The sequence below is a fragment of the Pituophis catenifer genome, unplaced genomic scaffold, assembly GCF_029215685.1.
Source record: "Pituophis catenifer annectens isolate HBS135680 unplaced genomic scaffold, rPitCat1.0.hap2 SCAF_1, whole genome shotgun sequence".
NCBI lineage: Eukaryota > Metazoa > Chordata > Lepidosauria > Squamata > Colubridae > Pituophis > Pituophis catenifer.
The window spans coordinates 333,727,780-333,799,868 of NW_027256881.1; the positions used below are offsets into that span (position 1 = coordinate 333,727,780).

At 42.9% G+C, this 72,089-nt stretch overlaps 2 protein-coding genes across 2 annotated transcripts in view; both read left to right on the forward strand.

Moving 5' to 3' along the window:
- Positions 1–3,051: 3,051 nt before the first annotated feature.
- CILP2 (cartilage intermediate layer protein 2) lies at positions 3,052–36,985 on the forward strand. The gene is given in 10 exon segments (XM_070931778.1): positions 3,052–3,115; positions 12,828–12,929; positions 14,252–14,406; positions 14,408–14,516; positions 19,224–19,415; positions 24,903–25,061; positions 27,997–28,311; positions 30,267–30,375; positions 33,483–33,640; positions 34,596–36,985. Coding segments are annotated over 10 exon segments (3,753 nt in total).
- A 22,991-nt stretch (positions 36,986–59,976) lies between these two features.
- The window catches only part of CACTIN (cactin, spliceosome C complex subunit), an 18,272-nt gene continuing 6,159 nt past the window's right edge, over positions 59,977–72,089 (forward strand). The window contains exons 1-7 of the mRNA XM_070943656.1: positions 59,977–60,119; positions 61,932–62,421; positions 63,921–64,016; positions 65,805–65,950; positions 68,175–68,337; positions 70,342–70,456; positions 71,879–72,071. Coding sequence (XP_070799757.1) covers positions 59,998–60,119; positions 61,932–62,421; positions 63,921–64,016; positions 65,805–65,950; positions 68,175–68,337; positions 70,342–70,456; positions 71,879–72,071 — 1,325 coding nt within the window. The 5' untranslated portion in view covers positions 59,977–59,997. The remainder of the gene's footprint in view (positions 60,120–61,931; positions 62,422–63,920; positions 64,017–65,804; positions 65,951–68,174; positions 68,338–70,341; positions 70,457–71,878; positions 72,072–72,089) is intronic.

A 72,089-nucleotide genomic window follows, 5' to 3' on the forward strand; every position in this document is an offset into this window, starting at 1 on the left:
GTGATCGTTTTATTTTTTTTCCAAATGAATTTTTAGGCTTCCAGAATAGTTCTTTTAAGACTATAAACAACCCTTGTGGGTAGGGCATAATCTAACGGTAATTTATCTGGAGTTTTAAAAGGCTTTCCAGAAATGTCCCTCAGTTGGCCAATCTTGGGATGATTTGCGTCTGTTTACATCTGAAACTCTCCCCAAAATATCAAAATATTTTTTGTACACAACCTTAATGTGCATGGTTTGTAATGGAATTTCCCAGAGAAATACTTTGTTAACACAAATGTTCCTGATGTCATATTTGTAAACTTTCCCCAATACAAGCTTTTAAAACATAAATATCACAGATGTGAGCTCTTCTCTTCTTGTTTTTTAGACAAAACAAAAGTCCTTTTTGTATAGAATGTACTGAATTACACATTTGGAAGTGGGAAAGCTGATTAAGACAACAACCAACAAAACATCCAGCACCAAGTCGAGTTGAGCAATGCAAGAAGCCATTAAACTGTGCAAAAAGTGGGAAAAGGAAACTCTGGATTTAAATTGAAATGAGTATGAGAGAGAAACGGCATTCTCCCATAGACAGGGGCAACCAACCGCTTATTTTGGTATTCAATAGAGATTCTTGTCTAGGTGCAACTTTGTCAAGCTTTGAGTAGCTGCTGCCAAAACCGAGCCAGAGAGTGTAAATTTTCCTCAAGGGTTTATAAGGGCTGTTGTTGGAGCGAGTGTTACGTGTGCTTTCTTGAGTTGTACAAATAATAAAGTTGGGGTAGGGACCTAATAAATAGACTAGTGCAAAATCTGTGTGTAGTTTATGCCAGAATGAGGAATATAGTAAGTCTAATAGATGTAACAGAACATTTATTCTCCTGAGGGATAATGAACAACAAGCTATTGTAAAAAGTGAATTTGGAGAATTTGAGTAGTTTACAACAAGCAAGGAGTGAGATAAGGATTCGTGATGTCCCCATGTCTCTTTAATTTGGAGTAATCCTCGACTTACAACGATTTATTTAGTGACGAAAATTACAACACTGAAAAAAGTGGCTTGCAATCACTCTTTGCACTTATGACCCTCACAGCTTCCCTCCAAATCATGTGATCAAAATTCAGGAGCTTGGCAACCGGCATGTATGCAGTATCTTGGGGTCACATGATCACCCTTTGTGACCTCCCCAGCCTGCTTCCAACAAGCAAAGTCAATGGGGGAAGCCAGATTTGCTTAATGACCATCTGATTCTCTTAATAATAGAGCCTGACTAGGTGGCTCAGTGGCTAAGGCACTGTGCTTGTCGATCAGAAAGGTCGGCAATTCGGTGGTTTGAATCCCTAGTACAGGTCTCCTGCGTGAGCAGGGGGTTGGACTACATGACCTCCAAGGTCCCTTCCAACTCTGTTACTGATTTGCTTAGTGTAAAATCAAGTATAACTCAACAACTGCTTTGCTTAGCAACAGAAATTCCATTCCCACTTGTGGTTGTAAGTCGAGGTCTTACCTGTATCTCATCATAGCGGGGAAGTTTTCTTGAGGAGCACTGATGATGTTACCTAGCCCAGTAATGAAAGATTTGCAAGAAAACAACCAAGCTCAGAATGCATCAAGGAACCAATAATTCAAGCTTGATCTAGACATACTTTCTTCCACTGGAACAATTGTAGAGAGGCAGGCATTGCCACTTTGCTAGACAACCTAAAGAAAACTCAGAAGACGCAATTATGAGACTAAATATGGAAGGAGGGAAATCCTGGAGGTGGGGAGAAGAAAATCAAGATGGCGGCTGCAACTCTGCGAATAGCTGTAAGCAGTGATGAGTCCAGTTATGGTTGAGAGAGGGGGGAGTGCTATTTGAGGGACAGCTTATCTGTAATTGTCTCTACCTGTCCAGTTGGTCCAGCAGGATGAGCCTAATAGTATGTGGGAATGACCTTGGAAGATGTAGGAAGAGCCGCAGACTAGTCAACTTTCAAGTTAAATAGAATCATAGAATAACTGAGGTGGAAGGGACCTTGGAGGTCTTCTAGTCCAACCCCCTGCTTAGGCAGGAAACCCTACACCACTTCAGACAAATGATTATCTTAAAAACTTCTAGTGTTGGAGCATTCACAACTTCTGGGGGCAAGTTGTTCCACTGATTAATTGTTCTGTCAGGAAATTTCTCCTTAGTTCTAGGTTGCTTCTCTCCTTGATTAGTTTCCACCCATTGCTTCTTGTCCTGCCCTCAGGTGCTTTGGAGAATAGCTTCACTCCCTCTTCTTTGTGGCAGCCCCTGAGATAGTTATCTCGGTCCACAGAAAGAGACAGGGGACTTGTGAAAAGCGTTTCGGAAGGGCCCATCCCTAATTTTCCAGAAAGTAAAAAGAATGGAGGGGGGAAAATCTTTCAGACTTGCAAGATGCTGTTAATATGGTCTTACAACAAAGACAGAACTAGCATTTATTGTCCTGCTTCTTCTCAATGAGGCTGTGCTTTCCAGATATTCTGACACAAACTTTTCAAAAACAGTTCCATTCCCCCCCTAAAAATATTGGTGGGCAGGTTTGTATAATGACAGGTTTTAACTGCGACTTCAAAAGGAATCCAAAGGAATCCAAAGGAATCTCTATTCCCTCCTCCCACCCCGGCACACAATTTAAAAGCCACCTCTATCAGGAGAACTCTTTAGCATGACCTCGCTTCACATTAGCTCATTTGTGGTTTCATTGCCTTCCAGCTTCTGTCCAATTTTAGAAGCCCACACTAGAATAGCTTCTGTTGAAGCCTTCCCAAAAACAATAATAATAACAGAAAAATCCCCTGATATTCTTCCAAGTGCTGCTCAGGTTGAAATGCTCTGGGTTCTTGCGTCTCTCTAATTTCTCCCGTCCAGGCAGTCTATCCAAGAAGGACTCCCAACCAATGAAGGCTGAAGGCTGAGTCCTATAAAAACCTGCTGTCCTGCTCAGCCTAGGATCTTTCCAGCTCAGCTCAGGATCTCATCTTAGAAGTCCCTCCCCAGAGGTGCAGAGAGAAGCTTTCTGACCCCCACACCCCCCAAAAAAGGACCTTCTGGAGCAATGACAGGACTCAAACTGGCCTTTGTCTTCGTTTCTTTTGTCTTCATCGACGTCTTGGCTCAAGGTATTGGTACCTCTAGATGTGTGCGTGTATTTGTGTGTATGTGGACAGAGAAAAAGAGAGGGCTTTTTTTTCTGTCTCTCCCCATATCACATGACAGCCTTTTTGTACATTTGCATAGCTACCTAGGAATTAAAATGGCAACGAGGTCCATAAATCTTCAAGAACAGGGAGGAGGACAGGCTTAATTAATGTCATTGTCTTCTGTCCCCAAGGCAGAATACCTCACCCTTTTGCTCCTCTCTTTCCCCACAGCAACAACCCTGCGTGACGTAGGTTGGGCTTGCAAGAGGGCTGAGGCTAATTTACCATGCAGCTACAATTAATGGAGAGTTGATAATTGTCCATAATTGCTAGATGATATGTTACCGAGATCCAGAGAGTGAGAGAGAAAATCTTTTCTTCCTTTCTAGTGAGATTAGATTTTGACGCTATATAAGGAAAGGGCCTCTTCTTCCTATGATTTGTGACCAGAAAAACTCACTACCATACGAGATAATGAGAATGAGCTGTCATGTTGACAAAAGGCAAATAGGCTCTTCAGGCAAGCTGTAGCTAACTTGAAATGGTGACTGGCCTTATTGGAGAAAGATCTAATAACACAATAATTAAACATGGCCTTGATAGAGACAGATAATTATTGAAGGTGGGACAAGGGGAATGTTCTACTGAACTTTGAAAAGGCATTTTGTTGCCCAGTCTATGAACTCAGATTGCTAGACTGGACAGATCTCCTGGTCTCTTCTCTGCAGCTCACCTCCTATATTAAAAAAGAAAGAGCACAGAGAAGAGCAACAAAGATGATTAGGGGACTGGAGGCTAAAACATGAAGAACAGTTGCTGGGACTGGGTATGTCTAGTTTGATGGGAAGAAGGACTAGGGGTGACATGATAGCAGTGTTCCAGTATCTCAGGGGCTGCCACAAAGAAGAGGGAGTCAAGCAATTCTCCAAAGCACCTGAGGGTAGGACAAGAAGCAATGGGTGGAAACTAATCAAGGAGAGAAGCAACTTAGAACTAAGGAGAACTTTTCTGACAGTTAGAACAACTTGCCTCCAGAAGTTGTGAATGCTCCAACACTGGAAGTTTTTAAGAGGATGTTGGATAACCATTTGTCTGAAGTGGTGTAGGGTTTCCTGCCTAAGCAGGGGGTTGGACTAGAAGACCTCCAAGGTCCCTTCCAGTTCTGTTATCCTATCCTATCCTATCCTATCCTATCCTATCCTATCCTATCCTATCCTATCCTATCCTATCCTATCCTATCCTATCCTATCCTATTTAGAACTATCCATATTTAGATCTACTTATTATAGACAAAGGGAAAGAACCCTATTCATTCCAGATTACTTCCCAATTTGCATATGTCCATCCCTGGATTTCAGAAGTCAGATGCACCCTCCATGGGAACAGGTGGTCTAGTTCCAAATTTTAAATACTGTAGTGGGGAAAATCAACCACAGATATCCTGGTCCATAGGACACACCAGTACAGAGAGACCCATAATCTGATCCAGCCACTTTTAATGTTCTTACATGTAGCTTTCCCATCGTGATTTTAATGCAGGTGATTGTTTAGTAAAGCTAAGCAAAGGGGAGCATTGAGGCACAGGCAGATGACATCTTAAACTGGAGCTCCAATCCATGAGACAGCAGAGAACTATGCTGGCATAAATTGCACTGCCTGAAGTCTGATCCCTCTTCTATCCGTAGAATCACGGCTGATGAATAGTGTTGCCTTTCCTGTTTTAACATGGAAGATGTTAAGGAAATAACTGGTGGATATTTCAGGCTTTCCCTCCTGCTGAGTGTCATCTGCTAACAGGGAAAACAACCACCAGTCAATATCTGTGTGGTGGGTCAGGCAAATGCAAGCAGGTATTTAGATGAGCTGGTTAAACCACCAGTCAAGTTGCCTAAGTAATCTGGGTCTAATACTCTTCTAAAAGAAATCCATCTCTAAAACTAGCCCAGTTGTAGAGGTATTTAGCTCTGGCTTTTGGAAGGAAGAGGCGAAAAGTTGCTAAACCCTAGGAAAGCAGAAAGGGTGAGAAAGAATGTTAAATGTTAAATATTGTCCTTAGCAAAGGCTTTGAAGATATCCTACAATAAGGTAGCGTGTCTGGAATCCCTCTGGTGTTTGTTTCTCAACCTGGCCTACCTTGAAAGACCGATGTGGCTTCCGTAGCAGTAGTGCTAGTGTAGGAGATGACCAGGCTGAGCCCAAGGGAGAGGGGTCAAACATGTCATCAGTCTCGACTCCCTTCGCGTCCACACGAGATCTAACTCCAGCCCATCTTGAATTCCATTGACTCTTATCTACCACCAATTTGTTTTGACCGTTAGTAGTTTAGATTTTTGTAGAGACCAGTAGTGGGTTGCCCCCAGTTCGCACCGGTTCTCTAGAACCAGTAGTAAAACCGGCGGGAGGCTCCGCCCACTGAACCTGACGTCACTAAAACGCTTCTGCGCATGCGCAGAGCGCGTGCGTGAGTGAAGCAAGCGTGGTGCGTGGCCCCACTGCGAACCGGTAGTAAAGGTAGTAGAACCCACTCCTGGTAGAGACTTTAAACTTGCAATAAACCTTTAAATTCATTTGAACTGCCTGGATTTTCTGATTTCTTGTGCTTGACAGCTACACTGCCCAAAGAAATAAAACCAGTGAAGAAAGGACAATGCCTTTGTCAGGAAAAGCTGTGTAAAAATGATAAATGATCATTGGTACCAGAATCAGCAATATGCAACTGGCAGAACTCAATTTTCTTTACCATTTTAATTTGACCTTCTATGCACACTCCCACTAAATTCTGATTTTAAAACTACTTTAGAGTTCTATCCAAAGAGCACTAAGTCTGAGTATAGAAGGAGCCAGCGCGTGTCTTGATGGCCCCTTCAGAAAATGGTGAAGAGGCGCAGATGATCCCTCTGCAGAACCAGATGTTGTGAGCCTAGTGGGCAGAAGGGAGGAGGTAGGAGGAGCTGAGCTAATTAATTAATCAATGCCCATCTGCCAAAAACATCCACTAAGGACTGAAAGAAAGCTGGGATGGTAAAAAAACTGCATTGTGTTCCACATTTGTTGGAATAAATTATAAAGCCATGAAAGATCGTGAAGCACCCGCTTTCTCTTTGAATAAAATCCAAGTAATTTGTGATGTTGGATTCTGCCAAGATTTGTAAGTGATGCTCTCTCCACTTGTTAATATATTGGGTGGCACTGTGCAGATTGTCTTCTACCTCCCAAAAGAAAGGAAGCAAATCGCACACATCCCAAAGCAAGAGCAACACAGAGAGAATGGTGGAAGGAGATTCAGCACACAGAGAAGCAAATGATGAACGATGGGATTTGCTATCAGCCGGTATGCTAAAGGCAGCATCTGGAGAGGTCTAGTTAAGTTCATGGAGGGTCAGGCTATGAATGTTCTTAATAATGACAGTTTACTGCCTTCTGACGCAGAGGCAGCAAGGCTTAAATACTGGTTGCTGGGAAGCAACATTTCAAGGAGGTTCTTGGCCTGCAAGCTGGGTTGGCAAGTTTCCCAAATGCATCCTTGAGGATGCAGGACCCAGATTGTTGGGGGCAATATGCTGACTCTCCCCACACGGCAGGAGAGAAAGTTGAACACTTTTCATATGCGCTGTCTCTGACGAATTCTTGGCATCACCTGGCAGGACAAAGTTCCAAATAGCGCAGTCTTGGAACGTGCTGGAATTTCTAGCATGTATACACTATTGAAACAGCGACGTCAACGCTGGCTGGGGCATGTCGTGAGAATGGCTGAGGGTCGGATTCCGAAAGATCTCCTGTATGGGGAATTAGTGCAGGGAAAGCGCCTCAGAGGGAGACCACAGCTCCGATATAAGGATATCTGCAAGAGAGACCTAAAGGCCCTGGGAATGGACATTAACAACTGGGAAACCTTGACCTCCGATCGTTTAGCTTGGAGGCTAAGGACGCAGCATGGCCTTCTCCAATTCGAAGAGACACTTGTTCGGCAGGCTGAGGCAAAGAGGCAGTCCCGGAACCAGCGAAATCTGGGGGCTGGGCAGGGGACAGAATGTATCTGCCCTCAGTGTGGAAGGGATCGCCACTCTTGAATTGGCCTTTTTAGTCACACTAGATGCTGTTTTAGGACCTCTTTCCAGAGCACGATACCATCGTCTCTTGAGACTAAAGGATGCCAGTGAGATGCTGACACTGTAAATCGTTTAGAGAGGGCTGTAAAGCACTGTGAAGCAGTATATAAGTGCTATTGCTATCCACTTGACCAGTGTGTGATGGCAGAGTATGGCAGATTAGATCAGTGGTGGGTTGTTACCGGTTCATCCCAGATCAGGCGAACCGGTAGCGGCGGCAGTGGAAGGCTCTGCCCACCTGCACAGATGTTTCTGCACATGTGCAGAAGTGTCACATGTGCACATGAGCACCCGGGCACAAGCGAAACGGTAACAAACTAAATTGAAACCCACTACTTTATTAGATGGATCCAAGGCCTGTTCCACTAAGGTTCTTCTTACCTCTGTATAATTTTGAATATAACATACAGGTAGTCCTTGACTTACATCTCTTTATTTAGAGACCATTCAAAGATACAATGGCAGTGAAAAAAGAGACTTACAACCTTGCACTCATGACTGTCATAGCATCCCCACAGTCACGTGATCAAAATTTGGGCACCTGGTAACCAGTACGTATTTACTATAGTTGCTGTGTTTCAGGTACATGTCATCGCCGTTTGCAACCTTCCCATAAGCAAAGTCAATGGGGGAAGCTGGATACATTTAACAACTGCATGATTCACTTAACAACTGTAGTGATTCGCTTAACCTTTGGGGGGGAAAGGTCATAAAACTGTGCGCGACTCACTAACAACCACCTAGGTTAGCAACGAAAATCCTGGTCCCAACTGTGGTTATGAGTCAAGGACTATGTGTATCTCATCATACCAGGGAAGGAAGTGACTGGATCATCTGTGTGTCTGCAGTTTTCTTGCCAAGATTTTAGAAGTGGTTTGCCATTGCCGCCTTTCTAAGACTGAGAGAGAGTGACTGGCACAAGGTCACCCAGCTGACTTCATACCTTGGGTAGGACTCTAGGATGTAGCCTGGTACTTTAACCACTGCCCCAAACTGGCTTCCCATCAAGCAGAATCCCCTTTCTGAATGAAGTTGGACAGCCATCGGCATCTAGATTTTTGCATAGTGAATAGTGGGTTGATCCTAACGGCCTTCAAGGGCCTTTTTGAACCTTGTAAGTCTAGAATGATCTTTCGACCATTCCTCATAGGGATGCTTGTCCATTCCTCCACACAGATGGTTGTCTGAGAAACAGCAACATGTTTAAGTATCTGTCTTGCAAACATTTCTCCAAAGAGCCATCTGTTTCCTACTTTGCATGAAGATGTGATCATATCAAGATCAAAGCTTTTTTTTTTTTTTTTTTTTAAATAGCAGTTGGAACCACAGCAGCACCCACGGGAGTCCAAAAAAGACAAAACAACAGCTTTAAAAATGTGGTCCCAGCAGTGGTGGGATTCAAATAATTTAACAACCGGTTCTCTGCCCAAATGACCAGCTGGGTGGGCGTGGCTCGGTGGTCAGGTGACCATGTGGGCGTGGCCAACTCAACGTCACTCACGTCGATGGGCGCGTCACCTTAGCTGTTACAATGTAATAAAGGTTAACCAGAGAGGCAGTTTCTGTAAGCAGGGCAATAAAGATTAGGCTAGAAACAACACCAGAATGTTTCCTTCCTGCCTTCCTTACAGGATTAGCTCTGTAAAGTGGAAAAAAACAAAATAAGATTTCTTCCAACAACCGGTTCTCCGAACTGCTTAGAAAGTTAACAACTGGTTCTCCCGAATAGGTGCGAACTGGCTGAATCCCACCACTGGGTCCCAGCCACCATTGTGACTTCCCTGAACTCTCTGGGGATGCGAGTAGAGAGGGCAAAATAAAAAATATAGGACATTGAGGGGAAAAAGAGACATTTGCTTTTTCTTTTGGACGCTTTACTCTTCCTAGAGAGGTTTTTTTATTTTATTCTTTCTTCCCTCTGCTGACATTTGCTTAGTTTACATCTCTGAATTGTGTGACCTTCAAGGTGAGATAAATTTCAAATTCCCAGCACGACGTTTAGCTGGTTCCGGAAGATTCCCAGCATGGCTGCACAGCAGGGAAAAGCTGTCTGATATGTGTAGGTCAGGAGCTCTGTTGCTTTCCTCGGCAGTCCTGAAATCTCTGCCACCGGAGTCATGTCCTTTCCTTCTTCCTTTTAATAATCAATAATGTCTGGGAAAGGAATATATAAGGAACCAACATTTAGCCTTTAAAGCAGCGTTTCTCAAGTTTGCAATTTTAAAATGTGTGGATTTCAATTCTTAGAATTCCCCAGCCAGCATGAGAGAAACACAGTTTTAAATAATTATGGAATAAGCAAAGTAACTTTCCTCAGCCATTTAGTTAGTGAAGTTTAAATGACAGATATCTTTGCTGAAATCACTATTTACCATGATATCCTTAAAAAAAAATTAAAAAAATAATATTCCATAAATAATTTCTACATTAAAACCTTCCTATAACAAGCCCTTTCAATTTTCAATATATCCTGCAGTTTTCATTTTAACCTATTATGAAATAGATATTGTCCTGTCAATCTAAATAAAATAAATATTTCTTTCTTTTTGAGCAACTGGATTTTGTCAGAGACATTCTCATTAAGATTACCAACCTTTTTTTTTAGTAAGACATTATCCAAATATTTCCACTGGTGGGCATGTTGTGTCTTTGTAAAAAGATAGATTATAATTTGCTGTAAAGTAAATACAGGATACAGTAGCTGGGTCACATCAATGGACATTTTGACTTTGTAATTAGGCTCTGTGATTTCAGCTGATGGGAATTGTAGTCCAATAGTATTGAAGGGGACAAGGGTAGAGATATACATAAGATAACTGCATAAGCCATAGTAGTTTTCTTCTGATCTATATGGCACTACAAAACAAGCATGGCAGAAATGATGCCCAAATGTCAGGCTAATGGGTTTTTCAAAAGCCACTTTGCAGGCTGTAGTTGGAAATCGGATGCTGGAGTAAATAGAGCAGGGGTGTCAAACTTGATTTCATTGAGGGCTGCATCAGGGTTATGTTTGACCTCGGGGGACTATGGCTGGCTCGACGTCACTTGTGTCGGGGGCACCTGTGGTGGCCCAAGCACTCTGCCAGCAAAAACAGCCTCCAGAGTTCCGTTTTCGGCTGGGACGGTCTCCTGCAACCCTCTGCCAGAGAAAATGGAGCTTGGGAGGGCCACTTGCTGGCAGAGGCACTGTGGGCCGGTCCTTTGCTGTTTCCAGGTTGGCCCCGCGGGCCAGATCTACGCACCCCATGAGCCAGATCTGGCCCCCAGGCCTTGAATTTGACACATCTGAAATAGAGCATCTTGCTGAGATGGAGAGCAGCAGGCCCAGTAGCAATGCCTGATTTGCCAGGCGCAGAAAGAGAGGACCTTCAACTATATGCCATTAAGGCAGCTTTTGGAAGCCAGTGGGCATCCTTTAAGCAGACTTCAGGTCCTTTTTTTCCTTTTTTTTTTTTTTTATTTGATTTATATGCCGCCCTTCTCTGAAGACTCAGGGCGGCTTACAATATGCTCAGCAATAGCCTTCATCCTTTTGTATATTTATACAAAGTCAGCTTATTGCCCCCACAAACTGGGTCCTCATTTCACCTACCTTAGAAAGGATGGAAGGCTGAGTCAACCTTGAGCCTTGGTGAGATTCGAACCCTGCAGTAATTGCAGGCAGCTGGTCTTAATAATAATCAGCTTAATAACAGGGTGCCTTAAACCCCTGCACTACCAAGGCTCAGAGGTATTTATCAGAGGTAGCAGACTGAGCTTATATATTAGAATTACTACACTTTGCCTTTATCAGGAGTGTACATAGTGCTCCCTCTCCACAACAATCTTGTAGGGTAAGTTGTGCTGGGAGAGAAGGACAGGCCCTAATTCAGCCAATGAGCTTCCATGGCCGAGTGAGGATTAATACCTGGGTCTCCCTGCCTCTCTAGGGCAGGATCTACACCTGAGGGCTCCTGAGCAGAGAGGGAGGGAATGGGCCAAAATCAGCCAATGAGCTGTTACAGCATCTGCTTCTAGTCCAGCACTTTCCAGGGCCATCTTAACAGCAGTATGGGCCCTGGGCAAAGCGCTGTATTGGGGCCCCTACGACAACTACTCACAGGAATAAAAATGTAAATGGTTGATAAAATTAAACATATATTTGCATGTTAGTATTAATTAAAAAAATGCAGTAAAGTGTAATAAATATGTTGCTGTATTTATATGATACAAGGTGCATTGAAGGGTTAACATGCACAGATTAGTATGGTGCCCCTATGCTCATGGGGCCCACGGGCAAGTGCCCATCAAACTCATGCATTAAGACAGCCCTGGCACTTTCGCCACTACACCTGATTGACACTTGGACTGAGAGGGAGGGACTAGCTCAAAGTCAGCCAATGAGCTTCCACAGTTGAGGGGAGGGGGGGCAATTAGAGTTTCTCTGCTTCTTATCCAACATCTTCCTCAATACAGCTGGTGAAATTCCATTTCAGCCTGGCCAGTGGGCGCTGTTATTATTTTTAATGGCAATGCTTTGATATAATGAGTTTTAAACAGCTGAGTTTTATGGTCTGCAATTTACCCGATTGATCCCTTGAGAGCTCTGTTTGGTAGCAAGAGAGCATTCTGGTTTAATAAATCAAGACTTCCCATGACTCCACTGATGGAGCAGGCAGCCTGCTAAAGGGGGGCCAATTTGTTTTAAATGTAAATGTGTAAACATATTTTTATGACTGGAAGCCACCAAGAGTTACCCTATAGTAAGATTGGCAGCCAATAGATTTTATAAATAATAGATAGATATATAGATAGATAGATAGATGATAGATAGATAGATAGATAGATAGATAGATAGATAGATAGATAGATAGATAAATAGATAGGCAGGCAAGCAGGCAGATACATACATACATACATACATACATACATACATACATACATACATACATAAATTTGTGATCCTATAATCAGCTTTGGTTGTTATCCTGAGGATGAATAAGGAGCCTTCAGAAAACTCCCTTTTAATTCCATCTCCATTTGGGGATTATAGCTCAGAGTTGGGTTTCAGCAGGTTCTGACCGGTTCTGGGGAACCAGTAGTGGAAATTTTGAGTAGTTCAGAGAACCGGTAGTAAAAATTCTGACTGGCCCCACCCCATCTATTCTCTGCCTCCCAAGTCCCAGCTGATCAGGAGGAAATGGAGATTTTGCAGTAACCTTCCCCCGGAGTGGAGTGGGAATGGAGATTTTACAGTATTCTTTCCCTGCCATGCCTACCAAGCCACACCCACTAAGCCATGCCCTGCCCACCAAGCCACATCCACAGAACTGGTAGTAAAAAAATTTGAAACCCACCACTGTTATAGCTCCTCATCTACCATATCTGTCAGTCAAACACTGTAAAGCTATTTAATAAATAATGCAGCTGAATTTCCAACCAGGACTGGATGGGTTAGCTGAATAGATAAACCCAGTCAGAATATAGTTGGCCTAGGAGTGTTTTCTAGAGCCAGTTAGGTATATATTATTCAGTAAGCCACTGCTTAACCACAAGGTATAAAAATATTCTTTTTTTATTTGAACTTGTGGTTTTCTTCACAGACCCGCAGATGAAAAACGACTCTGAGGCAGCCAAGACAAAGCAACTGAATAAACATAAAAAAAGGATAAAAGCCAGGATACGTCTTGATGAAAAAACAGTCGGTGGGTCATGTTTTTAAAAATATAAAGGTTAATTCATGATTTGAAGACATAAGGATATACAGGGCTGCCCACAAGGATGGCAAAGAGTCAATATGGTGGCTGTGACCGGCCAAGCAAAGCCCCACCCCTTTTTAATGTGTGTGATGTCATATGTATATAAAGGGGCGGGGTTTTGATTGCAGTTGTGGGCACCATCTTGACTTTTTTGACCACCCTGGTGGACACTCCTAGTGTTGCAAGTTACACTTCATCCCCAGCATTCCATTCTATTGACTTCTGTCTTTTGTTTAGTTCTTCTTAATTCTGCTTTGATTTCTTCTTAATTGTGCTTAGACTAGAAAGGAATATAGATCATTCCAAAATTGGAATTAATAGCTTTCTGAGTTTTTTTTTTTTTTTTTTACAACTCTCCTTCTCCTCTTATAAAAACAAAGCTCTGAAATCAACAAAAAGATGAAGCTTTATTTTCAACAAAAGCTTTACCGCTAAAATTTTAGTATTAGGAAAAATTTCATTACAGGTAGTCCTCAATTTACAATCTCAATTGAGTCCAAAATTTCTGTTGCTTAGCAAGACAATTGATAAGTGAGTTTTGCCCCATTTTATGACCCTTCTTGTCACAGTTCTTAAATGAATTACTCCAGTTGTTAAGTTACTAATATCGTTGTTAATATATCTGGCTTCCCCATTGATTTTGGTTGTGAAAAAGCCGCAAAGGGTGATCACATGACTACAACTGTCATAAATATGAGCCAGTTGTCAAGTGTCTGAATTTTGAACATGTAACCATAGGGATGCTGCAATGGCTGTGTGAAAAACGGTCATAAGTCAATTTTTTTAGTGACTTTTATAACTTTGAATGGACACTAAATGGATGATTGCAAATTGAGGACTACCTGTACAGTAAGAATCTGGGTTAACAATTGTATTTGCATAATATATGACTGAACCACAAGTGTCCTTATTTTATACAATTGATATAACAACGGATTTCTTTTGACATCATTGCTTATAATACTATTTTCTTTATTTTAGTTGTGAAACACCCAAGTTGTGGGTAGCTAAGCATCATATAAATTTGAAACAGAAATGAAGTGGAGAAAGCTCATTTGAAAACTTCTGCCCTTCTCAGTGCATATTATGAATCTATTTTTTACCTCCCTTGTTTTGGTGTCTTGAAATCCATGTCCTAATAAATGGGGATTCTTGATTTCTTGATGTACCCATCTGTGAAATGGGCCTCTTTCTGGATGGCCTGGTGTGGAAAGATCTGTTGTAGGGTAGCAGCCATGGGAAAGTTTTTCCTCGTCTTCTACTTGCAGGGGAATGGACCTCTTGGTTCAATGTGGACCATCCTGGAGGCGAAGGGGATTTCGAGACGTTGGAGGCCATCCGGTTCTACTACCCCGAGCGCATCTGTGCCCGGCCCCTCTCTATCCAAGCCCGGACCACTAAGTGGGAGCTGCCCAAGGAAGTGGGGGGAAGTTGTGCGCTTCAGCCCCCAAGAAGGCTTCCATTGCCTCAACAAAGACCAGCTTAGCAATAGGACCTGCTCTAACTATCATGTCCGATTCCTCTGCCCTGTGGGTAAGTGTGAAATAACAATTTATCGGTGGAACAACTTGCCTCCAGAAGTTGTGTGTGCTCCAATACTGGAATTTTCTCCTTAACTGGACAACCATTTGTCTGAAATGATATAGGAACCTTCAAATGTTTTGAGCGCTCCAACACTGGAGATTTGTAAGAAGAGACTGGACAACAATTTGTCTGAAATGTTATAGGACAGTGATGGCAAATCTATGGCATGCGTGCCACAGGTGGCGTGCGGAGCCATATCTGTGGCCACGCGAGTGTTGCCCTAGCTCAGCTCCAGCGTGCATGCGTACGCCAGCCAGCTGATTTTCGGGCCTTCCGAGCCCACCGGAAGTTGGGAAACAGGCCGTTTCCAGCCTCCGGAGGGCCTCGGGGGGTGGGGGGGGTGGAGGCCGTTGTCACCCTCCCCAGGCTCCAAGAAAGCCTCTGGAGCCTGGGAAGGATGAAAAACGAGCCTACTGTAAGGTGACCAGATTTTAACATTGGTAAAGAGGGACATTGTGGGCGTGGCTTATTTTGTGGGCATGGCTAGCTGGTCATGTGACTGGGTGGGCGTGGCTAGCTGGTCATGTGACCGGGTGGCCATGGCTATGTCTATAGGGTAAGGTGAACAGATTTTAACATTGGTAAGAAGGACACCATTGTGGGCGTGGCTTATTGTGTGGGCGTGGTTTGGAGGCCATGTGACTGGGTGGGCGTGGCTACCTGGTCATGTGACCGGGTGGCCATGGCTATGTGTATAGGGACTACTCAGAGGGCTGAAAAGTCATTTCTGACAGGTCCTCACACTTTTGACTGGTCCTCACACTTATGACCATCCTCACATTTATGCCCATGCAGCATTCTTAACAACCATGTCACTCATTTCACAACTGCTTCTCTTCACCATGATGACAAGATAGGGCAAAAATGTAAAATGTGAGGACAGTCATAAGTTCGAGGACTGGTCAAAAGTGTGAGGACCAGTCAAAAATAACTTTTTCAGCCCTCTGAGTAGTCCATATGCATTAAAGGATTACAGCAATAGAGAGGGATGAAGGAATGGAAATTAGAGTAGGAGTGAGGGTAAGAGAGGGAGGAAGAGAGGAGGAGAAGGAGAAAGAAAGAGGAAGTAGGGAGGAGAAAAAGAGGGTGGGGGGAAGAGAAAGTAAGAAGGAAAGAAAAGAGAGAGGTGGTAGGTTTGAGGAGAAAGATTGCTGTACAATAAAAAAGATGAAAGGGAAGAAAGCCAACCCCAAGCAAATATAAAGATATTAAGATAAAGAATGAATTGTTAAACTTTAAAGAATAAAAGAGAACAAATATGAATAAATAGCAATAATTAGAAACACACATACAAACATACAATGTATTTTCTTTGCACAGAATATTTGGCTGGTTCACAAATTTAAACAGCGTTTAGTCATTTCAATTAAATTTACAATTTCTATATTTCCTTTTTGCCATATTTATTCCTCATCTATTTTTTAAAAAAACCAATATTACCCTTCATCCTCATCTCTAATCTTAATCAAATTCAATTTTTCCCTTCTATTCTATATTATACCCCTTCCCATTGTCATCTATTTTTATATCCATCCTCACATTGTTTAATTATGTAATTATGTAATACAGTTGTTTAATACAAATTCAACATTTTAATATAAATCAATTAGTTATAAAACTATCTTTTTTGTATATTAATCAATATGAACATGAATATTCCAATTATTTCCATGCAATCCAATTTCTTACAAATCAATTAATTATATTTACCAATAATAATAAACCAAATAATTTCTCCCATATATTCCTCCGAACCACAACTTAACCATTTCTGCTTTCAACACAATATACAATTAATAGTATCTCAATTATTACAATTCCCTAGTTAAATACAGCTTTTTTTCCTTTGTGTTTTAAAATCTTGAACTCTCCTCCTAAATTTCCCATTGTTTGCAGTTTTTTCACCTACCTTTTTTGGGGAGGAAAAATAAAAATAAAAATAAATCTCTCTCTGCCTCATTTTGTCACGCTGCACCAAAGACCCTGGTTTCGGTTTCGTTTCTGAAGCTTAGCTAGGGGAAAAAAAAACTGCTTTACACTGATTGCCTGTAGGGCGGCCCTTTGAAGCCCCGGGCAAGAGTTTAAACAGTTTTTTTTTCTTCTAGCCATCAGCTGGGGCTCAAGAAAAATCGGGACTTTTTTGAAACGCCGCGGGACGCGGGACAAATTGCTCAAAAGCGGGACTGTCCCGCCAAAAGCGGGACATCTGGTCACCTTAGCCTACTGGGCCCACGGGTAACCTTTTTGCCATCGTGTGCCAAAAGCAGGGGGAGCGCAGAGGGGCTGCGCGGGCATGCGCAGGGGGGGGCAGTGTGTGTGTGGGGGCATTGAATTATGGGTGTGGGCAGATGGGTCTGCGACCCACCCCCACATTTCCCCCACTTTTGGCATGTGACGGCAAAAAGGTTAGCCATCCCTGTTATAGGGTTTCCTGCTTGAGCAGGAGGTTGGACTAAAAGACCTCCAAGGTGGGGGTCCAGTGGTGGGATTCAATTTTTTTTACTACCAGTGGCTTGGTGGGCGTGGCAGGGAAGGATACTGCAAAATCTCCATTTCCACCCCACTCCAGGGGAAGGATACTGTAAAATCTCCATTTCCACCCCACTCCACTCCAGGGGAAGGATACTGCAAAATCTCCATTTCCACCCCACTCCACTCAAGGGGAAGGTTACTGCAAAATCTCCATTTCCACCCCACTCCACTCCAGGGGAAGGATACTGCAAAATCTCCATTTCCACCCCACTCCACTCCATGGGAAGGTTACTGCAAAATCTCCATTTCCACCCCACTCCAGGGGAAGGATACTGTAAAATCTCCATTTCCACCCCACTCCACTCCAGGGGAAGGTTACTGCAAAATCTCCAGTTCCACCCCACTCCAGGGGAAGGATACTGCAAAATCTCCATTTCCACCCCACTCCACTCCAGGGGAAGGATACTGCAAAATCTCCATTTCCACCCCACTCCACTCCAGGGGAAGGTTACTGCAAAATCTCCATTTCCACCCCACTCCAGGGGAAGGATACTGCAAAATCTCCATTTCCACCCCATCCACTCCAGGGGAAGGATACTGCAAAATCTCCATTTCCACCCCACTCCAGGGGAAGGATACTGTAAAATCTCCATTTCCATCCCACCCCACTCCAGGGGAAGGTTACTGCAAAATCTCCATTCCCTTCCCACCCCACTAACCTGCTTTTCAGCTCCCTCTGCAGGGCAACAAAAGAAGACCCAGCCGATCAGCTGGGACTCGATCAGCTGGGACTCAGGAGGCAGTGAATAGATGGGGGCGGGGCCAGTCAGAGGTGGTATTTGCCAGTTCTCCGAACAACTCAAAATTTCCATTACTGGTTCTCCAGAACTGGTGAGAACCGGCTGAATATCACCTCTGGTCCCTTCCAATTCTGTTATTCTGTTATTAAGGATCTCCTGCTGGAGCACGGGGTTGGACTAGAAGACCTCCAAGGTCCCTTTCAATTCTGTTATTCTGTCATTCTGTCTGATTTTTATGGCCATGGTATAAAAAGTATGAAAAATCTAGGCTTTCTTGACCAGCCCAGGATATTGGCAAGTCAATTGATGACAGCCATTTAATTAGTCTTGTTATTAGTTCCCCAAATTCTGGCAACTCAGGGAGATCTGGAGGTACAGACATTTTTAAAAGCAGTTTTTGATCCTTAAATTACCTACAAGCATCCCACTTTTTCTTGGATCTATGATGACAGCCAAATGTACCTCCTTCCTAATGGTAGAGTTAGGTAGTTGCCCCCAAAAAAACAAAGAAATATGGGTGAACACCTCTTAGTTTTTTATTTGTACCCAAAGAAACAAACAATATATCTAGCCTGCATTCTTTTCAATAAATAGTTCTCCTTCATGCCTCTTTATAAAGCTCACCTTGCCTTCAGAGCCAAAAACAGAGGATAAATAAATACGGTTTTTAGCAATTTTATTTTTTTGATGCTCTAAATGATATCCGTGATTATTATAATTTTGGGACTCTGTAAGCCACCCAGAGATAGAGCTGTCAGATAGGCAGCAAAAATAAAAATAAAATAATGAAATAAAATAAATAATAAAATAAAATGATAAAGTAAAATAAAATATATAAATAATAAAATATATAAAAAAATTAAAAATGATAAAATAAAATAATAATAAAAATATAAATAATAAAATATAAAAAAATTAAAAATAATAAAATAAAATAATAAAATAAAAAATATAAATAATAAAATATAAAAAAAATTAAAAATAATAAAATAAAATAATAAAATATAAAATAATAAAATATAAGATATAAGATAGAAAATAGAAAATATAATAAAATAATAAATAAAATAATAAAACAAATACATGATAAAATAAATAAAATAAAAGATATAATAAAATAAAATAAATGAAAATAAATAAAATAAAATTTTAAAAAATGATACTAAACTAAACTAAACTAAACTAAACTAAACTAAACTAAACTAAACTAAATAAAGTGATTGGATTCTAGGTCCCCACAAAAGAAGACATCTTCAACGTAACATAATCTCGGAAGAAAAGCCTTGGTCATCATTGGTAAAGAGTTTACTGCCCAAACCCTCACACTTCTAGACACAATCCACTTCCTGAGTTTCTTTTTCCCTTAATTCGTTCTGGCCAACAGATCCTGTGCAGAAGCCGGGATGGTCAAGTTGGTCTCCCTGGAGTCCCTGTTCCCAGACAGCATGTGGCCTCAGCGGCATCCAAACCAGACACCGGACCTGTCTGAAGAACTCTGCACCAGTGCCGGGACAGCTGTCAAAATGCCCTGGGAAATCCATGGAACGTCGGACCTGCAGATCTGAACCCTGCCAAGGTTCGTTTTGGCCCTCAACCTACTTTAGTTTCATATTGGGGTCAGGGTGGGGAACATGGGGATCTGGTGGCAATTCAGATATTTCAGCTAATTTCTGACAAAGAATTTAGACAAAGTTGGTCCAAAAGGTGCTTTTTTGAAGACTTTCTAGAAAGTCGCCTCTTGAAAAAAGCATCATTGGGATAACCATGACCTAGATGACTTAGGACAGTGATGGCTAACCTTTTCCGGACTGAGTGCCCAAAGCGCGCACCTGAGCCCCCAAAATGCAATGCGTACGCCCATTGAGCATGCACCCCTTCCCGCTGCACATGCGCAGCAGAGACCCAAAGACCAGCTGGCTGGTGGGAGGTGTGCTCATGTGCAGCAGAGCGGAACTGGAGCAATGGCTCGTGTGCCATCAGAGAGGGCACTGCATGCCACCTCTGGCATGCGTGCCATAGGTTCGCCATCACGGACTTAGGATCTCCGTAGACATTTAGACAAAGTTTGTATGTTTTTTTTTTAATTACCAAAACGGAGAAATATTTTATTAATGACTCTTCCCTCTCCTCCTTTTTATTTCACCCCCTGACATTTTCCCACCCACATCCTGTCTATGAATTCCAATACTTTTTTTGCTGCCTTCAGGTCAGTTTTGACTCCTGGCGACTGCACGGACAAGTCCCTGCAGTTTTCTTGGCAAGATTTTGCAAGTGGTTTGCCATTGTTTCGCTGCTAAAGCCGAGAGAGAATGACTGGGCCAAGGTCACCCAGCTGGCTTTGGGCCTAGAGCAGGACTAGAATTCAGAGCCTCCAAGTTTCTAGCCTGTTGGTTTAACCACTAGCCCAAATTGGCTGTCAAGGTCTGAAATGCCATCTAGATTATGTGAAGCCGCTGACATTTTTCAAGACACGAGAACTCGCTACTTGCCTGGGCAGTGAACACAGTTCTACCACGCCCAGGCCTGGGGTCAAGACATCACTTGCAAGGAATGTTAGCAATGGCCTTGCGGTCTCCAAAGGGCCAGAGAGCTTCTGTTTTTATGGGCAAAGCAGTTCCTTTTTAATGAACATCATCCCTGCCAAGGTTTTCTGCCAAGTACGTTTTTGGGTAAGCATTAAACATTTTTGTCCAGAAGATCTGACACTCGATCCTTTGTTCTGATGGGGCTAAGAGGTAAATTTGACCCTAAGTACATATACATCTATCAACTTTGCCTAAATTCTTTGTCAAAAAAAAATAATGATTCAAAATATCAGCTCGGCACAGTGTGTTTTCTTGAGCTTGGTGATGGGAATTCCAGGGATGGCAGCTGACCTGTGATGCCCAATGAAGGGTTCCAAGTGAGAAAAACATGTGCCACTAACAATAAAAAATTGAACAAATAAGGTTTTTCCCATTGCTGCCCTGTGTGATTTGCTACTCAGTCTTTCTTCCTTCTAAACCTCTGGAGGACAAGGGGTTTAATCCTGCCAGTGTGTTTATTTTATTTTATTAGATTTTTATCTCACCTTTATTACTTTATCAAGTTTAATTTGCCCAAGACAGCAAACATACCTACTTCTTCTTTGTTCCTCCTCCACAACAACAACCCTGTGAGATGGGTTGGGCTAAAAGAGAGTGACTAGCCAAAATCCTGCTATATTTGTGTAACGTAGCCAGTATGGAAGTGGATTTGCAGCACAACAACACTGCAAAAAGACAGCTGTGTTAATCTTTGGTAGCCAAAAATGAAGGAGCAGTTATATAGCATACGGCATATGCTTTTTAATAAAATGTGTTGATCAGAAAGGATGCTACTAGACTGATTTGAGGGGATTTGAGGCCAGTCTCTCTCTCTCTCTTTGAGTCTAATCTACATTATTGGATTAAATGAGGGGTGCGGTGGCTAAGTGGCTAAGATGCTTCAGCTGTTCAAATCCCTAGTGCCGCATAACGGGGTGAGCTCCTGTTATTTGTCCCAGCTTCTGTCAACCTAGCAGTTCAAAAGCATGTAAAAAATGCAAGTAGAAAAAATAGGGACCACGTTTGGTGGGAAGGTAACAGCGTTCCGTGCGCCTTTGGCGTTTAGTCATGCCGGCCACATGACCACGGAGACGTCTTCGGACAGCGCTGGCTCTTCGGCTTTGAAACGGAGATGAACAACTAGCACATATGTGCGAGGGGAACCGTTACCTTTACCTTTAAAGGTAAAAATTAGAAGGAATATTAGGTAACCCTGCAGTTCCTAGAGCTAAGATGGTATATCGATCTAATGAATAAAGAAGTATCATTTTGCCAAAATGTATTTATTCCTATTTATTTGCTTCTCCTTCCTAAACTTATTTTAAATGGATTTTTTAAAATACATAACGTATCTTACATTATTCTTTTGTGGACTTAAGAGTTTGTCCCTTCCTCTTTTCCTACAGTCATTGTCATTTTTGCTACTACGTTATAGTCTTGCTCTTCAGCCTTAAAAAATCCTCCCAAGGTGGCATGCAAAGCCATGATTAAGGTACCTCCTGCTTTTAGATTTATACAAGAAAAGTCCCAACTCAAAAGGAAATGGAATTGGGAGCGCAGATGAAAAAAAAAGCAGAGTTGAGCACTCATTCCTCGTTATGACTTTGTACCTCCTGCTTCTTCTCTACTCAAAAGTTGGTGCTAAATGTTCCTCTCTTTTGCTATTCCAATTTATCTGTCCAATGTATATCTATAAAGGGACAAAAAAATATAAATAAATAAAAATTATATAAATAAACACTTTGGAAAAAGTGCAAAGAAGAGCAACTAAGATGATTAAGGGCCTGGAGACAAAAACATACGAAGAATGGTTGCAGATATTGGGTATGGCCAGTCTAGAAAAAGGAAGCACTAGGGGTGACATGATAGCTATATTCCAGTATTTGAAGGGCTGCCACAAAGAAGAGGAGGGGTCAACCAGTGGTGGGATTCAAATAATTTAACAACCAGTTCTCTGCCCTAATGACCAGCTAGATAGGCGTGGCTGGGTGGTCATGTGACCGTGTGGGCGTAGCCAACGCAACGTCACTCACGTCGATGGGCGCTTCGCCTTAGCTGTTACAATGTAATAAGGGTTAACCAGAGAGGCAGTTTCTGTAAGCAGGGCAATAAAGATTAGGCTAGAAACACCACCAGAATGTTTCCTTCTTGCCTTCCTTACAGGATTAGCCCTGTAAAGTGGGGAAAAAAACAAAATAAGATTTCTTCCAACAACCGGTTCTCTGAACTGCTTAAAAAGTTAACAACCGGTTCTCCCGAATATTTATTTATTAATCAAATTTCTTTGATTAGAAATAGGTGTGAACTGGCTGAATCCCATCACTGGGGTCAACTTATTTTCCAAAGCACCAGAAAGCAAGACAAGAAGCAATGGATGGAAACTAATCAAGTAGAGAAGCAACCTGGAGTTAAGGAAAAACTTCCTAACAGTGAGAACAATTAACCCGTGAAACAGCTTGCCTTCAGAAGTTGTAGGTGCTCCATCACTGGAGGCTTTTAAGAAGAGACTGGACAGTCACTTGTCTGAAATGGTATAGGGTCTCCTGCTTGAGCAGGGAGCTGGACTAGAAGACCTCCAAGGTCCCTTCCAGCTCTCCAGTGGCATTTAATAACTTGGTGGGCAGACATTCTTTTAGGGGAAAACTCCACCGTTTTCGCTGTTCAAAATGTGTGTCTGGGGCTTTGGATTGGAGAAGCAGGCCAACTGCTTGTCTTTTTTTGCTTACCTTCTCAGGCACAAGAATTGCTGTTCTAAAATTGGTTGGAAGAGACCTTGAATTTTTACTTGGTGTAATGCACATGATTTTTTTTGCATAAGTCATAGAATAAATTTGTAACAAAAAAAGAAACCAGAAAAAGCATTTGTGGTTTGGGAGCAGAGGCTGGAGAGGACAGAGAAGAAAAAAAATGGGACTTTTGTCAACAGTTCCAAAAGAGCTTTGCCAATGCAAGTCAGGGCAGGGTGCCTAAAAGCACCTTAATGTTCATGCTTTAAGAGGCAAAATGTTCCTTGTGTCAAGAGATCTGACCTTCCAAAGTAATTTTCACATCCTTCCTTGAGGTTGGATTAAAATCTGAAGAACATCAATCTAATATACATTTGCAAAAATTATAATAAACAGGGTTTTTTTAGTATTGAATACCCATGGATCTCTGTTTTGTTTAAGAGAAGTAAATATATACACAAAAATGGCATAGTATTACTGTATATGAAGACACACCTCAACTAAAACTCTTTCATGGGATTACTAAATAAAGGGGCACAGAGGTGATCCCCGAGTTTTCTTGTTCACAGATTTTGAAGCAAAAACATAAGCATGTCTTCACAGGCATACAAGCTATAAGTAGTCCTCAATTTACGACCACAATTGAGCCCAAAATTTCTGTTGCTAAGTGAGAAATTTGTTAAGTGAGTTTTGCTTTTGCCCCATTTTACGACTTTTGTTGCCACATTTATTTTTTATTTTTTATTTTATTTGATTTATATGCCCCCCTTTTCCGGAGACTCAGGGCGGCTTACAATGCGTTAAGCAATAGCCTTGATACTTTTGTATATTTATACAAAGTCAACTTATTGTCCCCACAATCCGGCTCCTCATTTTACCTACCTTAGAAAGGATGGAAGGCTGAGTCAACCTTGAGCCTGGTGAGATTTAAACTTGCAGTAATTGCAGGCAGCTGATGTTAATAACAGTGCTTTAGTCTGCTGCGCCACCAGGCCTCTTAACATTTGTTAAGTGAATCACTGCCGTGGTTAAATTAGTAACCCAGTTGTTAAATGAATCCGTCTTCTCCGTCGCCTTTGCTTGTCAGAAGGTCGCAAAAGGGAATCACATGACCCCGGGACACTGCAACCGTCATAAATGTGAATCAGTTGTGAAGCATCCGAATGTAAATGCATCAGGTGACCATGGGGATGCTGCAATGGTCATAAGTGTGAAGTCACTTTTTTCATTGCTGTTATAACTTCGAACAGTCACTAAATGAACTGATGTAAGTGGAGGACTACCTGTATTGATTGCCAATAGGAGAGACATCTGTAGCTCAAGGTTGAACTGTGGGGTCCTTGGCGTTATCTGAGTTGGGTTGTTTCTTGCAGAGGTTTCATTACCGAACTAGGTAACATCATCACTGCTAGCACTGATGATGTTACCTAGCAGGGTGATAAAATGTTTGCAAGAAAATAACCCTGCTTAGAGAGCACCAAAGCTATTGATTTCCAGAGGCCTCAGTCCAGTGGTGGGATTCAGCCAGTTTGCACCACTTCGGGAAAACCGGTTGTTAACTTTCTGAGCAGTTTGGTGAACTGGTTGTTGGAAGAAATCATTAGGGCAGAGAACCGGTTGTTAAATTATTTGAATCCCACCACTGCCTCAGTCCAAGTAAAAATATGTAGGGCTGATGTCAGCTATGCCAGTTTCAGAAACTGTTAGATAGGTTGTTCCATGAAGGCAAATGCACAATTGATTGTTAATGCCAGTGGCTTCTCTTGCCCTCAGAACTCAAATGGAGCCAATGGGGTGCTTGGAGTCCTTGCTCAAAAACATGCGGCAGTGGCGGGAAGCAAGTGCGGCGTCGAAGTTGTCAAAAAACTAAGCACTCACATTGTGTGGGGCGTCCCTTGGAGGTGAAGATATGTTCCAACATACCTTGTCCAGGTAATGAACCTCTCTGACTGTGTTTAACTTTTCTTCAATAGTTACAGTATGTGACTCGTATGCATATTTCTTGTGGCCCTCGCTGTCCCCGCCACAAATTCTTCAAGGCAACATTTCTGTTAATCTGCATGTCGAACACTGAATTTAGAATTTGCAGGATGAATACTGTTGGAAGAAATGTCCATCTGGGTTCAGTTCCAAGTGGGGAGAAAGACACTGGAAACATGGAGACTGCTTGAAAAGATGGTTTAATGGTGGACAGGATCACATGGTTTTGAGGTCCTGGGCAAAAAAGGCACATGGGTGAGAGAGAGATTTATACCCTCTGTTGGGCTTTGAATTTGAGCTTGTATTCTGATTGGTTGTCAGACTCCCATGGGGCCATGCAGGGGTAACTTTGTAGGTTGTCTTTTGAATCCCAGGCTTGGTTGAGCCTTGTTGGTTGATGCAATCTCCCCAGGCGCCATATGCTGAGTTCTGTTGCTAGAGGGGTAGAGGCAGGGGTGAAATCCAAAATTTTCCCCTACCGCTTCTGTGGGCGTGGCTTGGTGGGCGTGGCAGGGGAAGGATACTGCAAAATCTTCATTCCCACCCCACTCCAGGGGAAGGATACTATAAAATTTCCATTCCCTCCACTCCTGGGGGAAGGATATTGCAAAATCTCCATTCCCACCCCACTCTGGGGCCAGCCAGAGATGGTATTTGCCGGTTCTCCGAACTACTCAAAATTTCCGCTACTGGTTCTCCAGAACCTGTCAGAACCTGCTGGATTTCACCCCTGGGTAGAGGGCTAATCCTATCTTTGTTGGATCTTGGGTGAGGGCATTTGCTTATGAATAGATCTAGCCATCTCTTTATCTCTTAAATGCGGACATCTGCTGTGGGCTATTGAGAGTGTGGGAGCTATTAAGAGTGAGTCTGCTTCCTGCCTAAAAAACATGTTCCTCCATTTCTCATCCAGGGAGATATAATATTCTGCCTTTTTAACATTTCCTAGAATATTTCATTATTCTAGGAGAGGGGTGGGTGCTAACTTCCTACAATACCAAAGGAGGGAAGCAAGGACTTTAATAAATCTTATAAAAGATTAAGAAATGGCTTAACCATGTCAATCATGAGGATACAAGCCCAATTAGCCAGAGGAGCAGGGAAGGTTCATGTCCCCAAATTCAGTTCACCAGAAAGCTGGGAAAAGGGGGCCACTCTTAGAGGCCTTTTCCCCACTCCCCCCAGCCTTCCGAATCCTCACCTTGATTCAGGGGATAATTAGAAATCAGTGTTTATATTTCTGCTCATTGCAAAAGGAAGAGATTACAAGCACACAATGGCGAATACACATCGCAAGGCTTGCCTTGGTGCCAGCAAGCTTAGGATACAAAAGGAGGATCATGGCAATTTCAGATAGTAGCACAAGCTGGGCCTGGGTGCTAATTAACTAATCGTGATTACAGAGCTGAGCTGATTTGCAGCTTTCAGGGAAGCATAGCCTGTAGGCAAAAGAAAAGGAGTTTAGGAAGAGAGAGGTTGTCAAGCAATTTCTCCTCTGCAAGGGAAGAAATTCTCCCTGAACGGGAGGGGGAAAAAATACAAAAAATACAAGTTAGGCATAACAGGCAGTTTTCGGCTTTGGCTGAAGAAAGATACCCCAGCATTCCTTATTTTGCAATATTTGCTAACTCACTGCTCCAGTGGTGGGTTTCAAAATTTTTTACTACCGGTTCTGTGGGTGTGACTTGGTGGGTGTGGCATAGTTTGGTAGGCACTGCAGGGAAAGGATACTGTAAAATCTCCATTCCCACCCCACTGCAGGGGAAGGATACTGTAAAATCTCCATTCTGTCCCCAATCCAGGGAAAGTTTAATGCAAAATCCCCATTTCTTCCCGGTCAGCTGGGATTTGAGAGGCAGAGAATAGATGGGGGCAAATGGAATAGAATAGAATTTTTACTACCAGTTCTCCAAACTACTCAAAATTTCTGCTACCAGTTCTCCAGAACTGGTCAGAACCTGCTGAAACCCACCTCTGCACTGCTCACTCCAGGAGTTTGAATCTGATATGGCTCAAGGTTGACTCAGCCTTCCATCCTTCCGAGGTGGGTAAAATGAGGACCCAGATTGTTGGAGGCAATAATGCTGACTCTGTAAAACTGCTTAGACAGGTCTGTAAAGCACTGTGAAGCGGTATATAAGTCTAAGTTCCATTGCTGTTGCTATGGAAGCCCCTCCCTCGAGATTGCTGCATCGCTCATAAAAACATAGCAGACCTCAATTCCTTATAAATCCTTGCTAGAAGAAATATCCATCTGGTTCAGTTCCAAGCTGGGAGAAAGACATGGAAACATGGAGGCTGATTGGAAAGATGGTTTAATGAAGCAGAATCACATGGGTGGTTCTGGTGCAGCTGACCACATGGAGTTGAGAGTGGGAGGTATTTATACCTTCTCTTGGGCTTTGCACTTGAACTTCCTGTTCCTGTACAAGAACATTTATTCTATTGGCTGTTGTCAGACTTCCATGGGGCCATGTACAAATCCTAGGAGTTTGTCTGAGCTAAGCTTGGTTGAAGTTTGACAGATGCAATGAAGGGGCTTGTTGGGCAATTCCTATTGTGTCTGAGGGCTAATCCTACCTTTGTTCAGACCTTGCTGCAGGGAATTTTTGCCTATGAATAGAGTTACTAAGATCTCAATAAGCTTTTTATCACTTAAGTGCTGACATCTGCTGAGGGCTATTAAAAAGGTGGGGCTGCTTTCCAAGAGCATGTTTCTCCATTTCTCAACCAGGGAAATATAATTATCTGCCTTCTTTAATATTTCTCAAAATGTTTCATTCTTCTAGGAGGGGTGTGGATGCTAACTTTTTACATCCTCATTTGCTCCTACCCTTCTGTAATAAGCCCTGACTCTTAATGCACCCTCTTGGTTCTCTCTTCCTAGCTTGCCAGCTCAGCTGCGCCATCGGCATCCCCAACAAGGACTGTACTGGCTGCATTTGTCCCAACCACACACTCTTGGGCACTGTACGGAGGGCCGATGGGATGCCCCTTGCCGATGCTCAGATATCCCTCGCAGATCAGCCTCTCGCCCCCTTGGCCCAAAGCAATCGTTGGGGTCAGTTCGCCATCCGTGGCATCTGTGCTGGCAATAGCACCAACGTCAGTGCTAAGCTTGAGCGCTTTGCACCAGGTAGTGCCTCACCTGTTGTCAATGGCTCTGGGACCTCTTTGGTGGAGATCATACTCCACAGACTGGGTAAGTGAACTGTGGAGACAGGCTGGGGGATGGGAAAATTGTGGTCATAAGTCGAGGACTACCTGTTCCTGATCTGCAGGCTGAAGGAAGCTGCCCCCAATAAAATATGGAAAGATTGCTTTACTATGCAGCTCCCACCCACCCTATAGATTAGAATAGAATAGAATAGAATAATAGAGTTGGAAGGGACCTTGGAGGTCTTCTAGTCCAACCCTCTGCTTAGGCAGGAAATCCTATACCAGTGATGGTGAACCTTTTCAGCACCGAGTGCCAAAAAGGGAGCACTTCATGCATGCACACGTGCCAATCAGCTGGCCAGGGCACATGCTCACACCAGAAAATGGAAGACCAGCTCTTCCGATTTCCAACACTGACGCAAGCACAAAGGCCAGCTGATTGTCGCGTGCGCCTGCGCATCAGAAACCCGGAAGAGGAACGGGCACCGCTGCGCGTACCAGGCAACATCACAGCTCTATACCATTTCAGACAAATGATTATCCAATCTCTTCTTAAAAACTTCCAGTGTTGGAGCATTTACAATTACATTTACAATTGACATTAGTTGGTTCCAGATTTTGATTAAGGGCTAAACCCATGGGTCTAATAATTAATGGTTATTTATTTGAATTTTTTAAATCTTATCTTTATTATGATTTATAAATAATGCAAGGCAGCAAACATACCTAATACACCTTCCTCCTCTTATTTTCCCCATAACAACCCTGTGGGTCAGGTTGGGCTGAGAGAGAGGGACTGGCCCAAAGTCACTCAGTTGGTTTTTCGTGTCTAAGGCAGGACTAGAACTCATGGTCTCCTGGTTCCTAGGCCAGCATCTTCTTAACCACTAATATTCTCTGAATACAAAAAAATCAAGACAGAAAAAATCTGGCAGAAAGCTGCAATAGAGACTATAGAGCCGTGATGGCGAATCTATGGCACGCATGCCACAGGTGGCACGTGGAGCCATATCTGTGGGCACGCGAGCGTTGCCCTAGCTCAGCTCCAGCACGCCAGCTGATGTTTGGGCCTTCCAGGGAAACATCCAGGGAAATGGGCTGTTTCCGGCCTCCGGAGGATCTCCGGGGCGGTGGGGAAGGCTGTTTTTGCCCTCCCCAGGCTCCAAGAAAGCCTCTGGAGCCTGGGGAAGGCGAAAAACGGGCCCTGGGCCCACCATGCCATCGCGTGCCAAAAGCGGTGGAGATGCGGGGGGCGGGAGCAGGGGGGCATTGAATTATAGGTGTGGGCACATGCGGGCGTGACCCTCCCGCACTCCTCCCGCTTTTGGCACGCAATGGCAAAAAGGTTAGCCATCACTGCTATAGAGGCAGCACTGGAACTGGCACTGAGGGCAGCAGAGTTTATGCTCAGAGTTGGGTAGAGGGCATTTCAGCTGAACCCTGGGTCAAAGACACTGAACCCGGCTAACTGAATTAACCCATTTTTTTCAATTGATTGGCCAGTGAGGCAACCCTAAAAGCAGGCTGAGTTTGTACTTGGCCAGAAAAAAAAAAATCCCCTGACCTTGTGAAACAGTATATGCTGTGACTGCATCTGCTAGATGTAAACTTTGTTGTGTAACACTTCCTTGAACGTCATAAAAACTGACAAATTACACATGGTTCAATTCTGGAATTAATGTTGGAAATGTCCCAGCTAAATTGGAAGTCGGCTAGCCAATTTGGAGGCATAGCAAACCCATAAAACACTGAAGGAAGATGAAGGGAAAACTCATCATCCATAAATTGTCTGTTTTGGTGAGATAAACGTACTTTTGTCAGATTAATATTTTTGTTTGTCCCTTCCCTTCCCTCTTTTGTCCCCTTCTGTCTTCCTTTCCTTTCCTTTCCTTTCCTTTCCTTTCCTTTCCTTTCCTTTCCTTTCCTTTCCTTTCCTTTCCTTTCCTTTCCCTTCTTTCCCTTCCCTTCCCTTCCCTTCCCCTTTCCCATCCATGACAGAACAACTTTACATGGTGACCAGTCCTGAATCAAAAGTGAGGATGGTTGGAGAAAAAGTGAGGTTCTGCTGCAGAGCCCAAGGCACCCCTGAACCCCAAAAATATTACTGGTGAGTCATGCTGAAGGACTTAATGCTTATGGAATTAAGGAGAGCAGAGGAAAACTCATAGTGGAACTTGAACTTGTGTCTGACTCATTCTCTGGGAATACCGTTTCCCCGAAAATAAGACCCAACTGGAAAATAAGCTCTAGCATGATTTTTCAGGATGCTCGTAATATAAGCCATATCCCCAAAATAAGCCCCAGTTAAGATTGTCAGCAGACGGAGGCGTTTAGTACTGTATTTCCCTCAAAATAAGACCTAACCGGAAAATAAACCATAATGCGTCTTTTGGAGAAAAAATTAATATAAGACCAGGTCTTATTTTGGGGAAAACATGGTAAAAAGCTGAAGTGATGAAGGGAATAAAAAAAGGAGTCCTCAACTACTTTCTCTTGCTATTATCATTTTTGCCGTACAGTCCTGTCTTTGTGAGAGGAAGTTGCAATCACAACCTTGGAACTTGCATTACTCGCTCTTGTTTTTAAACAGGAACTTCTTGTGTATTATCCAGCAATAATCCCAACAGACATCCCTGTATGATGTCAATGCTATGCACCATTTTGCAGATGAGAAGACTGAGGCTGGTGCTAGCAAACAGGAAAAACTGGATCCCTTGACAGGTGGAAGCGAAGTTAGAGTTTTCTGCATCTCTTTGCTGCCATCTGGTGACCAACTGTTTTTTTGCAGCCCAGATTTCAGGCTGAGGAAGATTGGCAGGTCTAACATTTCATGAGGAATGCAAAATTCTAATGTATTTCTTTTTTCAAATGTAAACTTGCCATTCTGAATCAAGACTCTCAGAAGTTTAAGAGCATCAGATTAGAAAACAAGCAAACAAAGTAGGATCAGGTCAATTAAACATAAGCCCCAAAATGAACTATTAAAAATTAATGTCAGTCTATCATGACACCTGTCACTCACCTGAGACCCTCTAGTCCAGGGGTCTCCAACCTTGGCAACTTTAAGACTTGTGGACTTCAACTCCCAGAGTTGAAGTCCACAAGTCTTTGCTGGCTGAGGAATTCTGGGAGTTGAAGTCCATAAGTCTTTGCTGGCTGAGGAATTCTGGGAGTTGAAGTCCACAAGTCTTAAAGTTGCCAAGTTTGGAGACCCCCTGCTCTAGTCTAAAACAACTTTTCAGTAGATGCCAGAAGACATTTGTGGAAACTTGGGACACCCTGATCAATCATTACATTTGTTGTCTCTGGCCTCAGCCACTTTTGAGTCCAATAAAGGCTGCCAGTAAGAACTGGCCTTTATCTCTCCAAAACCCAGCTAGATTTTATAGGGCCAAATACATTAAACTATTCCATATAAACTTCTTTGAAAAACAAGGCCATAAAAAGTTGAGATTATACAATTGGGGAACATGGATCAAAGGGTTTTTGAAAACGTCACCGAAACATCCCATGTAAAAAATAAAGGAACTCTTTATGAGTGCATTTGTGGCTACAAGCAGACACACACACACACACACACACACACACACACACACAGGATTGGAGAACATTTCAAGTTGTAGGTTCAACTGAGGTAAAAGCAATTTCGAAGCCAGGATAACAAAAGACTGAAACACCTGGTTTTTTGGCTCTGTTCCTTTTCTGTTCAACCTGATCTGCCCTACTGCCATACCACCAATTTAGCAAGCTTTCTAAATGGAATGATGACTCTTTTTTTAAAAAAAATTCAAAACCAACAGCAGGGTGAGCTAAAGGTGAGGATGATGGGTGGAAATGAGGCTTTATCTAGATATATTTTTTTAGTCTGGAGAACATTAGAGTCCAAGGACTGTTTTGGATTTGGGAAGTGAAATGCATCCCAGAGAGCAGTGAATGACCCAAGCAGCTTTTGCTGCCAAGAATATACATATTCATATAGTCAGTAGGAGCGGAGCTTTTTTCTATTCGAGTTTACCAATTCAAAGATAAAAGGCTAATACAAATGAAGAAAAATGTAAAAAGTGAAGAAAAAGAAGTGCAAAGAGATAGAAAAAAATAGAAAATATATAAAATATGACTGCCCACTCCCTCCAGACAAGTACCCTGTTTTCCCAAAAATAAGACATCCCCTGATAATAAGCCAAATTGGCCTTTTGAGGGCATGCGCTAAAATATGCCCCTCCCCGAAAATAAGCCCTCCCCAAAAATATTTAAATGCATGTGCAGCCGGTCCCCGCCATTTCCTCTGGTTAGGGTTAGGGAGACAGAGCTGGAAATCAAGAAAGACAGCAAGAGGAGCCCCATCTTGCTCCACGCGCCCCAAAATAATAAGACCTCCCCAAAAATAAGGCCAAGCGCTTATTTCAGGGTTCAAAAAAATATAAGGCTGTCTTATTTTCGGGGAAACATGGGTATAAACTTCAGAAACTTAAAACCCTGTCTAATATTTCAATAAGAAGGTCTCTTCTTCCCATATCACCCCTTATAATAAAAAAAATCAAATCATTAAAAACTCATAAAGATGCTTTTTCAAAAGGCAACTGGACTTTGTTTTTCCTTTAAGACGTTTCGCTTCTCTTCCAAGAAGCTTCTTCAGTTCTGACTTCAGTGAAACTGAAGAAGCTTCTTGGATAAGAAGCAAAATGTCTTCAAGGAAAAATGAAGTCCAGTTGCCTTTTGAAAAAGCCCTTTGGGGACAACCATGATTGGGATGATTGAGAATCTCCATAGACATAAAAACTCATAATTCAGCCCTAATTTGCAAAAGTCTATTAAGAGTTACTAGAAATAGTAACATACTGTATTTTAAACTTATTTAACAGATTAACAGAGTTGGAAGGGACCTTATAGGTCATCTAGTCCAACCCCCTTAAATGTAATAAATCTATTTTGAATTCCAACTTATCACTTTCTCTCAAAAATAAAGGAAAGATTGCTTAAGTAGGAACTCGATTGTGGCAATCCTTACATTTATTTGCCTCACCCTAAAATCTCAGTGTGTCATGCACAAAACAGTGAGAAAAGTTATGGTTTAATGAAAACTTACTTTTGAAGTTTGGGGAATGGAAACAGTGTATGGAACTGACCAAGGAAGAAATTAATTGCTGCCAATTCAAATATAAGTTGTTTTTTTTTCTTTCTGCCTCTCTCCATCCCCTTCCTCTGTTTCTCTAGGTATCACAATGGAACGCTTCTGAACTGGAAAACATACAATTACAGCAGGAGCTTAGTGTTACGTGATTTGAGAACTCACCAAGCTGGCTTATACCACTGCAAAGCCAGCAATGACCACAGTTCAATCAAATCCTCTGCTGCCCATTTGACAGTAATAAGTAAGTAGATGCATTTTTTTGTGACAGGGCCTTCTTGAAATATCTGCTTTCGGGATAATGTGGTTTGTTTGAGCTTGGCTCAGTATTGGGTGAACATAGCCACTGTGGTATAATATGAATCATAATGCATGCCTTATTTATTTTGATTCCTAAAATTGCCCACCCACCTGCAACTCTGGGCAGCTCATAAAGAAAAATCGTAATAATTTTTGTGTGTTTGTGCCTTTGAGTTCATTGTTGAATTTTACAGGATTCCCATAAATCTTTAGATTGAAATCTTTCTCGGTGCTGGAGGTAATATGCAGTATTAAGAATGGTTGCAAGAACTGAGTACGTCTAGTTTAATGAAAAGAAGGACTAGGGGTAACATGATATCAGTGTTCCAATATCTCAGGAGTTCCCACAAAGAAGAGGGAGTCAAACTATTCTCCAAAGCACCTGAGGGCAGGACAAGAAGCAATGGGTGGAAACTAATCAAGGAGAGAAGCAACTTAGAACTAAGAAGAAATTTCCTGACAGTTAGAACAATTAATCAGTGGAACAACTTGCCTGCAGAAGTTGTGAATGCTCCAACACAGGAAGTTTTTAAGAAGATGTTGGATAACCATTTGTCTGAAGTGGTGTAGGGTTTTCTGCCTAAGCAGGGGGCTGGATTAGAAGACCTCCAAGGTCCCTTCCAACTCTGTTATTCTATTCTATTCTATTCTATTCTATTCTATTCTATTCTATTCTATTCTATTCTATTCTATTCTATTCTATTCTATTCTATTCTATTCCCGTCTCAGGAACAAAAGATGGACTGAGAAGCCTCTCTGCCAAGATGGATTCTTTGCTACCTACCTCTTTGTGATATCACAGCAGCCCCTTTTTGCCTGTTATTCATATGCTAAACATCATGGATCTAGTATAACTCGGTTTTAGCAGTTCTAATCTCATCTTTTCATTCTTCTTTCAGGTCCAGATGTTCCAGCATGTAGAGCCCGGCCAGAGGAATACCTCATAAAACTCCCTGATGATTGTTTTCAAGAGGCAACAGGTTCCCACTTTTACAATGTTGGACATTGCCCCAGTACTCCCTGTGCTGGAAACTCTTCAGATGGCCTGAGGTGCCAGGAAGATGCTACTCAGCACTGTTGTGGGACACAACGCATGGAAGTGAAGGAGATCCATTGCACGGGTTACATCCTTCCCGTCAAAGTGGTTGCAGAGTGTGGTTGTACCATTTGTACTCGGCCCAAAGTCCTGGTTCGGGGCAAAGCATCAGCCGCTGACGATGGCGAACCTCTCCGCTTTGGTGAGATCTATCTGGGTGCAGAGAAAATTGGCTTCACTGGATATAAAGGCACATTCACCATAGAGGTGCCACCCGACACAGAGAGACTTGTGGTCAGGTTTGTGGATCGGCTGCAGAAATTTGTAGACGCTGTCAAGGTTTTCCCACTTGACCAACGTGGAGGGGCTGTTTACCAAGAAGTCAAACTGATGAGGAAGAAGAAGCCCGTTGACCTGCCATCATTGGAATCTAATACTATTCCATTGGGAGAAGTAGCTGGAGAAAATCCTATTGGGGAGATAGTCATCCCACCTGGCTCTTTCTTCAGATCTGATGGGCAGGTGTACAATGGGACCGTCAAGGCAAGCATTACTTTTGTGGACCCACGGGACATTGGTACAGTGAGCACTGCCTCCAGTGACCTGAATTTCATCAATGCCGAAGGAGATCTCTTCCCTCTCAGGACATATGGCATGTTTTCAATGGATTTCTGGGAAGAAGAAACACGCCGGGGCTTAGAAATCGGGCGGGTGGAGATAAAGATGGACACTGACCTCATCAAAACTCTGGAACATACAGAGAAAATGAAACTCTGGTCCCTCAATCCTATAACAGGCCTGTGGGAGGAAGAAGCATCTCTCAAGCTGGCCAAGCAGAAACGCAAGAAACGGGAGGAGAGAAATTTCTTGATTGGCAATTTGGAAGTCCGGGAAAGGCGCCTATTCAATCTGGATGTTGCAGAAAGCCGTCGCTGCTTCGTCAAAGTCAGAACATACATCAATGAAAAGTTCTACCCTAGTGAGCAGCTGGAGGGAGTGGTTGTGACTCTCGTCAATCTTGAGCCCAGACCTGGTTACCCTTCTAACCCTCGGGCCTGGGGTCGATTTGACAGTGTGGTGACAGGTCCCAATGGTGCATGTTTACCTGCTTTCTGCGATAGCGAGAGGGCTGATGCCTACACGGCCTATGTCACAGCAACCATGGGAGGAGAGGAACTGGAGGCTGTTCCTTCAAGACCAACGCTCAACCCTCGGGCTATAGGAGTTTCTCAGCCTTACCTCAACAAGCTTGGCTACCAGAGAGCCGACCATGAGGACCCTGCCCTAAAGAAGACAGCTTTCAGGATCAATCTTGCCAAACCCAACCAGAACAATATCGATGAGACCAATGGGCCCATTTATGCCTATCGAAATCTGAAGGACTGTGATCAGGCTCCCGTCACAGCCAACCACTTCCGATTTTACCGAGTGGAGGTGGACAAGTATGAATATAATGTTGTGCCTTTTAAAGAGACTGACCTGACCACTTGGACAGGAGACTACCTCTCCTGGTGGCCGAACCCTCAAGAATTCCGGGCCTGCTACATCAAAGTGAAGATTAATGGGCCATACGAATACATGGTGAGGTCACGAAATGTGGGTGGCAGTCATCCAATGACTCGGGGACAACTGTATGGCCTAAGAGATTCCCGTAGCATCCGGGACGTGGAGATACATAACAGCTCGGCAGCCTGCGTTGAATTCAAATGCAGTGGGATGTTGTTTGACCAAGGAATGGTGGACAGGACTATAGTATCTGTCATCCCACAAGGGAGCTGCCACCGTACAGCTGTCAACAGCTACTTGAGGGAGTATCTAAGCCGTCACCCGCCTGTAGTGGAAAATAATGACACTATGGCTTTCACCATGTTGGCGCCAGTGGATCCCTTGGGGCACAACTATGGCATCTACACCGTGACTGACCAGAATCCACACCTTGCCAAGGAGATTGCAATTGGGCGCTGCTTTGCTGGCGCCTCGGACGGCTTTTCGCGTGAGATGAAGTCCAATCAGGGCACAGCTCTGACTTTTACCTGTTACGAAAAGCCAGTTGGGACAAAGAGCCTCTTCCAACGCCTGCTTGAATCCCCGTCCCAGACGCTGACTGAGATGCGTCGCGAGATGAGCGCCAATGAACAACTCAGGGGCCCTTCTCAAGTGGTGGCTTACCCAACTGGATTACGGACCGTGTTTTCTACACAGCGCCGTCCCAGCCGCCGAAGAAGGGTGGGTACTTCTCTGATCCAGCAGTGAGCAGCAAGAAGAAACATTTGTTAATCTTTGTGATCCAACCGCACTCTGCAGCTCCTCAGGATGGGTATCTAAGTGGGCGAGACTCACTGTAGCAGGTTTTATTCTCACAGCCTTCAGAATTCATCTTAAAATGTACCACATCATAAAGTACTTTCTGCCAATCTCCATAATCCGATGTGATAAACCTCCCTTCCAGGTCCCAATTGTAGACCTGCTGTGTCCTGAGACTTCTAAACTACTACTATACCACCTGCAGGGGCATTCATAGGGGGTCAAAGTCAAGATGGCTCCCATCCCTATGCAATCAAAGTCACGCCCCTTTTATGCATATTGTAAAACGGGTGGAGTTTCAACTGGACAGTCCCATCCCGGGTGACCTCTATGCTATTGTACCCTATATTTTTCTAAGGAAAATGGTTTCTCATGTAACATTCCTTTATCCGTTCTCTTTTCTACTCTGCTCACCATTTTTCCTGGATTACAATTTAGCTGCAGCCTGATTCAGAACCGAAGTACGCATGACTAGATCTTTTCATTTTTGTTTCTACCATTGGCACATTTCTTTGCCTTCTTTTGCATCACTGCTCAATGGACATTCCTAGAGATTTAACACACACGGAGCATCTCTTGCCTTTGCAGTTTAACAATCTTCCTGTCAGTCCCATGTCATCAACACAAAGCAGCAGTGAAGCACTCTACAAGCAGTCCTCGACTTATGACTGGCTGCTTAGGAATTGTTTGAAGTTACGATAGCAACAGCAATAGCACTTAAGACTTATATACTGCTTCACAGTGCTTTACAGCCCTCTCTAAGTGGTTTACAGAGTCAACATACGAACACCATGCCACCACGATGGACCCTGAAAAGGGGAATTAAGACCCAGATTCAAAATTCTAACACCCAGGACACTCACCACAATCATGTGACCGCATTTTGGGCCCTTTGCAACTGGCTGGCATTTATGGCCGTTTGCAGTATTCTGTGGTCACATGACCATACTTTAAATTCCCCACCACCACCACCACCACACACACACCAGTATTTACTTCCAGGATGCTGCAAACACTGCAATGGGTTCGCTTAAAAACCACAGCATTTCCCTGTTATTAAACTCAAATGTCTATTTCTCAGAAAAGGTCTAAATTAATATCAGAACGTATGCATTGTTGGATCATTTTCAAGGTTCTTTTTTGTGTTGTTGTGTTTTAGTAATGTGGGTAAATACCACACACAAAAAAAGATTCTTATCATATAGCACTTAAACTGATCTTCTCAGCCTGAGGATATTTGGAAAGCGCACAAAGAATCTCCACAGGAAAGTGTTGGGAATTGTCCACTTTTCTGTTCTTTGAGGTTCTTTGTGCACTTTTCAGATAGCCTCATGCTGAGAAAAACCAATGTATGTGCTATATGGCAAGAATCTTTTTTGTGTGGTGTTTAACCACACAGCTAAAACACAACAACAAAAGAATCCTAATATGGACCATCACACGATACCAAAATTGCCTTTTTTTTGTAATGTTTTATTAACAAATGCATACCTATAATAGGTATTATGGATGGGGATGTGGGAAAGTATAATAAAATATTGAAAAAACACACTACAGTACTTATTCATCCTGCTGTTATGTCTTTAGATATTAATAAAATAAGAGAGGGTTGCTCATAATATTTTATCTTTGGACCATCTGATTTGGGAACCCAAAATTTGGGTCCAGGTTTGGATTTGAAGATGGAGAATTGAAGGGGCAGGAGGCAAGGAGAAGCAATGGGATGATAAGCATTTCCTTCACAAGAGGTTCCTGCTTCTCTGCAGCCAGGAAGCTATGTTAGAGCTTTAAGTTATTTATTGCAAAATATATGGTCCTGTTTTATTCACTACTAGCTGATAACCCGGCATTGCCTGGGTATTTATTTATCCCAATCCTTTATTAGACAGGAAGAGCAACTTCACCCTGAGCCCTGATTTCGGCGAGAATTAAATTAGTTAATTGTGCCCCCAGAAGCATCAAGTAAAATGATACCACCTTGTTGTTTTGGTAGCTGATCCATGATCATTTGGTGTGCTTTTTTTAAATCTTGATTTAGAAATGGCTTCTTGTCCGCGATATATGCACTAAGCTGATTGACGTTGTAGTTCTTTTCTCGTATGTAATCTGCGTGAAATACATCATGTCGATTTTGTAGTGGTGCAGGCAGGCTGAGTTGCAGTAATGTTTTATTGATCATGGCCATACATTTGTCCTCAAGAATAATCAAAGCCTTGTTGAAAATGTCTGGATCAAATGTAATTTCTAATGTTGGATTTTCCCCCTTACCAGAGGGAGCCCCCTTGTGGAGTACTGTGAAGCCGTTACCATGGCAACTCCACTGTGCTGTACAGTAGAAGCCATTTTAAGGCAGGACAGTAGAAGCCATTTTAAGGCACTTAAAATGTATCTTAACAGAACACACACCGCGAGGGGTGATGGAGTGTCTTACCCCCCCAATATTTTTTCTACATACACACACACACACACACATAGACACACACAGAGCCATTTATAGATAGATAAATAAAAGATTAGTAGACCTGTGTTTACAGTAATTTTTTTCCTTGTTTCCACAAGAGTAAACCAAATGATATCAAGGAGGTCATGAGACTGGATTGTTTGGACATGAGAGCAGGTGGCAATTTCTTAATTCTCCGCTTTCTGCAGTTAAGGGTAGTCCTTGATTGACAACTGTTGGGTGACCAGTCAAGGTCACAGCACTGAAAAAAGTGACTTATGATCATTTTTCACACTTACAACCGTTGCAACATCCCCATGGTCATGTGATCAAAATTCAGACACTTGGCAACTGACTCATATTTATGACGGTTACAGTGTCCTGGGGTCATGCCATCCCAGAGGGATAGAATCAAGATCACGTGAAGTGTTAATACCACTTTATAATGCCTTGGTAAGGCCACACTTGGAATACTGCATTCAGTTTTGGTTGCCACAATGTAAAAAAGATGTGGAGACTCTAGAAAGAGTGCAGAGAAGAGCAACAAGTGTTGGAGATGATTAGGGGACTGGAGGCTAAAACAAATAAAGAACGGTTGCTGGAATTGGGTATGTCTAATTTAATGAAAAGAAGGACTAGGGGTGACATGATAGCAGTATTCCAATATCTCAGGGGTTGCCACAAAGAAGAGGGAGTCAAGCTATTCTCCAAAGCACCTGAGGGCAGGACAAGAAGCAACGGGTGGAAACTCATCAAGGAGAGAAGCAACCTAGAACTAAGGAGAAATTTCCTGACAGTTAGAACAATTAATCAGTGGAACAAATTGTCTCCAGAAGTTGTGAATTCTCCAACACTGGAAGTTTTTAAAAAGATGTTGGATTTGTCTGAAATGGCATAGGGTCTGAGAAGGGGGTTGGACTAGAAGACCTCCAAGGTCCCTTCCAACTCTGTTATTCTATTCTATTCCTTTTGCAACCTTCTGACAAGCAAAGTCAAGGGGGAAACCAGATTCACTTAACGAGTGTGCTACTAACTTAACGGCTGCAGTGATTCGCTTAACTTGAAGCGTGGCAAGAAAGCTGGTCAAATGAGGCAAAATTCACTTAACAGCTGTCTCACTTAGCAACGAAAAATTTGGGTTCAATTGTGGTCGTAAGTCGAGGACCAACTGTATACGTCCAGCTATCTTTGGTCCCCTAGCTTTAGGCTTTTCAATCAGTAAAAAAAAAAAATTGTCAGTTTTGTTTCTTTTTTTTAATATTATTCATAGAAAAAAGTCCCAACAGAGACTTGCTCTCTTCCAAAAAAAAACCTGTTTAGGCTACATTTGGAGGGAAAAAAAGGAAGCATGGATTGGTTTCAGCTAGACATTTTCCTCCCTGGAAATTCAGCACAACTGAACACCCCCCACTTCCAAACAGAGGAACGTGCCTGCTTGTCCACCTCCACCGGGTGGAAGGAACCGAGCTTTACAAGACACCTCTAAGCTCAGAGCCTGTGGTTTGGCATCCTCCGTGCCTCCGTTTCTCCATCCTGCTCTGTTTATCCAGGAGCAGTAATGAGAAAAGCAGGCCAGGGTGTTAAGAGGAAGAAGGCAGCAAATTCCTGGTGCTTGGAAAGCTCTTGAGTTGGCCTCAGCTGCTCTTGTACCTACAATAGCACAAAAGAGGAGGAAAGGACCAAAATCAACCACTCGCTCCATTCCAGCTTCCCCATTGTTCTTGCCAAATGCTAACCGTTGTTACCTGCCTTGACATGTGGCCTAAACCCAATACAAATGTACAAGTTGTTGGCTGCCTTCGGTTGCTGGCATTCTTTGTTGCCACAAAGGAACAACGGCTCACCCAGATGCCAACAATGCTTGCTGGTTTCTGAAGGCCAGGTGGTGCTTGCTAGCTGAGAGCGGAGGCTAAAGAGAGAAGAAAAGAGAACACACAGTGGTGGGGACTCACAAATATTGCCCTTTTATGCAGCACGGGCAGATATTTCAATGCCCAGGTGTGCAAAGATGCTTTTGGATACCTCCCTTAGGGGTTTGCTGTGCTTTCTGCCCTTATCTCTTTTTATAGATAGTCCTTGACTCACAACCATTTGTTTAGTGACCATTCGAAGTTACAGCATCACTGAAAAAAGTGGTTTATAACCAGTCCTCACACTTACAACTACCACGGCATCCCCACAGTCACATGATCCACGGTCACATGGGTGCTCGGCAACTGCCATGTGTTTACAACTGTTGGAAGAAATATCCATCTGGTTCAGTTCCAAGCCAGGAGAAAGACACTGGAGACAAAATGGAGGCTGGAGGCTGATTGGAAAGAGGGTCCATTTATTGACGAAGCAAAAGGACATGGGTGGTTCTGGGCAGCTGACCACATGAAGTTGAGAATGAGAGTTATATATACCTTCTCTTGGGCCTTGCCCTTGAGCTTCCTGTTTCTGGGCAAGAACATGTATTCTATTGGCTGTTGTCAGATTCCCACGGGGCGATATACAAATCTTAGGAGCTTGTCTGGGATAAGTTTGGTTGAAGCTTGGGCTGATGCAATGTCCTTAGGAGATTTTGTAATGCAGTAAGCCCTGCTGCTAGATAATCCTATTATGTCCTGGAGGGTCATGTCTTAATCCCATCACCCTGGAGCTGAAGGTCTTTTGTCTTGTAGATAGGCTGGCCCAGTCCTGCTGGGGCTATTAAAAAAGGTGGGGGCTGCTTTCCAGGAGCATCTTTCTCCTTTAGGGAGATATAACATTCTGCCTTTTTTTAAATATTTCTCAAAATATTTAATTCTTCTAGGAGAGGGGTGGGTGCTAACTTTATACACAACAGTTGTAGCATCCTGGGTCACATGATTTCCATTTGTGACCTTCCCAGCTGGCTTCCGACAAGCAAAGTCAACGTGGGTGGGTGGGGGAAATCAGGTTATTCACTTAACAACTGCAGTGATTTCCTGAACAACTGTGGCAAAACAGGTTGTAAGTTGGGCACCGTTCCCTTAACAACTGCCTTGTTTAGCGATGGAACTATGGTCATAAGTTGAGGACTATCTGTGTTTATTTGAAGAGGCTTCCAAATACATTTTAAAACACTTTTGTGCTACAGTACGAGCAAAACATTGTGTTCCAAGATCATGTAAGAAGCAGTAAACAGGGAAATGGGCTGGGCAGATGGTGACTATTATCTCAGTAACAACCCCATGCAATGCTCATCTTCTTCCACAGATAAAGTTTATTCAGTCACAGACCAGTTCAAAATAAAAATGCTAAAAATAAAATTATAAAAACACAATCAATGACGGCCAGCTACAACTGAAACTAGTTCTAGAAATTTCCCCCACCCATCAAAGAAATGTGTACATCAGTAGTGGGTTGCCCCCAGTTCAGACCGGTTCGCAAAACCGGTAGTAAAACCAGCGGGAGGCTCGACCCCGACGTCATCAGGAAGCTTCTGCGCATGTGCGCGGTCCTGTTGCGAACCGGTAGTAAAGGTAAGTAGAACCCACCCCTGGTATACATGTGACACACTTGTGTATGTGTGTACATATATGCACCAGTGGTGGGTTGCCCCCGATTCGCACCGGTTCTATAGAACCAGTAGTAAAACCGGTGGGAGGCTCCGCCCACTGACCCTGATGTCATCAAAATGCTTCTGCGCATGCGCAGAAGAGTGCGCACACAAGCGAGCAAAGCAAGCGTGCGCGCGCTGCCCCATTGCGAACTGGTAGTAAAGGTAAGTAGAAGCCACCCCTGATATGCACACGTACAGCCTGCCAGAAGCTGTGGAAGACCAGGATAAGGCAAAATTCTGTCGACTTAATAGTGACACAAGTGCTAATTATCTGAAAATGAAAATATCCACTTTATAACATCAATTTTCCCTCTGTCATCTACAGTATATCAATCCCTTTCTCACACACAAAACCATTCTTATAGACTGAAATATAAATTTCCTTCCGAGAGAAACAGCAAAAAAAAAAAAAAAAAAAAGAGCAGGATTTACATTGGCAAGTGAAAGGATTAATTGGAGGGAGACGGAAGAGATGAATGGAAGGAATGCAGAGAGAGAGAAAAGCTGGTTTAAGTTTGGACAGAAAGGGTTAAATTCACTAGGCAAGCATCTCTGCTCCATTCTCAATTCAATTTCCTTTGGCAGCTGTCATCCGCAGCCAACTGTATTTCCACCAACTCCCTTGTTTCCTTCTCAGTAAATTCATAATAATGCCCATTTGCCCCGCAATTGACAGCTAATTATGGGCAGCACAAAGAAACACGTTTTTCTGATTGAGAATATACCAGTTCTCCACAGCAAGATATGCATCCTTAACAAGTAGAAATGGCTCTATAAACACACTGACAATCTTTCAGATTTCAGACCAATATGGCAGCTTGAGGAGACGAGCTCAAAGTCGAAGTTCTCTGAATTTTTTTTCGGAGCTGTAAAGCATCATGAAAAGTTCCTCCAGAATTGTTTGTCCTTATTTCCTTAATTCCCCCATGTTCTGGGATGCAGCGTTGTCATGGTTTCATCTTGGTAGAACAGTAGGTAGGTCTTTTTGGTCTAGTGGTTAAGGCACAAAGCTAGAAACTAGGAGAGTGTGAATTCTAGTCCTGCCTTAAGCATAAAAGCCAGGTGAGTATCTCTGGACCAATCACAAGGTGATTGTGAGTTCTATTCCCACCTTAGGCATGAAAGCCAACTAGGAGAACTTAGGCCCGTGATGGTGAACCTATGGCACGCGTGCCACAGGTGGCACACGTAGCCGTATCGGTGGGCATGCAAGCTCAGCTCCGGTGAGCATGCGCGTGCCGGACAGCTGATTTTTGGGCCTTCTGGGCCCACCAGAAGTAGGGAAACGGGCTGTTTCCTGCCTCTGGAGGGCCTCGGGTGGTGGTGGGGAAGGCCTGTTTTTCTCTCTCTCCAGCCTCCAGAGCCTTTCTAGGAGTCTGGGGAGGGCAAAAATGGCCTCCCCCCCCGGAGGCCCTCCGGAGGCCGGAAATGGCCCGTTTGGCAAACAGCAACCCGTTTGGCTGTTTCCGGCCCCCGGAGGGCCTCTGAGGGGGTGGGGAAGGCCACTTTTGCCTCCCCAGACTCCTAGAAAGGCTCTGGAGGCTGGGGAGAGCAAAAAACGGGCCTACCGTGCCATTGCGTGCCAGGAGTGGGGGGAGCGGGGGAGGGTTGCGTGTGCATGATCAGGGGCAGGGCGCATAGAATTATGGGTGTGGGCACGCATGCGCGCGACCTCCCCCCCTGCTCCTGCCATGCGGTGGCAAAAAGGTTAGCCATCATTGCCTTAAGCCAATCACAAGGAGATTGCAAGTCCTAGTCCCACTTTAGGCATGAAAATCAACTGGGTGACTTTGAGCCAATCACTCTCTCCCAACCCAACCCAACCCTTCTCACAGGGTTGTTGTTATGGGGAAAACAGAAGGAGGAAGGAATATTTGATATGTTCACTGGCTTGAGTTATTTATAAAAAACAATAAAGGTGAGATAATAAATAAAATAAATAAACATACTGACAATTACCAAGAATGTGGTGGTTCAGACTTTACAGATGTCCCTAGCATTCTGGTGCTTGGAATTTCCAGGCAGGGCCTGGAAAAACAATATTCTTCCTATGCCTCATTTCCCGATGCCAGGCATCTGCAGGTCTTGCTCCCACCCGCAGCTTTTCCATTGGAAATCCTGGAATTTTCGGTAAGAGAAAATGATCAAGAAAAAGCACTTATGTTACAAGGCCCTAACTGACTTCCCTGGTTGTAAGTCACTCTGAAGTCAATACAACTGCGGGCAATGGGATGAAATGCTCAACGTTGTCTGTAACTCCCAAAGGTGCTTTTTTCAAGAGGCAACTGGACTTTCTGGTTTTTCTCTGAAGATGTTTTGCTTCTCATCCAAGAAGCTTCTTCAGCTCTGACTGGATGGTGTGGAATGGAAGGATTTATACTTCTTACAGACAGCTGGACATTTGCATTCTTTTAGCGGGCCATTAAGGTCCTTCCACTCCACACTATCCTGTCAGAGCTAAAGAAGCTTCTTGGATGAGAAGCGAAACGTCTTCAAAGAAAAACCAGAAAGTCTGGTTGCCTCTTGAAAAAAGCACCTTTTGGACAACCAATACCTGGATGACTGAGAATCTCCATAGACACTTGCCTGTAACTGTTTTGGTCCATGATCTGCTACCTAAGATAGGATGAATTTGACTTCCTCACACCTGGTGGGCTCTAAGAGAATTAATTTGGTCCAGTGATTAAGGTACCGGGCTAGAAAGTGGGAGACTGAAAGTTCTAGTCCCAACTTAGACATGAAAGCTGGCTGAGGGACTTTGGGTCATGACCAGGAGACTGTGGTGTTTTAGTCCTGCTTTTGTCATAAAAATTGGTTGGGGGACTTTAGATCAGTCATTCTTTCTCAATCCAACTCACCTCACAAGGTTGTTGTTGCAGACACAACATGAGGAGGAGAAGGACGAGGAAGCATATTGCACCAACAAATTGGGTCCTCATTTTACTGACCTCGGAAGGATGGAAGTCAACCTTGAGCCCTGTCGGGATCGAACTCCAGGCTGTGGGCAGAGTTAGTCTACCGCACTGCATTCTAACCACAGTGCCACCAGAGCTCTGTATGCCTCGATTAATTTTTAACAATTTCAGAGCCGGATTACATAAAAAATAAACGGGAGTGAGAAGGCTACTCTGGAAGATTTGGAACGGAGCTGTATCACCATGCCTTGGGAATGCATTGTCTTCCCAGTCAACCATTAAAATAGACCCAGGCTTTGTTCTGTTCTGTGTGAATTCCATGTGGTTGTCTGGCCAAAGCCTGACAGTAAAACACCCATGTCTCATCTCTGGAGAAAAGATCACACAACAAAAGACAAAGAAGCCCTTCAAGATGAAATGAACTGGGAAACGTTGAACAATCTTTCTTCTCCAGGGGAACGTGATTTGAGTTTAAATGGATGGGTGTGCAGACACGCTGATATTTCAGTTTGTGATTCAGCTTCTCTTTATTAGAAGAGGAAGTCCTTGGGGGAAGAGAACAGGCCCATGGAGGGCAGGCAATTGGCCCAGACACTGTGTATGAGTGTTTGTGTGTGTGTGTGTGTGTGTGTGTGTGTGTGTGTGTGTGTGTGTGTGTGTGTGTAGTCCTTATGAAGTAGCTTTCTGCAGTTACAACGATCAAATAGATCAGAACAAGACAGTAAAATGAATCAGCGGGAACAGAATCTCAATATTTATTTAAATACTAGCTGATAACCCGGCATTGCCCGGGTATTTATTTATCCCAATCCTGCCTTTGAGGTGATTATCTGAATTAGCAGGCACCTCCCCTGACAACTTGCCCTCTTTGCTTGAAGCTGAGGGCCTAAGCAGTGGTGAAATCTAAAATTTGTTACTACCAGTTCTGTGGGCGTGGCTTGGGGGGGTGTAATGTGACTGGGTGGGCATGGCCAACTTTTTTTTTAACTTTTAAAACCATTTTTTCTACCTCTTCAGCAAAGAGGTTGTAAAAAAAATGCTTTCAAAAGGCTCTGACGATCCCAGCTGAGTTGCCTGATCGGCAGAGGCTTTTTTAAAAGTCCCTGCCGATCAGGCAACTCAGCTGGGATCGTCAGAGACTTTTAAAAGAAAAAAAGCCTCTGCCGATCAGGCAACTCACCTGGGATCATCAGAGGCTTTTAAAACCATTTTTTGTAGAAAAAATGTTTTTAAAAGCCTTTGATGATCCCAGCTGAGCCGCGCGATCATCAGAGGCTTTTTTTTACTTTTAAAAGCATTTTTTCGGCCGAAGAGGTTGTAGAAAAAATGTTTTTAAAAATAATTAAAAAAAGCCTCTGATGATTGTGCGGCTCAGCTGGGCATGGGGGGGGGGGCAGGGATTTTTGCTACCGGTTCTCCAAACCACCCACCTCCATCACTACCGGATCGGGCAATCCAGTCCGAACCTGGAGCATTTCACCCCTGGGCCTAGGTTGCTTTTTTTTTTTTTAAGAACCAATCCCCCTTACCAGAGGGAGCCCCCTTGTGAAGTAATATGAAGCCGTTACCATGGCAACTCCACTGTGTTGTACAATAGAAGCCATTTTAAGGCACAACAGGCTGTATCTTAACAGAACTTGAATCCAAAATGCACACTATCACTGTCAAAAGTACTGTGATTTGACACTATAGATATAATGCATTCCTTTTCATTTCAGTGGCCCAGGCATTCCAGAGTTATGCTGGAACATACACACACACAGACACCCCCACACACATCCCAAGTATTTTTTTTCCAGAGAGTAAGTCATCTGTGTACCAAGTTTGGTTGAAATTGCTCGAGGCATTCCAAAGTTATGCTGGAACATACACACACACACAGAGAGCCATTTTTATAGAGAGAGAGATGTTGGGTTTCCTGGACCATGGGTTTCAGTGAAGGAAAAAAAACTGGAGAAAGCACATTGCCATTGGAGTCAAAGAATATTGAGTTTTTTCATACATTTCCATTTCCTGGATTTCTGATTTAACTTGATGAAAAACCTAAGAGAAAATTAAATTGAAAGAAACGGAAACTAGAAGAAAGTTTCAGAATACGAATGAACATCCTGCTCTCGTCTAGTCAAGAGGCTTTTAAAAACTCTAGGAAACAACCAAATGCATTTTTCCTTTAATCTAAAACGTTTCTGGATAGCATAGAGCAGGGGTGTCAAACTTGCGGCATCACATTGTCATCACATTCCCCTTCACTAAAACAGGGGTGGGCATGGCTAGCGCATAACGCATCTGGCCTGCGGGCTGCGAGTTTGACACCCCTGGCATAGAGCAATGTTTCTCAACCTTGGCATTTTAAACTTGTGTAGATTTCAACTCCCAGAATTCCCTAGTTTGCCTGCTGGCTGGGAAATTCTGAGAGTTGAAGTCCACATATCTTAAAGTTGCCAAAGTTGAAAAACGCTAACCAAGAGAAGTAATTCATACATGGCCAACAAGAAGACTCATATCACTTGGCTTTAAAACAATGTTGGTCTTTTCTTATGTTATGTTATGTTATGTTATGTTATGTTATGTTATGTTATGTTATGTTATGTTATGTTATGTTATGTTATGTTATGTTAATTTTATTTATATACCGCCCTTCTCCCGAAGGACTCAGGGCAGTGTACAGCCAATTTAAAAACATAAATATACAGACATCATCATTAAAATAATTAAAATCAATTAAACAGTTTTGGCTAATTTAAAACCCCAAGTTAAAACTCCAATTTAAAAACCACTTAAATAGACAGCCCCGCCTGTCGGAACAGTAGGGTCTTAAGGGCACAGCGAAAAACCCGGAGGTCAGAGATCGTATGTATTTCCAGGGGCAGTTCGTTCCAAAGGGCAGGAGCTCCCACTGAGAAGGCTCTCTTCCTGGGTGTCGCCAGCCGGCATAATTTGGCCGGCGGCACCCTGAGGAGTCCCTCTCTGTGGGAGCGAACTGGTCAGTGGGAGGCTATTGGTGGCAGAAGGCGGTCCCATAAATACCCTGGTCCTATGCCATGGAGCGCTTTAAAGGTGGTAACCAATACCTTGAATTGCACCCGGAAGACCACTGGGAGCCAGTGCAGCTCGCACAGGAGGGGTGTTACATGGGCGCAACGAGTTCTGGACCAGTTGGAGCCTCCGAGTGCTCTTCAAGGTGAGCCCCATGTAGAGTGCATTACAGTAGTCCAGCCGGGAGGTGACAAGGGCGTGAGTGACCATGCGTAGGGCGTCCCGGTCTAGAAAGGGACACAACTGGCGGATCAGGCGAACCTGATAAAAAAAAACCCTGGCCACCGCCGTCATGTGCTGTTCTAAAGGCAGCCGTGCATCCAGGAGGACGCCCAGATTGCGAGCCCTCTCTGTGGGGGGCAAAGATTCACCCCCAATAGTCAGCGATGGCACTAGCTGACTATACCGGGATGCCGGAGGCCACAGTCACTCGGCCTTGGAAGGGTTGAGTCTGAGCCTGTTTCTCCCCATCCAGACCCGCATGGCCTCCAGGCAGCGGGACATAATTGTATGTCTTTCCTGATCCGGTGGCTTTGAACAGGTAGTCCTTGCTTTACGACCATTTGTTTAGCATGTGTTCAAAGTTACGATAGCACCAAAAACAGTGAGTTATGACTGGTCCTTGCAGTTACAGACTAACAGAAAAACAAAGTTGGAAGATACCTTGGAGGTCTTCTAGTCCAAGTAGGAAACCTTTCATGTCATTTCAGACAAACGGCTGTCCAATCTCTTTTTAAAAGCCTCCAATGATGGAGCATCCACAATTTCTGGAGGCAAGCCATTCCACTGATTAATTGTTCTTAGTGTCAGGAAATTTCTCCTGAGTTCTAAGTTGGGTCTTTCCTCGATTAATTTCCATCTATCGGTTCTTCTTCTGCCTTCAGATGCAACTTACAATGGTTGCAGCATCCCTGCGGTGATGTTATCCGAATTTGGGCGCTTGCCAATCAGCATGTGTTTATGATGGTTGCAACATCCCTGATTGCACAACATCACAACCTAACGCGATTGCCATTTCCCAGCTGACAGATGGGAGAAGCCAGATTTACTTAACAACCATGTGATTCCCTTAACAACCATGGCAAAACAAGTTTATAAAATCGGGCACTACTCTCTTAATGATCACCTCACTTAGGAATGGAAATTCTGGAACCAATTGTGGTTTTAAGTCAAGAACTACCTGGATACCGTATGTTGGGGAAGGTTACATCAGATGATTGGTCTTTCCAAGTCAGTGTAATCTTCTCTGGTTTAATTGGCAATGAGTCTCATAAATCTCAGTGGAGAGATGCCTTTTCCAGCCCTGGCTACCAATCTGTTTTGCTGCCAAGTTTGGAATGGAGTTGAATTAAATGACTTGTTTCCTCCAATCAGGACTGTAACTTTTCGAATTTTCCAAACCATCTCTAACCCCTGCCCTCTGCTTATGAAATTCATGGTCCAGTTATCCAATTAGTCACAGAAACTCCAATTATTTCTCCAGCTACCATACTCATTATTGGAAGACTGAATTCAACAGCGGCTTTGTTAGAGGAGATACTCCTGATCGTATTCAGAGTGGTGGAAGAGCACTGGAAAATTCGGTAGCAGAAGATCCTGTCAAAGAGAAAATAGCTTGTAATATAATTTGTCTTGGATGTGGAGTATGGTCTACAGCCAGCTGGCCATCAGCAAGAACACATCCATTTGAAGTATTTGAAAGCAGAAGTCGGGTTTCTTAAGAAATATATGATTGAAAAGCCTCACTTCTGTTTAAATTTCATCTTGAAGAGAAAAAATCAGGAGGGAGGAAGAGGAGGAGGCCTTTTCCCTCTTAAATACAAAGAAGGGAAAGAGGAGGAGAAGATTTTGCTTCTTAAATACACTCCCATTTAACTAACAATTGGTCAAATGAGACACAGTTAGGCATCTACAGGAAGAGTGAAAAAACAATCAAGATGGTGGAATAATCATCTAAGCCCTCCCTTCCCCTTATTTTAATATGATCCTGGAGACAGACTAAGTTGCCCATAAAAACAGTTGTAGTTTCAGTCATACTGTTCTGGTGGCCATCTTGACTTCTTTGACCAGTCCTGGGTCAGCCTGTGAAGAACTTTCTCCTTACCCATTTCTTCCTGAGGTCAAACAGTCTCATAGATGCAGAGTTGATGCAGTCTTCAGGATTCATAAGTACAGGAAAATACTGGAAAAAGTCAACTTTGGGAAAGTGAAGTTTCTTCTTGGGTATATCTGGACCTTTATTAAAATTGGAGTGGGGCAACTCTGAAATTTAGCCTGCCTTGCTGGAGATGCTGAGCCTTTAATCCCCTATAAAGGAGTCCTATACAGCAGGGGTCTCCAACCTTGGCAACTTTAAGTCTGGCGGACTTCAACTCCCAGAATTCCCCAGCCAGCTTTCCCCAGCCAACTTTAAGCCTGGCGGACTTCTGGGAGTTGAAGTCCGCCAGGCTTAAAGTTGCCAAGGTTGGAGACCCCTGCTATACAGAGAATTCATATGGCAAGATTCCCCCTCATTTCCCTGAAAATCAAATTAGTCAGGATAGACAAAACAAAATCTCTTAAAAAAATTCAGCTTGTGATAATTAAGGTTGGAAAATCTGGTTATTGATGTTATTCAATCTCTAATGTTTTGACATTAAAACAAAATTCAAAGACCCCAGGAAACAATTGTTTCATTTGAGCAACCCTTTTGCAGGTACAGGCAGTCCTCGACTTACAACAGTTCATTTAGTAACTGTTCAAAGTTACGACGACACTGAAAAAAGTGACATGATCATTTTTCACACTTACAACTATTTCAGTATCCCCATAGTCACATGATCTAAATTTGGATGCTTGGCAACTGGTCCATATTTATGACGGTTGCAGTGTCTCAGGGTTATGGGATCACTTTTTGTGACCTTTTGACAAGCAGAGTCAATATGGGAAGCCACATTCACTTAACAACTGTGTGACTAACTTAACAACTGCATTGATTCACTTAACAACTATGGAAAGGAAGGACATAAAATGGGACAAAACTCACTTAACAAATGTCTCACTTAGCAATGTAAATTTTGGGCTCAATTGTGGTCGTAAGTCGAGGACTACTTGTACTTAAATATCTTTATCAAAATTCATACACATTTTTTTTCTTCACATTTATCCTAATTTTATTACATTTTCTTTGAACTTTCCCTAACATACGCCCATTTGCACATGGGTCCATGTTTTCTTATACCTCTGGTGCATATTCAGTGGACTGGAGAAACAATCAAATGTAGAAAAATGTTGATTTTGAAATATAGCTACATTTCGATCTACGTCTTTGGGGAAAATGCGAAACAGGGTGTGTGTTAAAATGAAAATCTAATTTCTCCCCCAATTCTAACAATAACAACTGGGCATGCCTCAAACACCCTTCAAGTTCCAAAATTGATTCTGACTTGTTCCAAGGACAACCAAAGCAGAAAAGGCTGTGCAAATTCCACTCACAGTTGGTTTTTAGATGTTCTTTTCAAGATGTGTATAAATCAGGCTGCCTCATATTACCCCTCTGGGGGTATATCATTTACAACCACAAGCCTGGTTCCAGGAAAGGAGGACTTATCTTGATTTTTTTCAAGATTCCCTGGCATCTTTAACCATCCCAATATTTGTATAATATATACTAAAAATGGCATTGCTTTCAAAAACGCTTTGATGTTAGCAGCCATTTGTAAACTTTCAGGTTCTCCAGATGTTTTCTTAAAGAATTGGGCTCCAAGGAAGGAAAGAGCTTAAAGTACATTTTTGTTTGATGTTCGGGGGTAGGAAACCAGTGTCATTTACCTCTGATTTATGTACTATATGTTTTACTCCCACAATGCTGTTCTTTTCTGTGACAGTACTATTAATTCTCTGTAGAGAGGAGTTTGAAATAAACAAGGTTCTAACAACTACTCAGTTTAAGTAGATAGTGTCAACCCCTTAGCCAGGCCAGAGCAGACTAGGAAATCAACCCCACACAGAAGGTTAAAAAAAAACTACTTTTATTGTGATAAGACTATATGTCAGGTATGCCTCCTTTCAATACTCAAGAAAGAAAAACCCCGACTCCCATTTTCATAGAGAAAGGTACTTTTATTGAGTATGAACTGAATGCAACCAAAGAAAAGCAAGGTCTGAGGTAATAGGCGCGAAAATCACATATAGAAATCATCCCTAAAACCCTCCCCCCAATCGTCTGGTCAGGATTATCCAATCCACATCCCCCCCAGGGGTCATGTGGGGTGCAGCTTCCAATGGTTCCATCCTCTGGTATGCCATGCCGGTTGATCTTGAGTGGTTATCAGCGCTCTTCCCAGCTGCAGAGAGACGCTGAGGAAAACTTTCTTCATTTTTTTTTTTTTAACTTGATTTATATGCCGCCCTTCTCCGGAGACTCAGGGCGGCTTACAATGCGCTAAGCAATAGCCTTCATACTTTTGTATATTTATACAAAGTCAGCTTATTGCCCCCACAACTGGGTCCTCAATTTACCTACCTTAGAAAGGATGGAAGGCTGAGTCAACCTTGAGCCTGGCGAGATTCGAACCTGCAGTAATTGCAGGCAGCTGGTCTTAATAACAGGGTGCTTTAGACCACTGTACTACCAAGGCTCTTACTCCACCAGCTCACTTCCCCCCGCCCCCAGACATCCAGACAGCTCCCCCTTCCCCCGATACAATGGCAGCCGAGCAAGCAAGCAATAAAAAGGCGGAGGCTGACATTCAGTCCTCCTGCAGAAAAGACATTATCCCTACAAGAAAACAGAATAAGGGGAGAAAGAGAAATATACATAAAGAAGAACATAATTACAGGTTCAGTATTAAGGTTTATCAGGATATTTAGAATAAAACAATTGCAGTTGCTTCGGAGCCCTAACATCTCGCTCATCTACCCATTCAGACTGAGCTAAAGGGAAATGTTTCCAGGCCACCAAGTACTGCACCTTACCGTGATGTTTCCTCGAACTTAAAATTTCTTTGACCTCAAAATGCTGTTCCCCTTCAATGAGTATGGGCACAGGAGGAGGTTCTTGGTTAGAATGCAAAGGGGACGAACGCTCGGGCTTCAGCAAGCTAACATGAAACATCGGGTGAATCCTCTGCAAGGTTTTAGGCAGCTCTAATTGCACCGTAACTGGGTTAACTATGCGTACGACAGGGAAAGGACCCACATACTTAGGTCCAAGCTTTTTTGACTTTTGGGTAGTTTGCAAGTAGTTGGTGAAAAGGAAAACCCTATCTCCTATCTTATAATCCCGACCCTGAATTATTTTCTTATCAGCTTGAGTTTTATGAGCTTGGTGAGCCTCGTCCAGAGCCTTAGGGGTTACGGACCAAGTACCACGTAACTGTTCAATCCATTCAGCCAAAGAAGGTATCTGTGGGTTCTCCTGAGGCAACTCTGAGATGGGCACAAAGTCCTAGCCGGAGGCTACATTAAATGGGGTAAACCTAGTACTTCTGTGTATAGAGTTATTATAGGCAACCTCTGCAAACAGCAACAAGTCCGCCCAGGATAATTTCCGAGAGGTATGCCATGCCGGTTGACCTTGAGTGGTTATCAGCGCTCTTCCCAGCGCAGCTGAGGAAAACTTTCTTCATTTACTCCACCAGCTCACTTCCCCCCCCCACACCAGACATCCACACAGCTTGCCCCTCCCCCGTTACAATGGCAGCCGAGCAAGCAAGCAATAAAAAGGCGGAGGCTGACACTATAATTACCGAATCTTACAAGCCTCCCCTTCTGATTGTGCCTTCCCCTCCTTCTTATAACCCAGTGAATCTGTGAGGTATTTGCTTGATCTGCTTCTGAATATTATTGCATAGTTCTGGACTTAAAAATGCTTCAGCACCTTTGGTCTAGGAAACACTTCCTCCATATCAGGGGTGAAATCCAGCAGGTTCTGACGGGTTCTGGAGAACTGGTAGTGGAAATTTTGAATAAATCAGAGAACCGGCAAATACCACCTCTGGCTGGCCTCAGAGTGGGGCGGGAATGGATGTTTTGCAGTATCCTTCCCCTGCCACACCCACGAAGCCACGCCCACAGAACCGGTAGTAAAAAAATTTGGATTTCACCACTGCTCCATATCTCCATCAAGGACGTCTGACAAGCAAAGTCAATGGGAAAGCCAGATTCACTTAAAAACCACTTACCGACTGCAGTGATTCACTTAATAACTGTGGCAAGAAAGGTGGTAAAATGGGGCAAAACTCACTTAACAAATATCTCACTTAACAACAGAAATTTTGGGCTCAATTGTGGTCATAAATCAAGGACGACCTGTATGTCAGCATTCCAAGTAATGCACCCATTAAGAACAGAACTCTGAGGCAGGTAGATTCCTCAAAGAACAATTTATTGGACACATCATTTTGACACAACTGGTGAAAACCGACTTTGAAAGTTCCCACGGTTTTCACCTAATTAAAAAGTGAAAGTTTTCCTCTTCCTCCAAGTCATCAGTCACATTGTCCAATAGAGGTGCTGGCTGTTTGCTTGGTTACTCCACTCCTCCTCTTCCCAGCCACCTGTTGGAATGACCTTGGTTCCCATAGAATTTTTTTTTATTTTGACGGCATAACCGCAGCTAACTATTCCCTACTCCCTGTCTTCTGGCAACCCTGAAGCCCCAAAGATGGCCTCAGCCAGGTTCGCTTCAGGGTTGACATTGTACATGTGTCAGTGCAGATGGCTGAATACATTTTATTCAAGGCAGCAACAATAATGAATTAAAATACAATGTCATGATTTATTCCAGAATTTCAGATTGGCGCTTCCATTCTCAATTCCTTCAATAAAAAAAAATAACACTGTTTTCATTCCACCATTGGTTAGATCAGCCAGAGATCAGATTCCTAATATAAATAGGGACAGAATCATCAATTTTGCATCCAATCGCAGTTTTCCAGAAGAAGGAACCAGCAAGACATTTTAGCTCCCAAAAGCAACTCTTCCATCTCGCCTCAGTGACCTTCGATGCACCCACAGAAAATTGCAAAATCAGGAATATAAACCTGAGGCTGGTATTTTGATTTGAACAGATGTGAAGTCCATCTCTGGCTAAAATATTTCTGAGTATGAAGAACGAAGGCATATTTCTTCAGTGAGTTTAGAAATATTTCTTCTGCATTCTTCCCTCTTTGCTTTCTCCTAGGAAGGGATTTAGACCCAGAGAAACTTGCTGGTGTTTTCGTAGCATCACCCAACCATCAGCAAAGTGATTTAAAGCTTATTTGTGTTGCTGTTATTTTGGCACAACATTGGTTGAATTGTTCCAGAAGAAGGTAGAAGTTGCTAAGAGGGAAATAACCAACCGAGTCCCTATTTTATATGCCAAAGATTCAGTGGTATCACTTCATCCAATGTTACGCTTCACAAAAGCTTATGCCTTTTAATGTAATCTGTTCTTCAGAAAAGGTATGACAAAACTTCTTCTAATGTAGATTAACATGGGCTCTCCTGCAGTGTTTCTTTTGACAAATTCAGCTCACACCAGAGAGCAAAAAACTCCAATATAGAAAGAGAGTAGTTAACTCATTCTAAAAGAGGGTTAAAGTCCTGCTTCCACATCTACCCTGCAAAAATCCAGCTGACCACTAGATGGCCGGAGACACATAGCAGAATGTTATGTTGTGGCTGCCATCTAGTGGACAATGTGATTTTGCAGCCCAACTACAGCATAGAAATCCTATTTTAACAATATTGTACTGTATGGGAAAGTGATGGTGGGTAGGGGGCAGCTTTATACGGATTACATTGCCAAGAAAAAGGGAAACTGTGAAATTGCCAGGGCAATCCTTTACAACATCTGCTATTAAATAATTTTATGAAGAGGTTATTTATATAATAAATAACATTTATATAATAAATATTTATATAATAAATAACATTTATTATATTTATATAATAAATATGAACAGTTCATATAATATGAACTGTTCTTTTAAGATAATATTTGCAGGGATTTGCAAACCAGGCTAGTGCAATTATAATCATGCCAGCTGCCTGCAATTAGTGCAAGTTTGAATCTCACCAGGCTCAAGGTTGACTCAGCCTTCCATCCTTTCGAGGTAGGTAAATTGAGGACCCGGATTGTGGGGGCAATAAGCCAACTTTGTATAGATTGTGGGGGCCGAAAGCCCTAATAAGCAGATATATACAAAAAAGTATGCAGGCTATCGCTATAATGCATTGTAAGCCGTCCTGAGTCTACGGAGAAGGGCGGCATATTTATTTTTTTTATTTTTTTATTTTATATCCAATTTATATACCGCCCTTCTCCCTAAGGACTCATATATAAATTGGACTAATAAATAAATAAATAATAAATATTACCTGGTTTGTAAAAAGCTAGGATTTCATTGGCCAGATCATCGCTGGTATTTTTAGAGTGGCTATTATTACTTCTTAGATTCTTGGTTTAAGTGGAAATGGAGCAAGGTAAAATCTGGTGTCCTTTATGTATTTATTTCGTCATGTTTATGTAGTGTATATTGGAGGTGGTGACCCTTTGAGAGCTCTATGCAACAAAAATTCATTTTAATGTATGCCAATTAGTGTACATTCAAAGTGACAATAAAGTTATTACTCTATTCTATTCTATTCTATTCTATTCTATTCTATTCTATTCTATTCTATTCTATTCATTGCTCATCTCTTTTTTTGAGCGGAGAGAGGTAAAGCAGGTGCTGCTCCATCTGTTCCAAGCATCAATCTGATATTGCAGTATTTGCCAGAATTGTGAGCTCCCATTTGGGGAAGGTAATGTCTGTGCTGTTTTCTACTGTTCTTTCCCCAAAAATATATTTTATAATGTTAGTAGCTGAATACCCGTGCTCTGCTATGAAACTATGTGATTGGGCTTGATAAATTGACACTTACAGCTTGAAAATTAATGAGTCATTACGCTTGGCCTCTCCTCTCCCCTTCTCTCCCTCAGCCTTGCCCCACAGAAGCCTATCCTATCCTATCCCCTTTCTCTCCCTCAGCCTTGCCCCACAGAAACGTCTCCTATCCTATCCCCTTCTCTCCCTCAGGCTTGCCCCACAGAAATGTCTCCTATCCTATCCCCTTCTCTCCCTCAAGCTTGCCCAGGGGTCAGCAACCCGTGGCTCTGGAGCTGCACGTGGTTCTTTCATCCCTCTGCTGCGTCTCCCTGTTGCTGGTTGGCTCCACAATTGATAGGGCTTTCGATTAGGACAGGTAGAGGAAAAAAGATGTCATGCTAGGAGAAAACTCTATGGTGGAAGAACTGACTTCCAGTCGACTCCAGAATTGAATGGGGGCTTCCGGTTAGGACCTTTGTGGCTCTTTGAGTGTTTAAGGTTGCTGACCCCTGGCCTTGCCCCACAGAAGCCTCCCCTATCCTATCCTATCCCCTTCTCTCCCTCAGCCTTGCCCCACAGAAGCCTCTCCTATCCTATCCCCCTTCTCTCTCTGAGGCTTGCCCCACAGAAGCCTCCCCTATTCTATCCCCCTTCTCTCCCTCAGACTTGCCCCACAGAAGCCTATCCTATCCTATCTCCTGGTTGCTGCTGTGAAAGTAAAACTGAAACTGAAACTCCTCTCCTCTGCTTGTATTTTGCATTTGGAACAGATTTCTTTTCAGGTGGGGAGGGGAAATAGAACTCCTTAGCATCAGAGCGTGTTAATAATAATATAGGAAATACTAATGTTCTGATGGTCATTTTGAAAAATCCTTTCTTAGTGAGCACCTAGAAGCCAAGAGGAACATACGTGGCAAATTTCAAGTTTGTAGGCTTTATGGTTGTGAAGATTTTGTGATGATGCATGAGTGGTATTTCGCTTTTATATATATGTGTATAGATTGATTGACTGATTGATGAGACTTCAATTAAGATAAGGGGTCTGGAGACTAAACCATACAATGAACGATTGAGGAAATTAGATATGTCCAGCCTAACGAAGAAAAGGACAATGGATAGCAGTCTTCCAGTATTTGAGGGGCTGTCACAGAGAACAGGGGATAAGACTTCAAAGTACCTGAAGGCAGAACAAGAAGCAATGGATGGAAGGAAGATCTTTAAAGAGAGATCCAACCTAGAATTAAGGAGAAATCTCCTGAGAGTGAGAACTATTAATCAATGGAATAGCTTACCTCCAGTTGTTGTAGATGCTCCACCACTGGAGGTTTTCATGAATAGACTGGACAGCCATTTTTCCAGAATGGTATAGTCTCCTCCTTGAGCAGGGTATTGGACTGGAAGACCTCCAACCCTATTATTCTATATTCTAAGTTCTGTCTGATTGCAAATGCTTGTTTCTCCCTAATCTTACTTGCATTACTCCCATTATTCCTTTAATGGGTGTAATGGGAGTAATGCATAATTTTCATATATCAGTCCCAGGACAATAATAGTGACTTTTGCAAAGCTGTCTGCAACCAAAAGTTCATTCTTTCTTTGCATCATCTTTCCCTTCTCCAGATCCTACATGACTTTAGTGGTGGTCCCAATAATGACGAGTCTGACGTTTGTTTAAATGTTGAGATTCAGCTGAAAAGAGACACATGGTATACCATCTCCTGCTTGAGCAGGGGGTTGGACTAACAGGGGTGGGCAACTATGGCCCTTTTATGACTTGTGGACTTCAACTCCCAGAATTCCTGAGCCAGCCACGTTAGCTCAGGAATTCTGGGAATTGAAGTCCACAAGTCATAAAAGGGCCATAGTTGCCCACCTCTGGACTAGAAGACCTCCAAGGAAGGTCCCTTCCAACTCTGTTAAATTGGCGTGATTGACAGCGAAAAGGAGGTACCTAACGCGCTGCCTCAACGGTTATTGGGGTTTTTTTTCTTCTCGCCACAGGGATCTGTTTTTCACATTCCCCGTTCCTCTCTAGAAAGAAAACAAGGAAAAATTACGGTCGAGCTCGATCGGGCATTGCGATGGGCACCTTTCATATCGCGACAAGAGAAAGGAAGGACCTCTTCGAGAAGTAGGAAGTACCCGTGGGAGCCAGGCCTCGAGTGGCCATGGGGTCCAGATCCAAATCCAGGTCCAGGTCTAGGGAACGGCGTCGGCGGAGAAGCCGGTCTAGGTCTGAAGAGCGAGAAAGTCGGGGGAGGAGGAGGAGAAGAAGAAATCGGGAAGGGAGGTGAGGCGAACGAATGCGGCTCCGAGATTTATGATCATAGAGTTCAGGATCATAGAGTTACTGGGTAGTTAGAAAGGCGTTAGGAATAAGCTCCTGCTGGATGCTTCTTCCCTAGAGTGGATGGCTTATATTTGGGGAGCTGGTCTCAAATGAGAGTTTACCAATGAGGGTTTAAAACCCTGTTTCCAAGCCCTGTTTCCCATCCTGTGAAATTTGGATAAGCAGCGGGGCAGTTTTTAAGGGGTAATGACTGGGGAGCAAGTCCCTCTGAGTACATAGAGATAGTATTAGAATAGAATAACAGAGTTGGAAGGGACCTTGAAGGTCATCTAGTCCAACCCCCTGCTTAGGCAGGAAACCCTACAACCACTTCAGACAAATGGTTATCCAACGTCGTCTTAAAATCTTCTAGTGTTGGAGCATTCAGCATGAGATAATTTTGAAAGCAGCGAAGTTTTCTGAAGTAGCGTCTGCTGCCTCCCATCCCCAGCACTCTTGGGAGTGACAATACAAAACTCCATATTTCATGGTAGACTTCCATAAGCTCTATCTTTAGGCCAGCGCTTTTCAACTTTGGCAAGTTTAAGATGTGCGGACTTCAACTCCCAGTATGCAGACTGGGGAATTCTGGGAGTTGAAGTCTTAAACTTGCCAAAGTTGAGAAACAACATGCTAGAGCTCAAAACCCAATTGTCTCAATAACAATAATAACAGTACACACTGTTGTTGCTGCTACACTATCCAGGTATGTGATTTTTTTTAGAAAGAGAAATAGAATGTAGAATGTAATACAATACTTAGCAATTCCAATTGGTACCAGCAACATTGTTAAGCAAAGCAGTGGCTAAATGAAACTGTGACTGTGATTAAGATCTTCCGCTTTTCTTTGACGGATACACAAAAGTTGAAAATGCAAGAATTGGTTGTAAAGTTAACTTTTTCATTGTAACTGTGGTTGCTACCTGAGATAGTTGCTAATTGAGGACAATCTGTATAACCAAGTTTTTTTCCCACTGAAATCTTACAGGGCATTTGTCTTCATTACACTCTATTAATAGAGCATAAAAGTCTGTTGCCTGAATTTGGTAACAAAAAGAGGAAAGGGAAATGGAAGCTTAATAAATTTAAAGCATATGCAGTTATACATATTGAGGATTATTTTCAGAATAATCTGATATGGGGAATATCAGGATTTCATGGACTCCCTTATTTCCCTATGACAAACAAAGAAAAGGCAGATAATCTGCTGAAATTCACACGTCACCTTAAGGGGGCATATGAAAAAGCCATGGAGATACTAGATTGAAAGGTATCAATATTTTCAGTTCAAATCACTTCAGTACAGACTTTGTCTGCTTTAGATGTGCTTAATTGTTTTACAGTGATAAATTCTGAGCCAGTTCAACAGAATTTTTCACAATTTGGGGTGGTGGGAGTAATGTATTGATAAATGCTGATTTAGCTGACCCAATTAGCTCCTTAAGATGAATGCAGAAATATAGATATATAGCAAGGGTGGGGAACATTTGAGTGCCAAGAGCTGCTCTTAACAGTTTTGAGGCTGACCAAGTGTATGTGGTTGCATCACAAAAGAGCAAAGACTAGTATGGGGGAGGATTTTGTTTTTGTTTTTTTAATTGTGACATGCCTATTATAAAACTTAGAATACAATTTTCCTCTTTTCCTACCACAAAACATTTTTGGTTTGCAATGGTTATGCTCAGAGGAGGCTGTAAGGACCACAGAGGCAGGTCTCAGAGGCCACTTGTTTCTGACCCATTTTAAACTAACACCAGAGCTTTTCTTTTTAAGCTCAGAGGAAGAGAACCAGAAATGGGGAAAGAAGAAAGAAAAAAGCAGGGACCAGCGTCACAAGAGACACAAGAGTCACTCTTCCCGTCACTGGGAACGGTCCCCCAACTCGGATTCCTCTTCAGAAAAAAGGGGCCATAAAAGTGAGAAGAAGGGGAAGAAGTACCGGAAGCGTTCTGAATCCAGGTCCTCTGTGTCTTCCATGACATCCCCTTCACCTTCCCGCTCACAGAGCTCCAAGGGTGACTTAGATGAGCAGCTAAGCCTCCAGGAACGCTTGAAATTGAAAGAAGACCAGAAAAACCAAAGAGAGTTGATGAAGGCTCTTGAAACCCCTGAAGAGAAACGGGCCCGACGTTTAGCCAAGAAGGAGGCCAAGGAACGAAAAAAACGGGAGAAGATGGGATGGGGAGAAGAGTATATGGGTTACACCAATACTGACAACCCTTTCGGAGACAACAACCTGCTAGGGGCTTTTATCTGGAGCAAGGTAAGTCCTGAATTCATGTCTACAATCGAAGACAGGTAGTAGAGGGTAACAGTGAAACTTCTCGAGAGAACCACCTATTTAAAGTGCACTTTCTCGCTCATAATCTAATCCAAACTTCAGGGTTGTTAGGAAAGCCGTGGAGTGAGAGGTGAAGATTAGACAGACAGATACACCAACCTCCTTCCTTGAGCAGTCTTCCTCAGCCTGATGCTCTTCCAAAGTGTTACATTTCAGTTCGCATAATCCATCAGATGTGCCCTATGGCTGTGATTGAAGAATGATAGAAGTTTAAATACAAAATATCTGCCAAACTTCCAAGCTGTGGAAGACTATCAAAAATCACACATACAATAAAACTTCAAATTATTATGGGAGTATTCCAGAAGAAATAGATGAAATTGGTTGCTGGGAACATGAAAAGGTTAGACTTACCCTGTTTCCCCCAAAATAAGACATCCCCTGATAATAAGCCTGATCGGGCTTTTGAGTGCATGGCAATAAGGCTAAGTGCTTATTTCAGGATTCAAAAAAATATAAGACGGGGTCTTATTTTCAGGGAAACACAGTAGACAGATGTGAAGTATATGTTTGGGGCAAATCTCAAGGCAATTATTTTACCCAGGTAGACTGGCTGCTCTTATCTGGTACAAAGAAGGTGTACATAATCTCAAAATGTTTATTCAAGTCCTTATGAAAATTACAGAGGGCAAATACTGCCTTTTAAAATAATATTCACTATAGTTTAACAGAGGTCCATGTAAACCACATCATTTAAAATGTTGTTTCTTACATTTCTCACTTCAGTAACATTAAACAATAACATCCAGGCACAAAGTTAATATTATAAGATTATTATTAGCTAAAATGCACACAGAGATCATGTTCGGTGTAGTGGTTAAGGCACCAGACTAGAAAACAGGAGGTGGAGAATTTTACTTCTATCTTATGCAGAGCTGGGTGACCTTGGGCCAGTCACTCTCTTTCAAAATCTTAGAAAACTGCAGGGATTAATCCAGGCAATCCTCAACATTAATCTGAAGGCACACACAAACAATGCATGCAGTGCCTAAACCAAGGGTCCTTTGTGCTCGCTGAGCTTGGTTGTTTTCTTGCAGATGTTTCATTACCCAAATTAGGTAACATCATCAGTGCTCAATATCTAAACCTTTATTTAACTGAGCTATAGGCATATGAGAAAGCCAGTTTGGTGTAGAGGTTAAAGGCTGGACTAGGAACCAAGAGACTGTGAATTTTACCTTAGCCACAAAGACTTTGGGCCAGTCTTGATCCCTCAGAACTCTGGGAAGAAGACGACATAATGTCCCAAAAAACTGCAGGGAGTCCTTGATGCTAGGTGCCAAGACTGGCCAAAAGCCCTCCTCCTCCACCACTACCACCTTTTAAAATGTTGTGGGCTATTGCAACTTAAGTGAAAATGTTTCTGGAAAAAAAATTATTTGGCTTTATTTAGGGTTTGGTGGGTTATATTTATTTTTTAGGCTTTGGAAAAAAAGGGAATTGGACACTTAGAGGAAAAAGAACTGAAAGATCGGAACAAGCGGATCCAAGAAGAAAATCGACTTGAATTGCAGAAGGTAAGGATCAAAATAAAATAGATGGAGAGAATCCTGTGAGTTTTGCATTGACCCAGAACCAGTTGTTTTAATTCCAAGACGTAAACTTGTAAAGTATGATGATGAACTGAGTCTAATGCTTGGACACAAAGTTATTCTTTGATATTTAAGATCATTCAGATAGCAGACCAGTTCTGAATTTAAGATACCCCATTTTCTAAGACATACATTTTCATACAAAATGGTCCAGGAGTGACATCCAAGAAAAAGTGTATATTCTTTTCTAATCAGATCAGTGTTTCTCTTATCTGACTTTTAGCCATTGCAGAGAATTCTGAGAGCTATTCTGATTGAGAAATGCTGAAACAGATAGGGACCTAGGGAACTGCAGATACTTCTCTATAAAAATTTCTATTAGGGAAAATTTTTAGCAACAGCAGAGAAATTCTGATTGCATGTTGTTGGATTGAACAGAAGCAGCTGTGTTGTACAGAATAAAACTAATATTTGTCAAACTCAACCTAAATGATCGATAACACCAATCCTTCCAGTATTTTCTTAGACTTTCCTAAAATGCCAGACGTTAAACTAGAGATATTGATCAGAAATTTTTCTGGGATGGGTCAGCATTTTTCACTTTGGGCAAATTGCAGTTTCAGAAAGGCAACTTAGACAAGAAAAACCAAAATACAGGTACAGATTACAATGGCAGTCCAAGGCTGTATTAACAGAGGGATAGAATCAAGATCATGAGAAGTGATATTACCGCTTTATAATGCCTTGGTAAGACCACACTTGCTGTGGGTGCTCTAACACTGGAGGCTTTTAAGAAGAGACTAGACAGCCATTTGTCTAAAATGATACAGGGTCTCCTGCTTGAGTAGGGGGACAGAGTAGAAGACCTCCAAGGTCCCTTCCAACTCTGTTATTCTGTAATTTCTTTGAATGTAGTCTTCGGACTTCACAGAGGGGCCTAGCCTTATTTTTTTTTCCATATCAATGCACTCTAAATATTTTCACAAACTGTGAGTAAAGGTAGTTTTCAACTTATGGCATAATTGAGCCCAACATTTATGTTGCTCGGTGAGACATTTGTTAAGTGAGTTTTGCCATATTTTCTGATTTCTTGCCACAGTTGTTAAGTGAATCACTGCAGTTAAGTTAGTAACACGTTTGTTAAGTGAATCTGGCTTCCCCATTGACTTGCCAGAAGGTCGCAAAAGGTGATCACATGACCCCGGGACACTGCAACCTTCATAACCATGAGCCAATGGCCAAGAATTTGAATTTTGATCACGTGACCACAGGGAGGATGCAATGGTCGTAAGTTTGAAAACTGTTATAAGTCACTTTTTTCAGTGCTGTTGTAACTGAACGGTCACTAAATGAACTGTTGTAAGTCGAAGACTATCTGTATTGCTAGGGGGGCTTGCTCATTTGCAGAACACATTTTTGTGGTTCCAGGTTTTTCAAAAAAACCCACATCTCTGCGTTGAACCTAGAATTTCATCCATGAATTCTGATGCTGAACTTTAGAAGTAGCATCTGCTACTGCACTGTTCTGTGCCTCTGGATCAGTGTTTCTCACTCAGGAGATCTTTCAGATATCTGGATTTCAATGTTGAAGTTGCACATCTTAAAGTTGCTGAGGTTGAGAATCACTGCTCTGGAGTGAGAAGGGAGTGTAGGGTCTCCTGCTTGGGTGGGGAAGTTGGACTAGATGACCTACCAGGTCCCTTCCAACTCTGTTAAACGAGTGCCAATGTGTTGTGTACCTCCGTTAACCGCTCCCTTCCCCACGTATACCAGGTGAAGCAGCTCCGCTTGGAGCGGGAGCGGGAAAAAGCCATGAGGGAGCAAGAGCTGGAGATGCTGCAGCGGGAGAAAGAGGCGGAGCATTTCAAGACGTGGGAGGAGCAAGAGGACAATTTCCATCTTCAGCAAGCCAAGCTACGGTAAACAGGGACAATGGATGGAACGTAGGTCTTCAGGGGAGGGAGCAATTAAGTTCCCAAATATAAAAGAATAATGAAACCATTTGTAGTCCACAGTATAATTCTCAGACCTGATTCTGCCAATATATTTCTTTGGAGTCCAAGGAAGGCAAAAACCTTCCAATATGATCAGATGAAGAACAGGGAAGAATTGATAGCCTAATGGTGAAACCATTTGGAATTTCTTGGGTTCTCCAACTGCTAGGATTTTTGGAAATAGCTTCCTTTTAGTCAAGAAGACTCCACAGTACTGGATTAGACGGGTCAGGAGCTTGACTTGAGCTTTCCATTATATTTTCCATCAAATCCAGCTTTGTAATCATGTTTACAAGCATAGGAACTCTTTGAAAGATCCATTGACTAATCTTACTGAGGACCTAGGTATTACATATACGGTATTACACTTAATCCTGAATTTACGACCTTAACGGAAACTGCCCATTATAGCAATAGCAATAACACTTAGACTTATATACCACTTCACAGTGCTTTACAGTCCCTCTCTAAGTGGTTTACAGAGTCAGCATATTGCCCTCAACAATCTGGGTCCTTGTTTTATCCACCTCGGAAGGATGGAAGTCTGAGTCAACCTTCAGCCTGGTGAGATTCGAACTGCCAAATTGCAGGCAGCCGACAGTCAGTAAATCCATAAGGATATAAAATGGATCACCCATGTGACCAACCTGATTTTAGGACCTTTTTTTGCGGCTGCTGTTTAATGACCACCACATTCATGAAGCAAACCCATTGTTTGCTATGGGCCAGTTTTGCTGAAAACAGGAAGTAAATGCTGATAGTTTGCAAAAATATTGTAAAATGTGATCATATGACTCTGGGTCACTCCAAACAGCAATAAATGCAGGCTGGTTGCTGAGCACCTGACATGTGGAGAGGGGTGGCTGTCAGTTGTAACTTCGATCAGTCGTTAAATGTCCGGTCATAAGTCGAGGACTACCTGTAGGTATATTATACAATAATATATAATTGTATTAGATAATATTTACTGTATTAGATATTCTGATACGTAGGCTATTTTGATCTCAGCATCAAAGATTGTCCCATCCTCTGATGTTGCACAAATTGGTAGCACTTAAGTGGCTTTTGCCAGCTTATGAGCCCCGGTGGCACAGTGGTTAGAATGCATTACTGCAGGCTACGACTGCTGTCTGCTGGCCGCCTGCAATTTGGCAGTTCAAATCTTACCAAGCTCAAGGTTGACTCAGCCTTCTATCCTTCTGAGGTGGGTAAAATGGGGACCCAAATTGTTGGGGGCAATTGACTGATTCGGTAAACCGCTTACAGAGGGCTGTTAAAGCACTATAAGTCTAAATGCTATTGCTATTATCATGATGTGTCTGGAAATAGAAAAATAAATGTTTAAATACTACCATTATGCCAGTTTTGCTTTGTGCAGCAGAAATGTGGACACCATTTGCTTAGGATCAGGAGGAAATGGAGGCTTTTGAGATGAGATCTTTCAGGACAATCCTGTCATCTCCTTAAGCGATTGATGATGGAATGAGGACCCTTGATAGGCAGATAGGCAGTTAACAGCCCATAGTTAAAAAATAAGAACCAGCAATCACGCCTTTGTTAGTTTGGACATGCCTGTAGGATGGATACAGCATGCCTGTTTAGGTGACTATAGAAACTGATGTCCATCTAAATGGAAAGTATTTTTTTTTTAAATATTCCCCCTCCCGCAATTCCTCAATCAGCCAAATAAACTGAAGCACAGGGTTACAGTTTAATGCCACAAATGCTGACATGAATGGCATATCTACTCAGGATAGAGAACTCTACAAGGGGTACCTTCAGCTCCATTAGGGATACCTTATAATTTGTGGTCTATTCCACCAGCACTGGAGAACCTGAAAGGGTGAATGAATCCTACCGTCTGCCTGCAGCAATAACTTTGAATAGTTGGAACCCAGGAATTATATTCAGATTTAAGACAGAAAGTTGCCTTTACCTTCAAGGGCATTTTGTCTCTTGCACCAAGGTTGTCTGCTCTGATCAGCAGTGTGTTTCTGGAGGGTAGCAAAGAAAATTCCTTTCTTTGGAGATGTCTGGGATCTAACCTTGGATACCCACCAGATGTAGAGCTATTGAACCCTTCCCAAAATCTTTATCCTGGGCTGCATTGCTCTTAACTTCTTTCCCCGGATACCCCTTTTTCTGGCAGCTCCAAAATCCGGATCCGAGACGGGCGAGCCAAGCCAATTGATCTCTTGGCAAAATACATCAGTGCTGAAGATGATGACTTGGCAGTGGAGATGCACGAACCTTACACATTTCTGAATGGACTCACTGTCTCCGACATGGAAGATCTACTAGAAGACATCCAGGTACACAGCCGATGGTGGCTGTCCTGTTCTCCCAGGAGGGAGAGAAGGGTCTTCCCGACCCTGATCTGAAGTTCGTCTAGCTCAGCCTTCCTCTACTTCAGTGTTTCTCAACCTTGGCCGCTGGACGATGTGTGGACTTCAACTCCCAGAATTCCCCAGCCAGCTCTGCTGGCTGGGGAATTCTGGGAGTTGAAGTCCACACAGCGGCCAAGGTTGAGAAACACTGCTCTGCTTGGTGGCTTGCAAATATATTAAGGCTCAGATGCCCAACCATCTAGAACAGGGGTGTCAAACGTGATTTCATTGAGGGCCACATCAGGGTTGTGTTTGACCTCAGGTGGGTCAGGGGGCCATGGCCAGCTCAATGTCACTCGTGTCGGGGGCTCCTGTGGTGGGCCGAGCGCTTTGCCAGTGAAAACGGGCTCCCGAGCTCCATTTTCAGCTGCAACAGCCTCCTGCAACCTTCTTCCAGCAAAAACAGAGCTCAGGAGCCCCCCGTGCTCCATTTTTGATAGCAGAGGGTTGCAGGAGGCCTTCGCAGCCGAAAATGGAGCTTGCAAATTTTCGTTGGCAGAAGCATTGCGGGCCGGTCCTTCGCTGTTTCCAGGGTGGCCCCTTGGGCCAGATCTAGGCATCCCATGGGCCAGATCCGGCCCACATGCCTTGAATTTGACACTCCTGATCTAGAAAATACAGGTAGTCCTCAACTTATGACCATAATGAAGCCTGCCTGTTATTGTTGTAAGTCATGACAGTTGTAAAGTGGGTCACCCATGTGACCAACATGATTGTACAACCTTTTTTGAAATGGTCATTCAGCAAATCCATTGTTCGCTATGAGTTGGTTTTGCTAAATACAGGAAATAGAGGCTGGCTTTCAGCAAAAATGTCATGTTGGCATGACCATAGAGTGCTGCAAACGGTCGTAAATGCAGACCAGTTGTTGAGTGGCTGATATAGTCAGATGATCACAGGGGTGTGGCCATTGGAACTTTGGAACCAGGTTTTCAAGGCCTTTGGGGTGGGGGTGGGGGCTGTCCTAAATTTGAATGCCATAGGTGGTCATAAATCGAGAATTACTTGTACCAGGCTGGAGGAGGCTGGGCTAGTTAACAATTGCAATTTAATGCAACCATATTGATTGATTGATTGATTGATTGAATGATTGGTTCGATTTATATGCCGCCCTTCTCCGGAGACTCAGGGCGGCTTACAATGCGTTAAGCAATAGCCTTCACACTTTTGTATATACCTGCTTAGTAGGGCTTTCGGCCCCCCCAAGCGGTGTTCTTTTTTATACAAAGTCAGCTTATTGCCCCCACAATCCGGTCCTCATTTTACCTACCTCGGAAGGATGGAAGGCTGAGTCAACCTTGAGCCTGGTGAGATTTGAACTCGCAGTAATTGCAGGCAGCTGGCTTTACTTTAACAGCACTTTAGCCACTGCGCCACCAAGGCTCCTTAACTTAACTTAACTTATAACTTAAACAACTTGTCTAGTCCAGATGATTATAAACAAAAGGAAAGAATAAATGCAAATTATTGTCAAGAAGCTATTTTGCTACAGTATTTTCTAGTTTCTTCTCTTTGTTTCTCTTTTTTCAAATTTAGTTTGCTTTCAAATACTAGGTGTGTCCCCCCCACCACCACCCATCCTCATTTTCTTCTTCCCATTTGGCAGGAGAAAAAAAATTAAGTAACTTTTGCAGATATGCCTACTGTCCCTGTTGTTATAACATCCATTCCTCCCTCAGTTCAAATTTCAAGAAGAGATAACAGTTGAAAACAAGCATTATATCTGTTGTGTTTTCTTTCTTTCTTTCGTTCTTTCTTTCTTTCTTTTTCTTTCTTTCTTTTGTTCTTTCATTCTCTTTCTTTCTTTCTTTCTTTCCTTCCTTCCTTCCCTCCCTCTCTCCCTCCTTCCTTCCTTCCTTCCTTCCTTCCTTCCTTCCTTCCTTCCTTCCTCCTTCCTTCCTCTTCTAATCTCTTTCCCTCTTGTTTCAGGTTTACATGGAGTTGGAGCAAGGGAAGAATGTGGATTTCTGGAGAGACATGACTATCATCACTGAAGATGAAATAGCCAAACTCCGGAAACTGGAGGCTTCTGGGAAAGGACCAGGTAGGGGCAGAAAGACAAAAATTAGGACTCCATTAATTCCATCCAAAAATAGTTCCCTACCTACCACTGGCTTTCAGCAAAATATGGTATTTTCCATTTTCTGAAAGCATTTGATATTACCCATTCCACTGAACTGTAGTTCCTCTTCATATTCTCATCAATACTTACTAATTTATTTATGTGTTTGTTTGTTTGTTTAATCAAATTTAGACACCACCCATCTCACTGTCCAAATAACTGGGCATTTTTACAGATAAAAGCCATAAAACCATATAAAAGGAATACAATTCAAAACAGAATTCAAAACAGAATTAATGTACTCCTCCCCAGGCCTGGCCACCTGGGGAATTTTACATTGACAACTAATTGCATTTCTGATACTTTTTTGGAAGGATCATACTTAGCAGATGTTGTTTCCGATGGAGATCAGGGTGATCATTCCTACAGCATACCTCTTTGATAGATCCCTATTTTGCTTCTGGAAAGCGTCTTCTTCCTCTTCTAGATTGGGCAGAGCATAGTAGATACCACCAATAGTGTGGCTTTTATTCGTTCCTCTATTTTGTTTTAACCAGGCACTCTTCTCATAATTACCAAGTTCATTTCCTTGAATAGCTGAGCAGACGTGGATATTTTAAAGTAGGGGCAATTCTTTCTTTTCTGTTACTTCTATTCCATTTGAACAATCAAAACGCACCCCTCATTCATTATATTCTGATTGGGTGAATCATCCTACTAGTGTTGAACTTTGGATCCTAGAATTCCCTGCCAGAGGATTCTAGGAATTGGAGCCCAGCACTGCTGTGGGCACTGAGCTGAAGAAGACTGCCTTAGAATTTAGGCAATTTTGCTGTGCTTGCTAGTTCCTTGAATAGACCTAGTGCAGTTAAAATGAGTATCTGATCACTCCATCCCCAAATATCCTTTCAAAATCTCATGTAAAAAAATATGTCCTGTCCTATTTATCTGAGATCGAGACAAACTCTTCCCAGCCACTGGAACCAATTGTCTCCATGTCCTCTTCTGGCCTACGGATTTAAGGAGTATCATCTTCCAATGCAGTGGTCGGCAACCTTAAACACTCAAAGAGCCATTTGGACCCATTTCCCACAGAAAAAAAAACACCGGGAGCCACAAAACACTTCCTGTGCCTGACTATTTCCTGAGCAGCCACAAAACTAGCATATGCAGTTGAATTAAACATTCTGTTTTCTTCTGAAACTTTTCTTGGATTTATCCATGGTTGGCCTACCGGGGGTTGAAAAGCTCAATAAATTGTCTGCCAATGGGTGTCACACATTAGCAGTTGTGACGCATATTTTGAGCAATGGAGCCTCAGCAGAGGAATGAAAGAGCCACATGCGGCTCCAGAGCCACGGGTTGCTGACCCCTGTTCCAATCGTTTATTTTTGTGTCTTGCAGGAGAGCGTCGTGAAGGGGTGAATGCCTCAGTTAGTTCTGATGTACAATCTGTCTTCAAGGGGAAGACCTACAACCAGTTGCAAGTGATCTACCAGGGAATCGAGGGCAAGATCCTGGCTGGGGGACCCAACTTGGACATTGGCTACTGGGAGAGCCTGCTCCAGCAGCTAAAGGCATACATGGCACGGGCCAGGTAAATATGCATGTATCT